At 34.1% G+C, this 72,089-nt stretch overlaps 6 protein-coding genes and 2 pseudogenes across 9 annotated transcripts in view; 4 read left to right on the top strand and 4 right to left on the bottom strand.

The window, feature by feature from the left end:
• Positions 1–17,889: 17,889 nt before the first annotated feature.
• On the top strand, positions 17,890–18,360 carry LOC131635336 (uncharacterized). Its single transcript, XM_058905952.1, has one exon. The coding sequence runs from the start codon at positions 17,890–17,892 to the stop codon at positions 18,358–18,360; it is 471 nt and encodes a 156-aa protein (XP_058761935.1).
• Positions 18,361–20,147: 1,787 nt separating this feature from the next.
• Positions 20,148–24,176, top strand: LOC131635324 (MDIS1-interacting receptor like kinase 2-like; annotated as a pseudogene).
• A 4,505-nt stretch (positions 24,177–28,681) lies between these two features.
• Positions 28,682–30,058, bottom strand: LOC131635335 (uncharacterized). The gene has a single exon (XM_058905951.1). It carries the CDS (start codon positions 30,056–30,058, stop codon positions 28,682–28,684), a length of 1,377 nt encoding a protein of 458 aa, XP_058761934.1.
• Positions 30,059–37,032: 6,974 nt separating this feature from the next.
• LOC131635308 (uncharacterized) lies at positions 37,033–40,673 on the bottom strand. Of its 2 annotated transcripts, none has more exons than XM_058905922.1 (5): positions 40,519–40,673; positions 40,295–40,425; positions 38,884–39,018; positions 37,678–37,865; positions 37,033–37,554 (listed from the first exon to the last, which is right to left on the bottom strand). In XM_058905922.1, exons 2-5 carry the CDS (start codon positions 40,351–40,353, stop codon positions 37,349–37,351), a joined length of 588 nt encoding a protein of 195 aa, XP_058761905.1. In that variant the 5' UTR covers positions 40,354–40,425; positions 40,519–40,673; the 3' UTR covers positions 37,033–37,348. The 2 variants fall into 2 exon arrangements, with proteins under 2 accessions (XP_058761905.1, XP_058761906.1); XM_058905923.1 differs by having other exon boundaries at positions 40,295–40,399; positions 40,519–40,650.
• A 3,069-nt stretch (positions 40,674–43,742) lies between these two features.
• On the top strand, positions 43,743–45,413 carry LOC131635326 (uncharacterized). Its single transcript, XM_058905946.1, has 3 exons — positions 43,743–44,767; positions 44,844–45,016; positions 45,129–45,413. Exons 1-3 carry the CDS (start codon positions 43,985–43,987, stop codon positions 45,253–45,255), a joined length of 1,083 nt encoding a protein of 360 aa, XP_058761929.1. The 5' UTR covers positions 43,743–43,984; the 3' UTR covers positions 45,256–45,413.
• A 739-nt stretch (positions 45,414–46,152) lies between these two features.
• Positions 46,153–51,680, bottom strand: LOC131635325 (nuclear transport factor 2-like). Its single transcript, XM_058905944.1, has 9 exons — positions 51,462–51,680; positions 51,228–51,362; positions 50,782–51,088; positions 50,079–50,341; positions 49,047–49,254; positions 48,457–48,578; positions 48,306–48,371; positions 47,645–47,726; positions 46,153–46,545 (listed from the first exon to the last, which is right to left on the bottom strand). Exons 1-9 carry the CDS (start codon positions 51,498–51,500, stop codon positions 46,397–46,399), a joined length of 1,371 nt encoding a protein of 456 aa, XP_058761927.1. The 5' UTR covers positions 51,501–51,680; the 3' UTR covers positions 46,153–46,396.
• Positions 51,681–59,609: 7,929 nt separating this feature from the next.
• LOC131635334 (uncharacterized) lies at positions 59,610–62,101 on the top strand (annotated as a pseudogene).
• A 3,588-nt stretch (positions 62,102–65,689) lies between these two features.
• Positions 65,690–72,089, bottom strand: part of LOC131635319 (pre-mRNA-processing factor 39-1-like) — a 9,127-nt gene continuing 2,727 nt past the window's right edge. For 2 of the 3 annotated variants that reach the window (XM_058905937.1, XM_058905938.1), the window contains exons 4-14: positions 72,083–72,089; positions 71,306–71,473; positions 70,788–71,151; positions 70,151–70,294; positions 69,277–69,429; positions 69,078–69,194; positions 68,644–68,724; positions 68,374–68,529; positions 67,370–67,660; positions 66,687–66,800; positions 65,690–65,978 (exon numbers count right to left, since the gene is read on the bottom strand). The exon at positions 72,083–72,089 is cut by the window's right edge and continues 223 nt beyond it. In XM_058905937.1, the coding sequence (XP_058761920.1) occupies positions 65,889–65,978; positions 66,687–66,800; positions 67,370–67,660; positions 68,374–68,529; positions 68,644–68,724; positions 69,078–69,194; positions 69,277–69,429; positions 70,151–70,294; positions 70,788–71,151; positions 71,306–71,473; positions 72,083–72,089 (1,685 nt within the window). In that variant the 3' untranslated portion in view covers positions 65,690–65,888. The other variant, XM_058905939.1, reaches the window with a different exon arrangement.

Genomic DNA, 72,089 nt, shown 5'->3' with positions numbered 1-72,089 from the left:
GAAGAGTCGTAAACCGCTTCAAATTTATCTATCTCTCTATATAACCGCGTGGACGAGTCTTTATGTGTCTTCAACTCTTGGATAAATTGATGACAGACAAGCGTATGGCTATCCTCTCCCTTATCAAGCCAAACCAAGACGTCCCGGTAACCGCAATTACCATCCCCCTCAACATTGACGATCCGCTCGATATATTTGTGTATAAAAATGGGCATTTCATCGATGAATGGAATTTTCGGTGGAATAGGTGTCGGAGGTGGTTTGCTTATGAGAGCTCCTTCGATGAATTTCTTTTGGGACTTTTGAGATTTAGGAGTCGGTGATTCGAGAAAAAGTTTATCGACGTGCTCACAATAGGAAGGAGACTATGTTGTTGAATTGTCATTCAGTGTAGGCTTTCTTTGGAGCACCCTTTGTCTTTACCAGTTGAGAAGGAGGTTTCTTGTCGGTTGTTTCGAGATATTCAATCTTCCGCAATTGTTATTAGATGTGGATTTTCGTGTTGTCATCGACATTTGAAAACCTCTCTTGTATCGCTTCCAATTCGATAGAAATAGAGATATTCAGTTTTTCTCCTTCGATGCAAACATCATATCAAAACTAAGTCTTTTCCAATGAGGGATAACTTCGTTCACTCTTATAGGATCACCTGGTTTCATCTTTTTAGTAACAACACAAGCACACGGGATACCCTATGTTTTAGTAAAAGTGCAACCATATTTTGCGGTATCGGAACCAACATTTTAACCTCGTTTGGCCGAGACATATTGTTAACTAATTGAGAATAAAGAATGTTATCCTTAAATTGATGTTCAAACAATGTAATGCTCCGACCAAATATGGTTTGTATCTCATTATGTTGGTTTTTAATCATGAGATTTAAAGAGTCTCAATCCCGATACAAGTCACCCTTGATATTACCCAACCAATTTTTCAAACTAGCTTGTGTCGACTCAACTTTGTTGGTGTATGTATTTTCAAGGTGTCGGATATTATCATTCCATGCACAGACAAACTTCTCCTTCACCTTATCAAGAGTTGTGCTTTCAACACATTTCAATAATTCAGGATAATTTTCTCACTTTCTGAAATTGAATGACATAATCGGCATATAATTCTTTTGTCAAAGAATTTACAATTTGATTCCATTTTCCCACCATTTTTCCACCTTCGTACTCTACTTGTTTCGTCCCTAATGCGAATTTAACCTTACTTCTCACATTACATGATATGTGATATCGACAAAGGAATGCATTAGAATAGGGAAATACCTTTGCCACCGCATTCATTAACACGGTATCGCGATCCATAACAATCACCTTTTGCATTTTGACTTGGTCCTTCAAAAGTAACTGACACGCCTCTAATACCTATATGAAATTATCCTCTTTTTCACACTCTAAAAAAGCGGAACCAACGGCGTATGTCTTCTCAATAGATGTAACACCAACCATATCAAATAAAGGAAGTCTATACTTGTTGGTATTGTAGGTAGAATCTAGAATGAGCACTGTTGATAACGTGTTGAACAACGTTATCGAATCCGAATGAGTCCAAAAAACATATTGGATCGTAACTCCATCGTCACAAGTTCATAACTAGCGCTGCCTCATGCAACCAAGATTCAGAGACGTTGACTCCAAACCAGATACTTTTATGAAAATTAAGTTTCAATCCCGATATGGCTTCAAAAAGAACCAATACCTCCTTCAAAGCTCGTACATTAGCCCAACAAATTGTAAATGAGAAACAAATCAACATTTTGCGCCCCCACCCTATAGCATGTATACATACCTTTTTTCCACTACAACATTCATCAAAATATGTATTCTTCCTACTACTATCAGAAAAAATAAAGAAGAAAAGTGGATCACCTTGACAAAGACCTCTTTCCAAACAGTTCACTACTATTAACTTTTATGTTTCTTTAAAATCAACCGTAAATATCTTAACAAATAAAAAATCAACCTTAAATAAAAAATATTGTATGTATATTTTTACGATGTGCATTAATAAAACAGGACAAGGTGACACGAGATTAGGGGTGGAAAAACGGGTCGTGGACCGTTGGTCGATCCACGCACTCGCCTAAAATTGATGGATTGGGTTGGGATTTTAGACCTGCCCACCAACCAAAGTCCGCCCCAAAAAAAATTGCCGCCCGCCAAAGCTCTTCCCGCCTATTCGTTCAGCTCGTGCCGCCTTAATTCTGCCCTTTTAAAATAATTCTAGTAATTCCGATTCTTGATGATTTTATTTTACACATTTATTTGTGAGTATATGTAATATTTTTTAGGGTTAAATAAGTTTTTAGTCCCTATAAATAAGACATTTTTCACTTTTAGTCCTTACAAAAAATTTCGTCGAATTTTGGTCCTTATAAAGTTTTCCGTCATATATTTTGGTCCCTCCCGTTAGATTTTCTCTTTACAAATGTCTTTGTCTGACGGGAAATTCATCAGTTTAGAATATCAGTATAGAAGGTCAATACAAATACAAATAATATTTAACAAGTCATTCAAATTTGCAAATAAATATATTATTATGATAATTATTTGTAATTTTGTTTTTAAGATATTCAAATTATATTAAATTTTTCTCATTAATGAAAAAAATAATTGAAGTGTGAAAAAGTATATTAATTTTACTATAATTATTTTTATTTTTACTTCGTCAATATTAAAAAGAAATAATTTTAGTTAGTTTTTTAATAATATAATGATTCTGATTTTTAATTAAAAATATAAAAATTAAAACTTACTAATTGAATTGTGGCAAACAATTAGTTTTATATAAGGGTTAAAAATTTAATATGTAAAAAATTATAGTTAATGTATTATTATTATTTTAATATTGATGTTGGCTATTATAAAAACCACTAATTATATTCTTTTACTACAAATATTAGTCATGAATATAACCTTTATGAAAAAATAATTTATATATTATAATCATTTTTTGTTTTTTTGAAAATAAAAAAATAAATTACCATATTAATTAATGAAAAATAGTTCTTCCAAATATAAATTGCATGCTCCAACATCAACCTTCGACGACTATTTTCAAAAAAATAAGATGAAAATAGTGAAGTATAAAAAATTATAATAGGTGTATTATTGTTCTTTATTTTTATGTTGCCAAATTTAAACAAAATACTAATTTACGTAAATGACATGCATATCTGTTAAATATAGTTTTTTATAATAATTATTATTTTATTTATTATCATTTATTTTATTAAATAGAAAAAATTAATTTTATTAATTGATAAAAGATAAATAATTGTCCCACCCACAAATTATATCTTTCAATGATATTTTTTATTGATTTATTTGTCAAGTTTAATTTTTATAAAAAAATTATTAGGAGTAATAATTTATATTAATTTTATAAAAATTATACAAAAAAATATTAAGTTAAATTCATTAATGAATAAAAATATATATAGCTAGAACAATACTAAATAAATAAAATAAACAAAAAAAAATAAGAAAGGTGACTAAGAATTTAATAATTTGATTAATTGATAAAAGATAGATAATTGTCTCACTCATAATTTATATCTTTCAATGATATTTTTTATTGATTTATTGGCCATGTTTATGATAATTATAAAAAATAATTATGAATACTAATTTATTTTAATTTTGATAGAAATTGTAAAAAAATTATTGTTTTTTTAGTGTTCACAGTTACTGACGTGGAGTGACACGTGGTGTGCCACGTAAGCCTCCGTTAGAGTAATCTAACGGGAGGACTAAAATTTATGACGAAAAATTTTGTGAGAATCAAAATTCGATGAAATTTTTTGTAGGAACTATAAGTGAAAAGTGACATATTTATAAGGACCACTAACATATTTAACTCTATTTTTATGTAAAATTTGTTAAAAGATACTATATAAAAATTAATTCAAAAATAAGTGAAAAATATAATTAAAAAGTAAAAAACAAAACCTATTAATCTATTAAAATATGAAGAAAAAACATACGGACAAGCCTGTCGCCTATATTTTAGCGGGACAAGTTAGATTTTTATGCTCATTTTTTTTTTATTTGGCGGATTTGTCTGCCACGCTCTTTTTTAATGAACTTAGGCAGAACGGAACAGACGATCCATTTTGCCACCTTACACGAGATACGCTGACATTAATAATTAGAATTTATAGTTAATTGTTAACTCTCAAAACGGGTCTGGCCCGCGGACAGAGTCCGTTTTGCCGGCACTTTTTTGCAGGGCGGGAAAAGTATTTAGGCCCGCTCCCTTTAATGTGACCACTCCGCTCTGCCTCATTTTTTGTGGACTTTTGCGGGCATGAGGTTTTTCATACAATTTTATCATTTTTAGGTCTAAAAGGTTCAATGCTCGCGGGCTTTCCTTGCTCCGCCCTCAATTTTTTGTGAGGCGGGGTAAATTTTTAGACCCGTACAATCAAATATGTCTGTCACATCCCTTTTTTTTTTGGTTTTTGCGGGACGGACATGCCCGTTTTCCACTCCTAATTAAAAGTGAGAATAGTATATCTTTTAAAATAGAAATTAGGAAACAATCATAATCACATCATTAACTAATGGATCACATCATAATAACGTTACTTCCTTTGCTTTGACATTTCTGCATTTTAAGAGCTTTCATAAATTTTATTTTGACTAATTCTTAGATGGATTCTAATGTATCATATATTTGATTACTCCTAAAACATGAACAACTTTATTAAAAAAAAAAGTTGAATAAATTGTGTTTAAACTTACAATATATCTTAAGTTCAACCTAATATTTATTTCATTTCAACTTCTTAGATGGATTCTAATATTTGACTACTACAAAAACATGAACGACTTTATAAAAGAAATAAAACAAAATTCCATTTAAACTTACTATATATCTTAAGTTCAACCTAATATTTATTTCTCTCAACTTAACTAATTCAATCAATCAATTCACACATATTAAAAGAAAAATGTCTAATGAAAAGAAAATTATTATTTCTCTCAACTTAATATTTCAGTTTTCCATAAATAAAAAATAAAATACAGTAAATTGAATATAATTCAATTGGTTAGAAATACAGTTAAATAAAAAAATGTGATAAATGAAAGAGAGAATAACAGTTTTATCAAAAAAAAAAATTGGTATTATGGAGGGCCTAAGCCCAAGGAAAAAAAAACTACAAAACTATAAGTCTAGTAGAAGGGACTCCACTAGAATCTCTATCCACTAGATGGACTAACCAAGGAGGAATATCTCTATAAAAGATGGTGTCTCCTATTAACTTTTTACCCTCAAGAGCAAGCAAGTTAGCACACTTATTGGCTTCCCTATAGTTGTGATATATATCTACTATATCAAATCTGGCCATCAAAATTTTGATTTGAGTCACCAAACTTCCAGCAGCCATATTCACGCTCTTACCTTTAATGATACAATCCACAGCCTTGCTAGAATCAGTCTCTACCTCTACTCTTTTGTAACCAAAGTCACCAACCATTTTGAGACCAATATATATGCTCCAGATTTCAGCCATGAGGGGGCTGCAAGAACCAATACACTTGGAGAATCCTCCAATCCAAGCTCCATAATTGTTCCTCACAATACCTCTGCAACCGGATATGACGTGATGATCATGAGCACCATCGACAGTTAACTTGACAAAAGACTCCCTTGGGGGATTCCAATGAACCAGATTGACTTCATGATTCCTATCCATAATATGTTGCTTACAAGCCATGGCCTTATTGTAATGATTCACCTTTTCCTCGATAACTTCTCTAGCCATATTAAGGCGCTTGTAGTTGGTATCATGCACTTCCTTGTTTCTCCAAAACCATAAGGTATGACAACCTATAGCCCAAACATTACACCAGTCTGGAATACCATATATCTTGCCGTAAATGTTCAGTTGAAGACAATCTTGCCAACTAGTTTAGAAGAAATCATCCTTTATGTTGCCAGGGACTATATTCTCCTAGAGCCTTTTAACTGAGTTGCAATCTCTAAGAACATGCAGGGAGGACTCACTAACTACTCCTCAAAGAGAGAAACCATATCCTGCAAAACCTGAAGCACTGATGCGGTAGTTAGTTAGCAGCCTATCATTTTTAAGAATCCAAACAAAGCTACAAACTCTTTCTGGAACCATTAATCTCCAAATCTCGGCCCAATCCTTGCTCACATTCTGCTCACCAGTGATCAAAATTTTCTTGTACATATGGCTGATGGAGCAATTCCCTTCTTAATCTGTTGCAAACACAAGTTTATCCTTATCACTATCCTCCATAGGAGGAAGAATCGCAGCAATCTTCAATTGGATATTACTTGGCAGCCAATCCAACATAGTCCAATTCTAGTCTTTATTAGTACTAACTAAATCCTTCAACCTGGCAGTAGTCATATCAACTGGAATATGAATATTAGAGTCATCCAGGATCAAACCTTTCTCAATTCAACTATGGCTCCACGACTTGATAGATTCCCCATTACCTATTCTCCAAATCCCCATGTCCGCCAAATTTAAAGATTTTTATTACAGTGGCCTTCCATAAATTAGAATCTGCAGCTTTGGCTTGTAAAGTGCCATTAGAAATATCCATTTTATATTTGCTTCTCATAATTTTGCAGCACATATCATCCTCTTCATTTAAAATCTTGCAACCTAACTTCATTATACAGGCTTGAGTCATAATGTTGAGATCCCGTAATCCAAGACCATCTTCACTTTTAGGTTTAGTCATAGTATCCCAGTTAACAACATGATATTTTCTGATCGAATCAGTATCCCCCCAAATGAAACCTCTCTGAATCTTCTGAATCTCCTGGATGCAAGCTTTTAGAAGGGGATTAGTCATCACCGGGTAAGTAAGAATAGCTTCTATAACACTTTTAGAAAGAGTCACTCTCCCGACGAAGGACAGGTTTCTAGCTTTCCAACTCGAAAGTTTATTCGCTACTTGATCAATAACATACTGAAAATCATTTCTTCTAATAGATTTCCCTTTAAGCGGGATTCCCAAATACTTCCAAAGTTGTAAGTCTCTCGAAAACCTGATGCTAGCACCAACTTAGTTCTAGTGCCACGAGGAACATTTTCTAAGAAAAGGATGTTAGAGTTCTCATTACTGATCTCCTGCCCCGACATTTGGCAGAATTAGTCTAAGATCTCCTTGACACAATTAAGCTGAGTTTCATTAGCTTCCTCGAAAATTAATAAATCATCGGCAAATATAAGGTGAGAAATGCATGTACCGTTCCTACCAACCTGAAAAGGCTTCCACTATTTCTTGTTAATCGCATGATCAATCAAGTGAGCCAATTTATCCATACAAAGAACAAAAAGATAAGGAGAGATTGGATCACCCTGCCTTATTCCTCTTTGGGGTCTAAAATATTCATTCTTACTGCCATTCCAATTAATATTAGTCGGCTTAAATAGTGTTTTCGTCCCTGTAAGTTAGCGTGTTTTTTATTTTGGTCCTTGTATCTTTTTTTTGTTTTGGTCCCTAACGTTAAAGTTCTGTTAAAAAAAACTGTGATGTGGCAAATGTTGCTGACGTGGCAACCACTTTTCTATTTTTTCTTTTTTTTAATTGCTGACGGCGGCCACTTTATTTCTTTTTTTATTTTTTGATTTTTGTTTGGATCTAATGTTAAAATGCAAAACTCTAAAATTTTGGTCCCAACAAGGGTTGAACCCATGCTTTTTACCCTCACATATTAATGTTCAACCACTAAACCACACTTTCCATTCTATCATTGGAATGCAACATTATATATATTACATAAATGCTTCAGGATTAATAAGTAGTTAAAATATTTTAAACTTCAAATATTTATTTATTTAATAAAAACAAATATATATTTAGTTAATACTTCAAATATTTATTTAATACTAGTATCAAATAAATACGAAATAGTTAAATATTAAATGTAATCAATTAAAAATTAAATAGTTAAGGTATGAATTTAATAAACTAGTTAAATAATAAATAATTATTTTAATTAAAACTTAATTATTTTAACTGAATATTAAATAACTATTAAATAATTGATTATTTTAAATATTAAATAGTTAAGGTATATTTAGAAAAATAATTATTTTAAACGTTAAATAGTTAAGGTATATTTAACTATAGAATTTAATAAATTAATTAAATTTGAAAAATTTAATAAAATCATTATTTAATTTATATATGTTTTGGTTTAGGTCCCTAATTAGTTAGCGTGTGTTTTGTTTAGTCCCTGAATATATATATTTTTTGGTTTAGGTCTCTAATTCTGAATTTCTGCTACTGTATTTTTTTTGTTTAGGTCTCTAATTCTGGGTTTCAACTATTAATATTTTAACTATTTAATTTATTAAATATTTCAACTATTTAATATATAAACTATTAATAACTATTGAATCTATCGACTATTAATATTTTAAATATTAATAGTTGAAATACCCAATTACATTTTAAAAATATGTTTCAATAGTTAAATATACTTAACTAATTAATATTTAAAATTATTAGTTTATTAAATATTTTAACTATTTAATAATTATTTAATTTATTAACTAATTCATCTATTAATATTTTCATCTCATTGTTTAATCTATCTAAAACCAATGTGAGTTCTCTCATGAGTGTTTAATCTAGTTGAAAAAATTAATAGTAAAAATATTAATAGTTTATATATTACTGCATATATTATTGTTTATTATTACTTTTTAATAAAAATAAAAATTAATACCAAAACTAAAACCAAAATATAATCTATTTAATAAATACATTTCTGTACTATATAATATATAGAAATGTATTGCAATTAATATACAAAGAATAGAAGTGGCCTAGTGGATGAGGTGTGTTTTGTTAAGGTAAAAGGCATGGGTTCAACACTTGGTGGAACCAAAATTTTTAAGCTTTTCATTTTTAACATTTAAGACTCAAAAGACACAAAAAAGAGACACAAAAAAGCGCCTACGTGGAAATTTTTGAGGTTAAATAAAATGAAAATTAAAAAAACATGTCTGCCACGTCAGCGACGTTAGCCACATCATCATTTTTTTAACGGAAGTTAGACGTCAGGGACCAAAACAAACACGAAATGAACATATGGGGACTTGGACCGAAAAAAAAAAAATATAGGGACTAAAACCAAAAACACGCTAACTTACAGGGACGAACTAACTATTTAAGCCATATTAGTCTCTACACTTGTTACTCCATGCATGATGACATTCACTATATTCTTGGGAAGATTAATCTCCTCTAAAATCCACCAAATGAACTCCCAATTCAATTTGTCATACGCTTTAGAAAGGCCGATCTTAATTGCAAAATAACCCTTCTTGCCTTTTTTTCTTTTGCATGGAATGCATAATTTCCTTGGCAATGATGATGTTTTCATGAATCGATCTACCTGGTATGAACCCGGTTTGTAAAGGAGAAATAAGTTGAGATATGAGAGGATTTAATCTTCCCACAATCACCTTGCTAATAATCTTATAAATCGTATTGCACAAGGAGATAGGACGAAACCGAGTCACTATACTAGGCTGGTCCACTTTAGGAATGAGGCAAACATCCGTTTTGTTTATATCAGCCATAATACTAGGCATTTTCCACACATCTTTCACAAACTAAATAACATTAGAACCGACAATATTCCAAAAAAATTGGTAAAATCCTGGAGGAAAGCCATCTGGCCCTGGGGCTTTCCAAGGTTTCATGGAGAAAAGCACCCTCTTGACCTCTATTCCATTAATGTCTTCATCTAGAAGCTTCCAATTGTCACTCAGGTTAGGGAAGCTCACCTGAGACTGCCTCCAATTGCACCAAGTTTGCGAATAGCTAAATAATTTCTTATATAATGTCGTCACATGCAACTTTAGGGACTCATTATCATTTATCCAATTACCTTCATCATCCTTGAGCATCATTATTTTGTTCTTTTTCCTTCTAGCTAAGGTCTTCATATGGTAGTACTTAGTACTCATATCACCATCTGACAACCATAAAGTCCTTGATCTTTGGCACCACATCATTTCCTCTTTATTCAAAATCTCAATCAGCTCCTCTTGTAACTGCTTTTCCAGTCTGCGCATACCCCCATAATTGTCTCGGACTTGCAGTTTGTGTTGCAATCCTTCCAGCCTTCTCATAATCAATTTTTTCATTCTCTTCACTTGATCAAAGGACTCGAATTTCCAAGTTTCAATGCATGCAACCACGTTACTAAGATTTTGAGAAAGCGGATAATTCTCTTGCCAAACTTCATGCAACATATTTTGGTAAGAATCATGCATGAGCCACTCTCAAATCTGAAAGGACGCTTTTGAAAAGAGTTGTTATCCTCTTGCAGATTTATAAGAATAGGATGATGATCAGAAAATTGAACTCGCATTAGCACCTTAACATAATCTTCTGGGAATTGGACCCTCTAAATATCATTATGTAAATCTCTATCCAACTTCTCATATATTCTTTGACCTCCATGAAATATTGGGCCCCTCCACGTGAACTTGGGACCACGGGCCTCCATATTATTCACTTTACAAGCTTTCATTCTATCATTCATTCGCTTGCATCTTTGTGTGGAAGCCGGTAACCCACCCTTATCACTAGCGCTAGTTATATCATTGAAGTCACATGCAATAACCCAACCATCTTTCATATCATCCGCAATGATCTTCAAGGCATTCCACAATAATTTCTTGCTAACATCATTAGGGCTTGCGTAAACAGCCGTAAGCCACCAGTCCTTCACATTATCCATGCTAACTTTAGAGTGGATAAATTGATTATTCTTAACATACACTTGGATAGTAATCTTATTTGATCTCCAAGCTATCATTATGCCTCCTGCAAACCCATTATTCTCAGCAAACTCCATTGAATTATATCCAAGGTGAATGAGAGTCTTCTTAATCTTCAATGGATCACATCTAGTTTCCATTAAGATTAACACACTAGGCTTGTGACACTCTAATGTTGTTGTTTGTAAACATCATAAGAACTATGATAAAGAAACGAACAAGTCTACAGTTTTATCAAATTATCCTCATGTGTTATTGGTGTATTTTTTATCATTAATGTAACATAAAAGAAATAACTAAGAGTATTAATTAGGAAAATTTCTCAACCAACCCCATGGATTTCTTACACACCACATGAATTTCCATTTTTTCCTCCAGCTTCCGCAGATAGATCTCCGGAAGTAGGGTGGAAAAATGGGCGGTGGCCCGTCGGACCGGCCCACGCACCCGCCTAAAAATGGCTGATTGGTTAGGATTTTGGGTCCACCGCCCATCAAAGCTCGCTCCGCTAAAACCCGCATCACCTATTTATTAAGCTCGTTTCGCCTTAAGTGCGTCATTTTTTAGTTATTTCTAGTAAAAATTCTTGATGGTTTTATTTTATACATTTATTTGTATATATATGCAATATTTTTTAGGTAAAATTTATTTAAAAGATGCTTTATAAAAAATTGTTATAAAAAATAACTGAAAATTTTAATTGAAAGGTAAAAAAAAAAAAAAGACAATTAATCTATTAAAAAAATGAAAGAAAAATAAATTAAGAAATAGGCGGGCAAGCCCGCCGTCCTCCAACTTGCCACCTTGGTGGGGCGGGCATGATTTTTATGCCCATTTTCCCTGGCAGGCTTTTCCGCCCCGCTCGCTTTTTGGAGGGGATTAGGCGAAGCGAGCGCGGGGCATAACCTACTGAAAGTAGAGAACGCAACAATGACGTCTTCTCCATTGTTCAATCATCCAAAAACACAATTTTTTTGTCGTGATCGTCCGTTTTAAACCAAAAACATTACCTACATTGTGTATAAACACTATTTCTAAACCTATACAATCTAATATACACCTAAATATCGAATTCTAATTCGATTTCACAACTACTCTAAAATAACTCGAAATATCGAAAACTTACCGATTAAATAGATATTTGAAGTTGATGGAATGCGTTGAAAGTTGATGGAATGCGTTAGAAGTTGATGTTGACAATGTCGGTCGAACTCGAGCGAAAAAAATGTATTGTAGGAGATGTTTGTTTTTTGGGGTTAAGAGAGAGTTTGTGTTTGAAGAAGAGAAAACTGAAGAATGGGGAGGGGAAGGGTCTGGCGCATAGTATAACATCAAACACTTCCGTAGATGGATCCACGGAATACTTCCGTAGGTGCATCTACGGAACAAAGTAAACGTAAACAAAAAAAAAATGCTTCCGGAGATCCATCTACTGAAGCACGAGGGAAAATTTGTCAATTTAGTGGTGCGCCTAAATGCTGTGAGGTGAGAAATTTTTTTAATTAAAGGATAAAATTGAAAAATAAAACTTAAAATTACCTTAGAAACTAAAAGTGACACTTATTTTGGGACAAATATATTTTTAGGAATGTAACATTTATTTTGAAGGAAGAGTAGTATTTTTGTACATGAAACTTAGTAATATGGTTTATCTGAATTTATACTCAAATCTTCGGATATTCTTCATAAGAGTTTTGGGCCACATATAGGCTTTTCTCTAGCCAAAGGTATTGGTATTACTGACTTATCTTGTTACTCTAATTCATTGTTATAGTTTCATTGAAAACTTCTTGAATAAGTATCATAAACAATTGATGTTGATTCAAAATATAAAGATATTAATCTTGAAGACACTATGTTTAGAGTCATGGGTACTCTAACTAATTAGTGCTACTAGTTTCATCATAAAACTTGAAACCTCAAAAGACATTGATCTTTTGATTCACGCATCTCCTCTTCAAGGACTAGTAACATCCTTGCAACAGATGCAGTTGTAATATGTATATCTAATTGCTACAAAATACTTATTTATTTTCAGTTGAAATGAGGAAACTGAAACAATAAAATCAACTTCTGATATGAATGTGAATTGCCATGTCATGGATTTGAAATCATAACCAAATAATTATTCAACAATTTAGAAACATAGTGAAATGAGATTCACACTGTCAATATTCAGAAACCTCCTTGTAAGTGCAGCAAACACCACTATTTACTTATTTATTTTTGGGTTAAATACCTTTTACCCCCTGCCAAACAAGCGAGATTTGGTTTTGCCCCCTTTAAAAAAAAAATTGTTGCGCAGACCTCACCAAATTGAATTTCCAACCATTTAAACCTTCTACCATGTTTTTACCTAGAGTACCAGGTTTCCATCCTACGTGTCTGTTACCAATGCTTTTTTTATTTTTACCAATTGCCACGTTGGCACATCATCATCTTTTTCACTCTTTCTTCCTCACGAATCAGAAAATCCCCAAATCAAAAACTGTGAGCACTAGGGTTTGGCAAACCGTGTCCATCATCAACGGCTGCGCAGTGTTGTTCTTCATCATCTTCTTCGTCGTCATCATCACTAATAGGCATGGAACAAAGCTACAGCAATGGAAGCAGCAACTCGCATGAGATTACGAGTGTTCCCCAGTGTGGTTGTCGTTTGCCAATGAAGATGTGGGTAGCAAATACAATGCAAAATAGAAACCGGAAGTTTTGGAAGTGTCGTTTGGCCGGGGTAAGATGTCGTATGATTTATATATTTGGCTGGGTTAATTTGACTGAACATATATATATGTGTTTTATGTGGCCAATTTTTGTTGATGTTTGCAGGGTCTTAATTCTTGGGACTTGTTTTTATGGGATGATGAATTTGCCACAGCTATGGGTGAAAGTTCAAAGAGTGAAAATCGTGAATGCAAGAAATGTAATGTTGTGTTGGTGAAGTTGGAAATAACAATGAAAAAGCTTGAAAAAACAAAGTTGAAAGTTACCATAATGCAGAAGAAGATGTTTCAGATGAAAATGGGCCTCATGTTTTGCTTGATCATGTTTGCAGTGATTTTGAAGATCAAGATTTAGGCATTAGAGTTCTATAATAACAAGATTGTTGTAGTATGCTTGTAGTATGCTTGTGTTAAGTTATTATAGTATGCTTTATTTAATTTGTTGTAGTCTTGTGATGGGAAAATTATGTAAACTTCAAATGAATTAATGGAAAATTTTGTTTACAATTGATGGCTTTAGATGTATTAAACTATCTCATTGTTTTGTTTATAAGGTGTAATGAATTAAATGTGCACCAGAAAATAAATTGCAAACAGGTTATGAGCACAAAATGTTCTTCATATTAATCAAGACATTAAGTCTTAAACTGTCAGTACATTGACTTACACAAAACGCCATTAACTTGTTCAAAACATGCCCAAAACTTACAACACTCAAAGATCAGTCAAGATTCACTTGTTCAAAACACCATAAACTTACACAAAACATAACATTGTCTTAAAGTTAACATAAAACATGAGACAAAACATAAAGAGACAGGATTCTATTTCTTTGCTTTCTTGTTTGATTTCTTTGATCCACTACCCTCCTCTTCATCTGTCAATGACATTGGTTGGTCACTATTGGAACCTGGCCCTGTAAATGGTTTTGGTTTTTTAAACCAATTTATCTTGATTCTTTCACTTGACCTCTTTCTCATTGGCTTGAGTTGGATCAGTTGGGTCAACTTCACTTGCCTGTGTTGCATCAGTAGGGTCAACTTCACTTGCCTGTGTTGCATCAGTAGGGAAAACTACACTTGCCTGTGTTTCATCATGGTTTACAGCATTTTGAGTAGAACCTTCACCATCTGCATGCTGAGTTGTTTCAGTTGATTCAGTTGTCTTCACTTTTTTCTATCAAAAAGCAAAGTTATCAGTTAGAATTACCAGTATCAATATTCAGACATTAACAACAAATTTGGTTTCTACATCATACCTTTCTCTTGAGAGCATTTTTATCCTGAACTGAGCTTTTACAAGTCTGTGCATTATGCCCAAACTTATCACATGTTGTACATCTGTAAGAGACTCCTGGCAACCTTCTTCTAGCCCCATCCTCACCAGTCTCTCTAATCCTGAGCTTTCTAGGCCTCCCTGGACCCTTTTTAAAGATTGGTGGCAACAATTCATCCGATTCTACTTCAGGCCACATATCCTGGCCATTAATGACTAATAGCATAATTATAACACAATTTATACCTCTCTCTAGAGTAACACTCATCCACAAAATCCTCAGGATTTTGTTGTCTAAATCCTAATGCTGCTACAGCATGCGTACAGGGAATGCCCACCAGCTCCCAAAAGTTACAACTGCATGACTTTTTTGAAATATCCACTATAAACTCTTGGGTATTGAAAGAATGTGTGACCTGAAACTGTTCATTCATTGCCCAAGTAGGCATCCAATGAGCACTCAATGCAACCTCCTTGTCTAATTTTTTCCTAGGTATGGGCATGACCTTATGTGGCCATTTTTCTAACTTCAAAGCAGATGTTGAGCACCTATTCATTAAATACTTTCTGATCCATTCACACATGGTCAGAATTGGCTTATCCCTAGCATATAATATTGTTGCATTGAAAGATTCATAAATGTTGTTCATTAGAACATCACATTTTGGGAAAAAATTAAAAGCATGCTTACACCAGCTTTTTGGTTGAACTCCCATAAGCCAACTCCATGCCTTTGGATCAAGTTCTTTTAACTCATTCATCTTGGTCAGCCATCCTTGGTAGTATGTTGCTTTTGCTGCCCCCATCATCAAGTCCCTTATCAATGCTCCTCCACCAAATTTCTTTTTGAAGTTAGCATATAGATGTCTCAAACACAGTCTGTGTTCCACCCTTTCACCCATGTCTTCAAAAACTGAAACCAGCCCCTAAAATCAACAAAATTAAAGACATATTATTTTTCACAATCAACAAAAAAACATAAAGACACATAACTATAGCACTAACCTTTTGTTGGTCAGATATAAACACATATCTGTTGTCCTGCCCAATGTCACCCATCAGCAAATCAATAAACCATTTCCAAGTTTCCTTGTTCTCTATTTCAACAACTCCAAATGCTAGAGGTAAATACTGATCATTGGGGTCCCTACCCACAGCAATTAGCAACTAACCACCATATTTTGTTTTCAAGTGACACCCATCTACCCCAATGAAGGGTCTGCAGCCATTAGTGAACCCCTTTTTGCAACCATCAAAACAAAAGTAAAAGGATCCAAATCTTGGTTGTATGGATGGACTAGGTCTGTTAACAGTGATACTCACAGTATTTCCAGGGTTAACTCTATGTAGCTCAGATGCATACCTCCTCAAATCAGCATATTGCCTATCTGCATCTCCCTCAAGTATCCTCTTGGCTATGAGCTTTGCCTTCCATGCCCTTGCAACAGTGATGCCCACAGAAAAATTCTGCCTCAAGTCTTGAATAATGTCAGTAATCCTAACACTTTGTGATGTTTGCATCTTTTTTACAACAGCTTTGGCCACCCACCTTGAGCTTGCAGATCTATTGTCTAGAACCCTAGCACATGTGTGCTTATCAACTATTGTTTTTATAGCAAAAGTATGTTTGTGAGCCACCTTTGAACAAAGTATTAAAAACCCACACTTGGCCCTACATTCCACCCTAACCCTGTAGCTCTCGTTTTTCACAAACTTTATTTCCCTACCATTTAATACTGACCACTCACGTATAGCTTCTCTAAACTCATCAAGGGAATTAAATTCCATACCCCACTCAAATTTAAAATTCTTATTAAAATGCTCCTTTTTAAACTTTTCAAACTTGTGACCTTTGTCCTCATCTGATAAATCAGGGTCTGGGCTGTCCAACTCATCAGTAACATATTCATCTCCATCTTCCATTTCTTTCTTTTCTGAACCCCTCATAACATCAGATAGGGAAGGAGCTTCCTTCCTAGGTACAGACACATCTACACCTTCAAACCCATCATCCAACCCAGTGGCACGTTCATTCCCACTATCTCCTAATCCTTCCACTCCTTCTTCATCACTATGATCCTGAACATCTATTTCATTAACACATCTAGGACTAACAACTGAAAATGAGACATCTACTACATCGTGCTCTACATACATGACACCTTCTACTTCATTGGCATAAGAAAATGCAGCTACATCATAACAGTCATCATCTTTCCTAATTTGGAAAAAGTTGGGATCAATTTCAGCAACCTTTGTCCATACCCTAAACGTGCCTTCACTGTAACCCCACTCATTCAACAACTTGTTAACGCAAATCATAGTAAAGTTGTCAATGTGAATGTCAGCTACATGTGTCGTTACCCCACCCCTGTATATCATATCCCCGTCACCCATGCTCACAAATTCCCCTCCATGATTGAAAACAACACTGATTAAATGCATATTCTGAAAAATTTTAAGGAAATGAAAAATTTGTTAAACCCTAAAATGATGACAAAACCTAAAATTTGTTAAACCCTAAAATAATGACAAACCCTAAAATTCGTACCTTGCCATCTTCAATAACTTCTTCTTCTTCTACAGGTTCATCCTTGTTCACAACATTGGTTTTCTTGGTTGAATGGCTTGACTGAGTCGTCTTCTCACTCTGGCTTGACTGCGTCGTCTTGCTTGACCGCGCCGTCTTCTTTGGCTGACTCGTCTTCGTCTTGCTCGTCTTCGTGTTCTTCGTTTTCGCCTTTGCTTTTTTCAGAATGATTTGACCTAATTTTTTTCAGGGGGGTAAAATTTAAATAGTAAAACAATAACAAATAAATACTATGGCTTACGTGGCATTGGTAACAGACACGTAGGATGGAAACCTGGTACTCTAGGTAAAAACATGGTAGAAGGTTTAAATGGTTGGAAATTCAATTTGGTAAGGTCTGCGCAACAAATTTTTTTTTAAAGGGGGCAAAACCAAATCTCGCTTGTTTGGCAGGGGGGTAAAAGGTATTTAACCCTTTATTTTTTATTCAAAATTTTCTATTTATTTATAACAATGAAACATGCAACTTTTTTTAATATATATATTAGAAATGGATACTAGGGAGAATGGGGTTTGGGAAGAAATGGTTGCAATGGATGGACTCTTGCATTTTCCCTAGCCATATGTCCATTTTTGTAAACGGTAGTGCCACCAAAGATTTTAAGGTTCAAAGAGGATTACGTCAAGGTGATCCAATTTCTCCTTTTCTTTTCGTTCTTGCTATGGAAGGTCTAACCGCTCTCACTAGAAAATCGGTGGAGGTGGGTGATTTTAAGCCGTTCAAATATGGTGTAGAAGATCATGTGGATATTCTTCAATTTGCGGATGACACCGTTGTTATTGGAGAGCACACTTGTGATAATCTTTGGAACATGAAAGTGTTGTTGCGAGGCTTTGAGCTTGTATCCGGTTTAGAAATCAACTTTCACAAAAATAACATTTTTGGAGTCCACATTGGCGAGTGGTTATTAAACCCGGCTACTTCTTATCTCTCTTGTAAGAAAGGAAACTTTCCTTTTAAACTCCTCGGCATTTGAATTGGAGAAGGCGCTAGAAAGAAGAGAGTGTGGAAGGACTTCGTGGACAATATCAAATCAAGATTATCAACTTGGAAGGGAAGAAATATTTCAATAGGTGGAAGAGTGACTCTAATTGGTTCGGTGCTTAATGCTATCCCCATTTTCACTTTCTCCTTTTTTAAAGCTCCGAGCAAAATCATCAAAGAGATTAGAGGTCTTCTTAGTAATTTTTGAAGGAGTGGAAATGTTAACAAAAGATGTATTCATTGGGTGAAGTGGATGAATGTTTGCAAGCCTAAAGAGAAAGGTGGGTTAGGCATAAGAGATGTAGGCGAAATGAATAAATCTCTTCTTCTTAAATGGAAGTGGAGGATCTTGAAGGAGGATAAAGCAATTTGGAGTAATTTTTTACTTTTGAGATATCAAAACCCAAAAATTAAGGTGCTTGCCTCTTGCAAAGAAGTTTTAAATCGGGAGGATTCTAGGTGGTGGAGGGACATTATTCTTAATGATTTTAAAGAGGAAAGCTATGTTGAAGGTTTCTCCGATTGGGTCGTTTGTGACTTTAAGAAAGGTAATAGTATTCTTTTTTGGCATAGTATTCTTTTTCGTATTTGTTCGATCTCTCAACCAATAAATTTTGCGCGATTAGTGACGTGCTCTCTTAGAACAATGGCGCCCATTTTTGAAATTTTAAAGTTCTCTTCGGAAGCGACGTAGCCATTCACGGGAGGGGTTCAGTTTTCGAATTTCATATGAGGAGGTTAAAGGAGACTTTGAGCGACATTGTTCCGGACACTTCGGCTAGTGACGACTTCCATTGGAAACTAACTACTAATGGTTGTTTTTCGGTAGCTAATGTATCCAATTTGGTGTCATATGCAAAGGATTTAACTTGGCCAACTTCTTCTATCAAATTGTTGGAAGTCATTTGGAAGCTTAACATACCGAAAAAGATTAAGATTTTCGGTTGGAGATTTTTTATCAATAGACTTCCTCTAAAAGACCTTTTGGCCAATAGAGGCTTGCCTATTGCTACTTCTCTTGATTGCTTGTTTTGTACTAAACATTCGAAAACTTTAGAACATCTCTTCTTCCAATGTTTAGTATCGAAAGGGGTTTGGGAAAGAATCTCCCTTTGGTTGGGAAACGATGTGGAGATTTCTTTTGAAGAATTCAAGAACTCCGGTTGCATTCAAGACAAGGTGAAAGAAGCCAAGACTAAGCTAAACTTAATTTAATTTGGTTGGCTTTAATTTGGAGCATATGGTTAATGAGGAATGTTATTGTCTTTGATAATGCCACTTTTAGCTTCGAAGCGGTAATATCCAACATAATGTTTTACTCTTGGAGATGGATGTGTAATAGTGTTTCCGATCCTAGGCTCATTTTTTATGATTGGTATAAATTACTTTGAACTAGTTCAACTCTTCTTAAAGTTTTTTCGATGTAAGGGTTGCACCCCTAGTGCGATTTCTAATATCATTACCTATTAAAAAATATATTAGAAAACATGTAAAGTCCTAAACAAAAATCAAATTTGTGCCAACAAAAATAACACCAAAACCACGAATTCGAGCAAACAAATGATCTTCTTGTAAAACAATCATAATCACACCATTAACTCTATGTGGACCACATCATGTGATTTTTCTTCTCTCAATTTGACATTTGTGCCTTGTAAGAACATAGATCCTAGTTGGATTCTAACGGCAGCATGTGTTTAGCAACTCTAAAACTTAAAACATGGATTTTTTCTCTCTATATAAGGAATTAAAGTATTACCATAAAGGCAATATACTCAAACATGACAAATCTTCAAAAGGCTATTGCTTTTCTCTTTTATATACTTGTTATATTTTTGCTTCCTTTGAAAATCACAGCATCACTAAGAACAGAAGCTGAAGCTCTTGTCAAATGGAGTCTATCACCTCCTCTTCCTTCATGGTCACTCTCCAACCTTATCAACCTTTGCAACTGGAAAGCTGTTGTTTGTGACAATTCAAATATAACTGTCTCAAATATAAACTTGTCTAATGCCAATATCAACGGAAAACTCTCCGACTTGGATTTTAATTCTCTCCCAAACCTTACCCTCCTCAACCTCAATGGAAATAGGTTTGGTGGATCAATACCATCAACAATTGGCAACCTCTCCAAACTCAGTTTCTTGGACTTGGGAAACAACTTACTTGAAGGCACACTCCCTTCTGAGCTAGGCCAGCTAAGGGAACTTGAACATGTTAGTTTTTTCAACAACAGTCTCAACGGTACCATTCCCTATCAGGTCACAAATCTCCCAAAGGTAAGTTACTTTGACTTTGGATCAAATTATTTTGTATCTTCCTCTGACTGGTCTCAATATTCAAGCATGCCTTCCTTAAATTACCTTGGTTTGGAATTAAATGAACTCACTGGTGAGATTCCAAGTTTCATATTTGAGTGCAAGAACTTAACATACCTTGACCTCTCTCAGAACAAATGGAATGGTACAATACCAGAATCCATGTATGGTAATTTGGGCAAACTTGAATATCTCAATCTCACAAACTGTAGGCTAGAAGGAAAACTGTCATCTAACTTGTCCATGCTTTCGAATCTCAAAAATCTTCATCTCGGTAATAACATGTTTAATAGTCCTATTCCATCAGAGATAGGATTGATGTCTAGGCTTCAAATTCTTGAACTGATCAACATTTCGGCCCGTGGGGAAATTCCTTCTTCCATAGGTCAACTACAGGAGCTAGTGCATCTTGATCTCCGTCTTAATATTTTAAACTCTGAAGTCCCTTCCGAGATTGGTCTATGCACAAATCTAACTTTCTTGAGCTTAGCAGACAATAATCTAACCGGCTCTTTGCCTTTGTCATTAGCAAATTTGACCAAACTTTCAGAACTAGGATTGTCAGGTAATTCCTTTTCTGGTCAAATTTCTGCTTCATTGATCTCTAACTGGACTGAGTTAACATCCTTACAACTTCAAAACAACAGTTTCATAGGAAAGGTTCCTCCACAGATTGGCCTGTTGAAAAAAATTAATCTCCTTTTTATGTTCAAAAATCTTTTCTCTGGTCCTATTCCTGAAGAGATTGGAAACTTAAAAGAAATGTCACAGTTAGACCTTTCAGCAAACCATTTCTCTGGTCCAATTCCACGAACCATTTGGAACCTCCCAAACATAACAGTCATACATCTTTTCTTCAACAACCTCTCCGGAAACATTCCAGTGGATATAGGAAACTTAACCTCACTGCAAAATTTGATGTCGACAATAATAACTTGGATGGAGAATTGCCGCACACAATTGCTCATCTAACTTCTTTAGTTAGTTTTTCTGTGTTCACAAATAACTTCTCGGGAAGCATTTCTAAAGATTTTGGAAAGAATAGTCCTTCTTTGACTAATGTCTACTTTTCAAACAATAGTTTCTCGGGAGAACTTCCTTCTGACATGTGCAGCGGTCACAATCTAATAGCTTTGTCAGTAAATAACAACAGCTTTTCGGGGCCATTGCCAAACTCTTTGAAAAATTGTTCATCTCTTGTAAGAGTTAGGCTTGATGACAACAAGTTCAGTGGGAACATCACAGAAGCTTTTGGGATTCATCCAAATCTTACTTTCATCTCACTTAGCAGAAATCATCTCGATGGTTATCTATCTCCAAATTGGGGTAAATGTATCAGCTTAACTGAGATGGAAATGAGTGGAAACCAATTTTCTGGAAAAATTCCATCTGAGCTAAGTAAGTTGAGTGAATTACAATTTCTTAGCCTGCATTCCAATGAATTCATTGGAAATATCCCTCCTGAAATAGGAGATTTAAGTCGGCTCTACATGTTCAATTTGAGCAAGAACCATTTGTCCGGAGAAATCCCAGAGAGTATTGGAAAATTAGCTCAGCTTAAAATTGTTGATTTATCAGATAATAGCTTTAGTGGAAGCATTCCTAAAGAGCTCGGCAACTCTGACGGGTTAATAAGCATGAATTTAAGCCATAACAATCTATCTGGCGTGATTCCGTATGAACTAGGCAATCTGTTCTCACTCCAATCCATGTTAGATATCAGCAGCAACAATCTTTCAGGAGAAATTCCTCAAAATCTACAAAAGTTATCAATGTTGGAGATTCTCAATGTATCCCACAACAATCTATCTGGAACAATCCCACAATCCTTTTCAGATATGCGCAGCCTTCAATCTGTGGACTTCTCTTACAACCACTTGTCAGGTATGATACCAACCGGTGGTGTTTTCCAGACAGAAAATGCTGAAGCTTTTGTTGGGAACTCAGGTCTGTGTGGTGATGTGAAGGGATTAACATGTTCCAAAGTATTGTCTCAAGACAACTCTGGAAGGTCCAATAAAAAGGTACTTCTTGGTGTTACTGTATCAGTTGGTGGAGTATTATTTATAGGGATGATTGGTTTTGGAATCCTGCTATATAGAAGGAAAGCCAAAAAACTTAGTGAAGAATCCGAAAGCATTAAAGATAATGATCAATCTAATTGCATGGTATGGGGAAGAGATGGAAAATTCACATTTTCTGATCTTGTGAAAGCAACCAATGACTTCAATGAAAAGTATTGCATTGGAAAAGGGGGATTTGGAAGTGTTTATAGAGCAGAACTACCAACAGGTCAAGTTGTTGCTGTGAAAAGACTCAATATATCAGATTCTGATGACATCCCAAAAGAGAACCGCATGAGCTTCGTGAATGAGATAAGGACACTTACAGAAGTGAGACACAGGAATATAATAAAGCTTTATGGTTTTTGTTCAATGAGGGGAGAAATTTTCTTGGTTTATGAACATGTAGAGAGAGGAAGTTTGGGGAAAATGTTGTATGGAGAAGGAAAATTGGAGCTAAATTGGGGTACAAGGGTGGAAATTGTGCAAGGATTAGCACATGCAATTGCTTACCTACATAGTGATTGTTCTCCACCAATCGTGCACAGAGATATCACACTGAACAATATACTACTGGATTCAGATTTTGTACCTCATCTTGCAGATTTCGGCACTGCAAAGCTGCTTAGCTCTAACAATTCAACCTGGACTTCAGTTGCAGGAACCTATGGCTACATGGCTCCAGGTACACAATTCATTCAATGATTGACATGTATTCAATAAATTATGAAATTATTCGAGTTTTATTCGTCACTTATTTTAGAGAAGTCAAATTCTAATATATACATAATTTAGAATTTCTGGATACATACCTGATGGATTTGTTGGCTGGCAAAATTTGAATTTGCATTTTGCAGAACTAGCACAAACCATGAGGGTGACTGAAAAGTGTGATGTGTATAGTTTTGGTGTGGTGGTGTTAGAGATATTGATGGGAGCACACCCAGGAGAATTCCTGAATATCCTATACTCAAACAAATCTCTGGCATTAATGGAAGTGCTTGTGAAGGATGTTATAGACCAGCGGCTTCCACCTCCTACAGGCCAAATAGGCAAAACAATAATGCTCACAATGAGAGTAGCTTTGGCATGCACATCTTCTGCTCCAGAGTCTAGACCCATGATGCGTTCTGTTGCGCAAGAACTATCTGCGACTCCGCATGCTCGTCTTTCTCAGCCATTTGGTATGATAACCGTAAGCAAGCTTACAGGATTACAAAATTAGATACATCAAGGACTGTATAGAGGATTTTTAATATGAGATGTTTCCAAGAGGATTGAGGATATAAAGAATAAAGAATCAAATCTCATGTATACTAGATGTTGAATTACACATTCTCATGGGTAGAAATTTTAGAATGATTAGTCTAGTTAAATTTATAAATTTTAAAAACAATGTAATTTATATAATTAGAATGTTTTATACAGAAGCATGTTTTGAAATAACTATTCTCCTTCTCCAACAATATTTCAAAGAAGGCTCATCACAGATAACTATTATACAGAAGCATGTTTTATACTTACATATGATGATGTTCACACATGCACATCAACATTAAAACCATCTGTCCTTAAATAGTATGACTTTATTCCATTAAAAAAACTTTTTTTGTTTTTCATAAACCAGTTATCTTTTATTTTATTATGTCTTATGTTTAACAAAATGATAATGCTCTCTAATAAAGAATACACAAAGTAATATATAATGACAGAGAAAGAGAGAGCGATGATATTATTATTAAGTACTCAAAGCAAATGCATTACTTTGGAGTCTGGACTAATATACGAAGGTGCAACTATCTATTAATCTAGTTAGGCAAAAGAACAAACACATAGGACTCAATTTATTTTGTTCTATGTTTGCATTTGCAACCAAAATAACTCTAATAGAAAGCACCAACAGATTAAGACACCATTGAGACACCATAACTCTAATATAATGAATTTGACATGAACTCATAATCAAGAAGTTGTTCTAGGGAAGAAGAGAAAGAATCATGGTGATTGGTAGAGACACACTAAGAATAGAAGACAAATCACTCTTTGTCTCTAGGTTTTTCCCATAGGTTTCACTCACTTGTTACTTTCATCACAGAAAAAACTATTTAAATCAAGGATGAAAAATGGGTCTTGAAGCTTTGTTTCAAATCAAGTGAAAACTGTGATTCAAATCAATTTGGACAGAGCCAAAATAAAGCTTCGAGATTTCAGTTAATTCAAATCAATTCTTGCACTTGATTTAGATCACAAGTGTTGTGATTTGAATCATGTTCAATTTGTGATTCGAATCAAATGTCCAAAGCCAAATCCCATTTTTCACAAAGCCTCTGATTCGAATAATGTATTACACTTGATTCGAATCAAATGACTGAAAAACTAGATTTAAGAGCTTTGACTTGTGATTTAAGCTACGCCTGATGAAATGCAAAGTAGAAACTATCTAGGCTAAAAAAGACATACTATCAAGGATCATAACACTCTTATTAATCGAATAAGGAGGATTCTTATTGGTACAAAAACACATTAGCCGAAACGATTGCAAATGAAGTGCGAAACGAATAAAGTACAAGCACACAACAATATAATCAAATTACAAATATGTAAGTACTAAAAGTATCTATATCAAATTGACAAAAACATCAAAATACATCAGCGATACCATAAGATACCATGACCGCACTTTCAATCTCCCTCTTTTTGATGTTTGAAAAATTTGAGATATTATTGTTGATCAATTCAAGGCGTAATTTGGAACTTGATGCTTGGGATGAATATAGTGAACTAGTGTACATTTATTCACTTGAGTTGTAAAAGTTGTAAAGCTCCCCCTACATTAAACACTTTATGTGCGTGAATATTGATAATATCTCAATACATTCTTCCTCTTAGACATATAAAAAAGAGAAGAAAAAAACGCAATCAACTGAGTCTAAGATAGAATAAAAGCCAAAAACCGAATGTCATACTTTGTGAACTAAACAAGAACCAATTAAATGGCATGCGAAATTAACTATCACAAAATACGCAATTTAAGAGAAATAATCAAGAACATATAATATAGAGAATCATAGAGATATCATACATACGTGACTAAAACTTGTCACACGATACATAATCCAAAAAAGTCAAATGCGATCAAAATACAGTCAACCAGTCAGTCAAAATGACATAAATATCCAAAATATGCTAAATGCTAATGATATGCTATGAATGAAAATAAAAATAAAATCATGAAAATGCATCAGCATCAGATGGAGGAACATCAACAGCAGCAGTGGTAGTGGTGTCATCTGGAACAGAGAAAGATGGGTAAAGATCAATATCAGAAGGACCAGTATCAAACATAACATTCGTTCTACCCATATGGTCAACAGCAGCTCTGATAGACTCCACTCGAGCAACCACTTGAGCTTCAGACGATTCAATCTCTGTCGTCAGCTCAACCCTAAAATTAGTCTTCAGTTGTACCGACTACCTTCACTTTCCCTAGCCACTGAATCAATGCGTGCCATAATACGCTCCTCTCTAATTTGGTTGTCAGCCAGTAGCTTTCCGACCAATTTATCCAAATAGATTTCAACTCAACAGACAGAGAACCAGGAAAAAAAAAAAGAAGTAGTCTCAACAAGTAGATCCCTAGAAGGCTCCATAACCTTATCATCATAAACCTTTCGGCCAGATTCCTCAAGGTAGAAGTACGAACCATCTGTATTGTCCATGTAGTATCTATTTTGGACACGCCACTAATCCAAAGTTTTTGGTGCCTTAGTCAAGTCTTGCTCTTTTGACACAATCCCATTAAGTCAAATTAATTACTCATTTTGTGAATTTGAAATATTTTATGTAACCTAAAAAATGCTTTCTTAAATTTACAACATTTTTATGCCCGAATGCGCAACACTTACTTAATTTATAGCCACAAAGATATACCAATTACCACAAATCAAATGGCAGAATTAAGCAAAAAAAAGAAAAGGAAATAATCTCAATCGATTGTTTCTTTCATTAATTGATCCAATGCAACATTTGTATCTTCTCTGCTTCAATTTAAATGTCCCATTTTAGCATAGACTCTATGTTCACAACCAACAATTTGGCTAATGAGTAATCACTACTGATAGAAACAGATTCATTCTATTAGTTCTTGTGTAAAATGAAAGAGGCAAGTCAGTTGTACAAGTCGGAACTTACAATCTTAAGGTCATTTAAATTGTCTGCAACTGAGGAAGGTTTTCCCATACATGCAAGACCACCTTTGGTAGAAAGGAACAACACTATTTAAGAAGTTGTCGTCGAATTGGCTCGCGTCTAATTTAGTTTGTGCTTAGAGGCGTTTGATCTCAGCCAGGTGAGTTTCCAAATATTCTCTTCATGAAAAGATAGTAATGAGAATATAAGCAATACATGTTAGCTCATACACAAGCATTCTGTTCTAAATAAAAAATAGAAGCCAAATTCCAAATCAATTATCAGCAGTACCTTATGAGTTCATCAGCCCCAATTAATGAGAATCGATCAAATAGAAGATTAAGGCATTCATTATGAATCAGTTTAATGAAAACCCACTCATAAAGGAACTTGTGCTCCAAATACATTGTTCAGCACTCTAAAACACTCATCAATAGAATGCTAAAATAGATAATTTCATCTAAATGTTTGTTGCTTGATATATAATTACTTTCAAAGCAACAAAACTGATATAGATATGAATAGGAGTTAAAGTTGTCAGTTTGGCATGCAAAGTCATGTTTCATGTTCTCTTTGAAAGGTATAAGCCTGAAAAGTTCTACCTAGAAACATATAGATATGAATAAAAGGAATACATATCCACTTAAGCCATCTTTCCGTCTGCCTCAAAGTATGTGTCTTATTCCTTCTACCAGTGAGAATTTTATGTGAATTACCGCGCGAAATTCACACAAATTTGTATAATAAAGACCAATGGGAACCAGAAGCCAAAACCAGTTAAAAGGTTTCCGGGACTTAAATCGAACACGGCCAATCTGAAAACACAAAGCAGGTAAAAAAATTAACTAAAGGTGGAAAAGAAAAGTCTATCAGAATCATCCCACATAACAGGGCTTGAAAACGTCCTTAGTAGGCAACCAATTCGCACAAGACTGGAGACCCGCAGTTGCCCGCACAAAGCTGAAACAGCTCTAAGAAGAGGCCGTAGAAGACCAAAATGGCCGTGTGAATAGCCTGACCGAAATGGACTTTTCTTATTTTAGAGTCTTATAGGACATTGACTATGTATACCATCAATATTTAAGGTAAACATATAGCATTCTTCTCATTTTCTGTTTGCTTTTATGTCTTTGTAAGAAACATTTTATCGGGTCTGCATTACTATTTAATTCCAATGAATCACATATGCAAACATGAACATTACACCGCATACAAAATTAGACAATACAATGGAACCACCTATTAAGGAAACCAAAAACAAATGTAGCAGTAATTGTGCTTAGCCCTATTCAAAATCAATTTTAGCCAGCACCTTATAACTTCATCACCCACTCTAAACTCAATACAAGTTCCAAACAAACTCAATACAAGTTCCAAACATGCATGCATTTTTAATCATAACTCCTTTATTTCTCCCAACCTCATTCCTGTTCAAATTTATTAATATTCCTGTCAATCTCCCTCAAACCTACCTATCTTCTTGAGGTAAAGATGCATATATTTATTTTCATTGCTAAACCTTCTATGTTAGACTATGTTAGAGTAGAGACTATGTTAGACCATATCACTATGTCAGAGTAAAGAAAAACATCAAAATTTAAAGCTTTATATAAAAATTTAACTATATTTAGATGATCAAATTGAGGTTTACATAATTGTAAGTTGATATATTAAAAAAATTAAGTCATTTCTCATAGAAACAAATCTAAAAACAAAAACCATCTTATATTTAAGAATCAAAACTTCATCTGAACTTCAGCCGAACTTCAGAGGAGCAATTATCTTTTCCTAATGATGACCTTGATGAAAGCATTGAGACAACAACATCAGCATTCACATTATCACAGAATGCCAAATCGATCTTTTTTAGTTGTGTGCAGTTTTCAATCACGCTCATCACTCCCTTTTCTGTGACATATTCACACCCATCCAATGATAAATGCAAAAGCCCACAACAACTCTTTGAGATCTCATAGAGTGTTTCATCATCAACACTTGTAAAGGATAAGTTCAACACCTCTAGCTGCTGAACTACAAAGTTTATTTTTAGTCCTCTCATATTATCACCAAAGGACAAGTTCAAATGTTTAAGCTTCCAACATTTACTTAAAACTTGACAAATACCTTCTTTAGATATGTAGTCCTCATCCCAAGAACTTAAATCGAGAAGCTGCAAATTGGGAAAAACGGAAGCAAACAATATGAGGGTCTCGTCCTTTATCCATATATTGGAACACAGATGTAGAAACTTTAATTGAGGGTTGACATCAAAATCTTTCAAAATATCGTAAATTTTTACACTCTCTCTCCTAACATATATGTCTTCCATTGTAATTTTAGCAAGTGAATTACAGTTCTTAATGAAGGCAAACAAAGTTGATTCTGTGAGCTCGTAACATTTATTAAGGTATATAGATACTAAATCAGGAAGAAGTAAAGACAATCGGGAAACATCATGATCATTTAGAAAATCAACATCTTGAAGACCTAAATGTCGTATCCCACGACACTTGGATAACAAATCATAAATTCCATGGTAACTATAGCCAATACAATTTTCAAGAACAAAACTCTTCAAAGGAAGACCTTCTCTTGCAATAGAGTAAAGCAAATCATCAGATATTTGCGAACGCCGAAACTTAAGAGAATTCAAACCCTTCAAACTCATGAAAGAATCAATGTAATGTGAAGAAACGCAGTTTGCATCCTTGAGTTCAATTCCGAAAATAGATAACGATTTCAATGTTGGTCTGTCACGGAGAGCCAAAGCAATGGCTGCATTGTCGTCGAGGTCATGCGAGGAGGCGAACCAGAGGTCAAGAGAATGAAGGTTGGAGAATCTATGAAAAAAACGAGGGAGAACGCAAAGTTGTGGATAATAAATTCTGAGAGAGAATATGAGACGGTTAGTGATGGAGAGAAATTGTTTAGAGACGAGAGATAGGGAGGATTTGAAGCAGAGTTTGTTTTTGTCTTCGGTTTCATCGACTGGATTGATGAGGAATGAGAAGACATGCTCCCAGCAGTCATCTGGTAAGTAAAACTCACGTTCTGCAATTATAATTGAATTTGTAGAAGAAAGCGACTGTTGTGAAAATTTGACAAAAGTTCTCTTCTTCATGTTGATGAACAAGTGTGATTTGTGAAAAAAATAGGGGTGGCAACTCACTAATTTAATGAGTAAAATTTTAGGTTAAAACGGATTACCGCCGCCATTAATTTTTGTTTTTATGGAATAACCGATTTTTTTAAATCTCTAACCCACGTGCCAAACCAGTTGGCACCCCTAAATTCTCATTTGTTTTATTTTTAATTAAATTTTATATATTTTTAATTCTTACCTATTTAGTTAGATATTGGTTTCATTAGGAATGTTTCAATATAATTTTTAATATTTTTAAATTTTGAAAAACTATGCATAATATATTAATAAAATATTATATTGTATATATAAATAAAACCCGTGTGATGCATAATATATTAATAAAATATTATATTGTATATATAAATAAATATAATGTATGAAACAAATATATATCACGATATAATTTAATATAAAATTTAATTTACATAAAGCAAAATATTTAAAGCCACATAGTTGTTGATAAATAAGTAAACAAATAAATATTGAATATTACGAAAGACTTCTTTGTAAACAACATTTACGTTTCGGGTGTATCTTGACCTTCGTCATTGATTAGCGATATCTTTAATCCTTTCTTTGAAGTAACTCTGTATAGTGCCACTGCCACATATAGTTTCCCATGGAAAAAAATTGACTGGGGTAGGTACACTCCAACAGATTTAAGTGATTGACCTTGACTCTTGTTGATTGTCATTGCAAATGAAACCATTAATGGAAATTACCGACGTTAAAATTTAAAAGGAATTATTTTATCAGTAGGAGTCAACGATAACCTTGGAATAAAAATCTTCTGACCAATATTGTTACCGGATATAACCATACATTCAAGTATGTATCTTCCCATTTTTGTAATTATCAATCAAGTGTCATTGCACAATCCTAAAGAGTGATCAATATTTCTCAATAGCATTACTAGTACTCCAACCTTTAATCTTAACTTGTGATTTGGAAGTCCAGAAAAAACAATCATATTTAGAAATTCAGGATTGTGCACATCATATGGCATATTAAGGTTTGACTTGTCGTTACATAGTGAATCATAACTCATATAAGTTTTTTTTTCTCCAGGTATTAAATCCAGCGTATAATCATTAATTGCATCATCAATTGTATTCTTAGGAGCTAAAATAGTTCTATCCTAAAAAAATGATGGGTCGTGCATGTTTTGCAATAAATTACTTGAGTCAATTTAACATCAGTATCATTTATCCTACAAATATTATTATCAGTATAACTTTGAATAAGATTAAATTTGATAAAACCACTTTTAAAATGGTGAATTAGATAATAACTTACGTCAATTTGTACTCATTAATGTCTGGCAGATCATCATTCAACATCATTTTCAGATGGTGAATCAGCGACTTAGTAACTAAATCCCCAAAACCAAAATTTTAACGAGTTTAACTTTGAAATCAAACAAATAATCTATAAATAGATAAACTATTCAACCAAGGTAGAAATAAATGTTCCTTGGTGAATTTACAAAAATACCCTTCCAAAATACCACAAATGTCTCACTTGTAAAAGAACTTTTTCGAAAATATTGCGGCTAATTTTATAAGTGAGAGAAAGTGAAAAATACTATTTAGAGAGAGAGAGATGAAGAGAGAGAAGTGAGGTATGCGAGCTCATGATTCTGGATGTAAAAATATGCGGGAAGACATCTTTATTTATTGGCTAGAGGTTGGCACAAAAAAGGAAAAAATTTATGGCCAAGATTGATGAGCCAATCGATTGGCATAATCAACCAATCGATTGGTTGGCCTAAAACTAATCGGTTGATGAGTTTTAAAAGGAAAGAAAATATTTATAGTCATTGTCAATCATTAACAACTTGTCATAATGACTTAGGGAGCCATTTTGTGTTATCCCAATCGATTTCCATAAGGAGTTAATTGATTGGTAAGAATAAAAATTGACCAGAACTTTTTTAGCCAAAATAAAAAATCATCTGGAACGACTTCAAGACAGTTTTAGAAATATTTTCCTGATAAAAATAAGTTTAAAAGGGTGTTTTAGTGTGTATGTGTGTGTGTGTGTGTGAGAGAGAGAGAGAGAGAGAGAGAGAGAGAGAGAGAGAGAGAGAGAGAGAGAGAGAGAGAGAGAGAGAGAGAGAGAGAGAGAGAGAGAGAGAGAGAGAGAGAGATTAGCCATATAACTTATGAAAAAGCCCATATGCTTTTACAATGTTCACTCAGATAAATTAGGGTGAGCTTTCACAAATTAAGGCTTTGTCAGATATTTCAATCTTATCTTCAATCTTGTAGACACTCATTACTACAACAAGTACTTTTCACTATGATTGGATGAAGAATTCCACTACAAATGTTGGTACGTGCTAACGAAGTGGCACGTGCTAACGAAGTGTGTGGTAGTATGTGCACTTTTTACTAACACAGGATGAGGTTGGTAGTCGTTGTAAAATCACCACAATAGCGCGTAACATATCACTATGGTTGTAGAAACCAACTGTAGTAAAAGATGTAGGCCAGAGGATCAATACCCAGCACCTTCAATTTGAGAGATTTATCAACATTTCACCATGGTTGTATGTTTTAACCATGGTGAAAGATTTAGCATACAACTTTTCATCACGGTTATACCTTCCAATCGTGGAATGCTTATTCCTCCAACTGCTCACTAAACATATAACCTTTCAATCTGATTTAAAAATTAATAATATGACAGATAGAGTTATATTAGAAGAACAGTCGTGGAATGCTTATTCCTCCAACTGATCACTTACTTCATTCTATTTGCCAAAACTTTTGATATTACTTAAATAGTTCCTATCAAAGATATGGATAGTACTCTGCAATTTCCATTGGATTTTTCTTTTTTGAATCAACACTATAAATGAACAATTTGCACATTTAACTATTCTACTGTGTGCATGGAATTCAACCATCATCCTCAAAAGAACATGTTTAATTTCTTCTCTAAATTTACCCCGTCAAGACCTGGACTTTTAGACTCGTCGTATTCCCAAACCGCTTTACAAATTTCCTCTTCTGAAAACTCTCTAGTCAACCCTTCAATTTTTTCACCAATAATTCTTTTAAAGTTCAATTCAACTGGTATTAATCTCACTCCCTTAGCTGAATACTGATTTCGAAAATGCTCTTAAATGGCCTCTTTAGTCTCTACCATTTCATTCAGTCTTTTTTCAATTGATTCCTAACTTAGAATTTTACTATCCTTTCTTCTTTTGTTGATGCATCTGTATAAGTACTTTGAGTTGGTATCCTCATCCTTTATCCATCTTACTTTGGATCTTTTTCATTGAATGCTGCAATACTTTGGATCTTTTCCATTGAATGCTGCAATTTATTTTGATAATTCATGAATTTTTGCGACAGAGCTCTCCCTTAGTGTTTACTTCATCCTCTGAAAGACTTGCTTCTTCGCTCCTCCTCTCTAATTTTTTCAACTCTTCCACTTGCATTTCTTGCCAATGTTTGAGTTTATCAAACTGGGAAGTGGCTTCAGATAGTGTTGAATCCTTTATTCCCAACTCAGTGGAGCTTGTACTCTCTTTCTGAGCATGTGAGTACAAGTTGTTTAAGTTCAAATAAAAACTCCATCGATGGTGGTTGAAAGGAAATAGTCTAAATTGCTCAAGCCATTATAGCATCACGAAATGTTTACAATCACAGGCGACGTCACCGGTGCGTATCAATGCAGAAGTGCCCTTTCAACTTCCGACTGTTATCTCTATGTCAGTAAGGTGAAGTGGTGGCAATGAAGAACAAGCTAAATTGCAGTGTTATTAATTTGACTCTGTTATGCATAGCTTCATTATTTTGTTTGGTTTTGCATAGGGAATTTCTCTAGAGGTTTGATTAGATGCAATGCTTTTTGTTTTGCTATAATTTTGTTACTGATATGGCTGAAGCAGTTTCTCCAGATTTCTGTGATAGACACATAGTTTTGTATGACTGGTCTATTTATGTTCTCTGAAAGATGTCTCTCCACCCCCTTCAATGTAGGTGATCCACAAAACTATCCAAATATATCATGAGGTCCATACAAGACTTTATTTTGTATGTTATATTTTCCAATATAGTAACTATGGTGCTATTTCATATTGCTTGTCATATCTTACTGATACTTTATATTGAAGGTGTGTTTGGTGTCCGACACGACAATGCTTACATTCAATTTATTCATTTCCTCAAATTATTACTGGTTTATGATGTGTCGATGTTGTTTCTTTTTCAATGATTTCACTCATAACTTATTGTAAACCTGAAGTAGAATTACAACTAAATTTGAAAACTGAAAACATCAATATTATGACCTTATTCTATGATGTGTATATTTAGTGTTGCAATTGTCCAAGAATTTGCAACAATTAAATCCTCACCTGGGTGGTGGATCAGGCATACCTCCTCTCTCCCGCTCCACTCTGAATACCAAAGCATTAAAACTGACTAATATTGAAACATTTTTGTATCAAGATGTGTCTGCATTTAATATTTTTGGTTCATGATGAATTAGGTTTGCTCAACTTATAAGTTGAAATGTGGAGTAAATTGTCATATATTTAATATGTCTTGTTGAATGTAGCGTAATTAATTTGTTGGATGCTTCCTCTCTAACATAGAAATAAAATTTTTAGTCTTACTTTATATTCAGGGAGCAACAGCAGTTAGGACCTCTCGTCTTGAAGAACCCATAATGCGAGAGAATCGACATGTTGATCGGTATCAATTTTTGTGTATGATTCAATTTTTACTAGTTTATTGGTTTTTGTACTTAACAGGATTGCTGACCATTCTATCGTTTCTAGACAATAGAGGGGGAAGGGTCATGGTTTCCTAACATTATATTTTATATTAATATGGATTATTTTGAAACAAGTTTGACCGTTGTTAGCCAAAATCATTTTAGGGACACAGAAGAGTTGTGCGAAAGGGTGATCATGTGGACGATCTAGCGTTAAGGCTAGGGACCATGATCATAGAGAGAACAGGAACCACATAGACAAGGACAGAGATAGGAATAGGGACAGAGGCAAAGGTAAGGATAGGGAAAGGGAAAAGAGATCCCGGACGTGATCGTGATTGTGGTCGGGAACGTGATTGTGATCTAGAGAGGGATCATTAACGGGATGTAGAACATGATTGTTATTGCGAAAAAGATAAGGATTATAAAGTTGGAAAAACTGATCAGGGACGGTCCCTTCATAGGGGAACTGATTATGAACATGTTGAATCTAAACATGAGAAGTAACTCCATGGTTAAAGAGAGCTAGACTATAAACCTAATCAGTGTGGGCGATACAATCAACCTGGGCATGGACATAAACTTGCAGATCCTAAACATGATCAATATGACCATTATGACTTATGAGCATCAGAGAGGACGGGGCAGTATGATGAAGGAGACACCCATGACTATTGCAATCAACCTCCTGATCCTGATATGATTAAAGATTATCACCCCACCAAAGTAGCAAAATCTAAATCAGAAACTATGATATGGGTTGTGATTATCATCGCTCGGAGAGGTCTTGTAACACCCGAGGCCGAAGAAGGCGAGGGGTGGTTGCACCGCATGGAACACCTGAGGCCAATGGGGGCTAGGGTGGTCGCCACATCGGAATGAGAGGAATCCTGATGTCGTGCAGGTATGGGACTGCATGTTTGAAGCAAAGCTTATAAGGATTGATGGGTACTACCTATACCAATAAGATGCATCTTCTTTTCGGGAGCCCGTTCCGTAAGAACTCCACAGTTAAGCGTGCTTGACTTGGAGTAGTATTGGGATGGGTGACCTTCTGGGAAGTTTCCCGGAAAGCGTGCGAGTGAGGTCAAAGCATGCTGAAAAGACCCGTGTTGGTTTATGGGGTCAGTCGATCATCCTGAAAGCAGTCTGGGGCGTTACAAATGGTATCAGAGCCATACCTCTCCCAGTACGATGTGGTTCGAGGACGAACCATGCGGAAGCTGGTGGGCATGTAACACCCGAGGCCGAAGAAGGCGAGGGGTGGTTGCACCGCATGGAACACCTGAGGCCAATGGGGGCTAGGGTGGTCGCCACATCGGAATGAGAGGAATCCTGATGTCGTGCAGGTATGGGACTGCATGTTTGAAGCAAAGCTTATAAGGATTGATGGGTACTACCTATACCAATAAGATGCATCTTCTTTTCGGGAGCCCGTTCCGTAAGAACTCCACAGTTAAGCGTGCTTGACTTGGAGTAGTATTGGGATGGGTGACCTTCTGGGAAGTTTCCCGGAAAGCGTGCGAGTGAGGTCAAAGCATGCTGAAAAGACCCGTGTTGGTTTATGGGGTCAGTCGATCATCCTGAAAGCAGTCTGGGGCGTTACAGGTCTCATTCTCGAGAATATGATTACCAGAAACTTGAGCACCATACTTCTCAACTTCACTGGTAAGAATGGAAGGGCTTCTATAACACTATTTTGGTACAAATTCCAATGGAAGGGCTTCTATAACACTATTTTGGTACAAATTCCCCATTCTCGAGAATATGATAACAAGAAACTTGAGCGCCATCGCTAATAAGAATGGAAGGGCTTCCATAACTACTATTTTGGTACAAATTCCTTTTTGCAAATGTGACAAAAGTAAAAAATTGTATGGGGTAACCAATTGTATTCAAAATATAATTTAACCAATATTTTTGGAACACTAGCTAGTAAAACCCTTGTTTGTTTAAGAGTAAAATTACTCTAATTTTTTATTATTATGATTTAATCATTATTTTCTATACAACAAATTTATTTTCTTTTTTTTGTGCTTAGTGTGCAAATAATGCAAACATTCACCAACAATATACCATAGAAACAAGCTTACTAGTATGCGGATAAAAAATTCTAATTATGATATTTCAAACAAAATGAAATCAACTCAAGAGTGTGAACCAATTTCTAAATGATCTTCTCTAAATTAAAGTAGAAAACAAAAGTACAAATGTGAGTCTTAAAAAAACAGCTACCAGTAAAAAGAAACGATACTGCAGAATAAGGGGAAATTACAACCCTCAAGCCAACATTTATTTTCAATGATGAATGATATTGACATATTACACCTTAAGAAACATTAAAATTTATCCCTTCCCAAATAAACAATACCTCATGTAAAAGGTTAAAAACCAGAAGAAAAAAGATTGTTTATAGTTGAAAGAAAGATTTCCACTTATGCTTACAATTATAATTCTATTGTTTTGCCTCATGTAAAAGGTTTAAAACCAGAAACAAGTGTTTATAGTTGAAATATAGATAGCCACTTAAGCTTACTATTGTTGATTGGAACTCAACTTCGCCTCTGATCTATCGGATGGACAAGCGACACAGTCGGTGCAAGCAATAGAAGGAGACAACTTGGGTGAGAGATTAATTCGTAATGTCTGATGCTTCTCCTCGTTCCCAGGTACATGGAGGAGAGCGTCCATGACTAAAATTTCCCAATCACGAGGAAGAAAAAAAGAAGACCAAGAGTCATCTGTTTCAAAGAAGCCATAGCAAGCAACCAGATTCATTTAGCATCATGGTAGTAATAATTAGTTAATTATAGACAGAAGTAGTTGGCATTCAAATTATTAAAATGAAAATTCAAATTGCTAACCTCCATTGCGGACTGCCTTCAGCTGTAAGACACCTGAGCCTAGTGGTCCAGAAACGGGAAATGAGCAAGATACAGATTGCCTCTTATGAGCCACTGCAAGAGATGCATTGTACCATGAACCTTTAACAATTGGTTCTCCAATAGCATCTATTATTGCCTGGTTCTTGCTTACATCCTCCATGGCCTTGCTGCAGATTACACGGGTTATACTTTTAGAAGCTGCCATGGGGAACAAATTTTCAATTTTGAAATATAACGAGCAGTAGTTGAGAATCCTTTTTTATAAGTATTGGTAATAGACTAATAGGGTTTCAGAAAGTTTTCATCTTCGAGATGCTTACTATCCAATATCTACTGAGAAAAAGATGAAAGCAGATAGAAATAGTAATAATATTCAATTTGAGGGATAACGACAAAGAGTTTGAAAATTGTGATATACCAAGGTCACCTAGGGGTTATTATAATTGACGACAAATTACAAGGATGCTATAACTGTAATACTGGAAGTTTGTATAAAATGACTAGAAGAAATGTCTTAGAGCCCCTTTAGTACCAGCAAATATTTCCTATTTTCTTCTATGTTTTCACTGATTACAAAGATGCCACATTGTTTTCACTTTATTTCCTATTTTTAAAGTTCTCTAAAGGAAATTGTGAAACGAAAGGAATGTTACAATTTCTTACACAAATCATTGAAAACAGAAATAAAGTGAAAGCCAAGTGATACTCTTGTAATTTAGTGAAAGTTGAAAATGAAAACAGAATTTAGAATTATTCTTAGTTTTCCAGATCTGATTAGCATGCACTGCTTTTTTTTCTATTGGGTGAAATTAAAAAACTATAAAGTAATGTTGAATCGAAAGATAAGTACAAGCTTGGATGCTGAACTTACCTATCAAATTTATTTTGCTCTGGATATAACCATCATTACTATTAGAGATTGTCATGTAGAAGGAGATAAGTGGATGTTCAACTTTCAGTTCTAACCAAAAAGATTGGCACTCTTGAAGAACTTATGGGATTGGAAATACCGTGGACAATGTACATAAAATTGTATGGCCTATTTCGGGCTTCTTATTATTCTAAAGTCTAAATCACAGAATGTCAAAAGCTAAGACATAGTTTTTAAGAGTTTTTCATGCATGCCAAATGTATTCCTGTGAGATTAAAGTAAGAAAAGAATAACACATAAAACTTGATATTTACCTGCTACAACCATGATAGATAGAAAGGTCGTCAAGAGCACTCAGAGCAACACCGCCTGTAATAGTAATCAAAACAAACGACACTGCTTTACGGGCAAAATATTTACCCTGTTTTTCATCTGCATCCTTCACGGCACTGCAAATTAGTTAAAATTGGTAGTTACAATCATGGACCATTCATATTATGATTTCAATTTCAACAAGTAATGGTAAAGAGTACTTTTATGTTTTTCATTTCTGAACATTTTCAGCTGAACTTGAAGAATAAGTATTTTAGCTCTTTTGTGTTAGGACTCAATTTACTAAATCATCAATCAGTCAATTTACCCTGATTAATGTAAATGATAACTTTCCTAACTAGAATCACATAATCTGATCATTTTATTGAGCTGCGAAGATTGACATTTTGAAGTTAATAGTGAAATACTAGAATGAAATACTCTTCAATAGGTTATAGCTACCACAAATGTAATAATCTTCTATATGGGTATAGCAGTGAACTTGTTCGCAGTTGCCCAAGAATTCCATAGCAATGCATTTTTCTAAAATAGCAATCAAAGCTACTATCATGGAAAATTATGGTTGCCGATTTTCATATGGGGAAAAGTTTTGTGAGTTGTCAAACCTATTCTCAATTGGTATTTTCCTCGTCTTCCCTTCTAGAAGTAATATCAGGTTTATTTTCTAGGAAAATGACCACAAACTGTGACCTCTATCACTTCCACCAAAGGACCCAATGCACACCAGCATCTTGTACAGCCAACTTTGGTGATTTCTTACAAGCTCGCCACTCTCAAACTTCATGAACATGCGTTTGATGTCTAACTCTCAGCAAATTATTAAACAAATCCTTTGTTGTTTGGGGTCAGTCACTTCACTGAAATCCGGGATTCATAACTATGCTTGTCCGATTTTCGTAGAATATTTCATGAAATAGATTTTTTAAAAGTTCAAAAGGTTACATGAAATTGCAGAAAATAGGGGTTTGATTAAATTATGTTATGCAACGGTACTACGGCGTATTGTGGAACAAAAGTGTTTTTTCAAATTCTACAATGCTGTAGTGTTGTGCCGCCGCTATTTAACAAAACTACATCAAATACATTTTTCACCTATTTTAAATTGAGAACTGCGTTAAATTCTGAATCACTAATTATTCACATAATGGCTCAAAGCTTCAACACGCAAACCCTAGCAAATTGAAACAAATATGTTCCAGAACTACAAATTGAACATATTCCACTCAATTTCATCCAATAATTTTGTAATTATTTTCAACTCTACGCAATCCTAACATTTTGCAATCTTGAAGAACATACATGTAAATTCACCTCTAATATATTCACAAAACTGAAAAAAAATATCGCAAGCTTTGAATATCAAGAATTTACTAGAAGCAAAATATAACTTACCTGGAAATGTTAGGTTTAGGGGAGAGTTTAAGGAAGGAGCTTAATCTCTTGGCCAACATGATCGATGAATCAACAAATTTCGATTCCGTGAATCGCCGAAACGAACTAAGCAAAAATTGCGATGTTATGTTCTGTTGCGCAAGAATCAGAAAATTATAAAATAAATTGGAGGGAGATGAAAAAGAATTATAACTAAATAAATAAATAAATAAACCCTAAGTTACCGAGAAAGAGGTGGTGCGAAAGAGTGCAAGCAAAATCTTCACTCGGCAGCTACAACACTTCTGTTAGCGTATTTTGTTCTTCTTAACGGATTTTAAATCACGCACTAGAGAAACCTTGGTGGTTGGTCACTGATGAAGCGCTCAAGTTGATACACGCAGTGTTTTGGAATAAACCGGACCGGATGGTCCGAACCGTCAGCCGAACACATGAATAATTCGGTTCAGTTTTCAGATAGGATGTGCAGTTGAACAATGCCGGTTCGGCCGGTATGACGTCACGAAACCGGTTCGACTCTGAAGGAGATCACAAAATAAGAAGTAAGACATGATGAAGAAAAAAGATACCATGGATCAAGAAAAATCATCAACATCATACATAATAACCTTCACTAGGAATTTTTTTTTTTATAACCACTAGTTTAGTCCGGTTTTGGGTCAGTTTTGACATCAAGTGATTTTAGCTCCCTTTCGATCGTAATAGCGGGAATTTAACTATGGTCCTCTCTACCAAGTTCAGCGTCAATCACCACTGAACTAACTAATGATTGGTTGATCCATTTGTGAGTAGCTTGTAAATTGATTAAATGATCACAAAATATAAAAAAAATCAATGAATTTAAATCTAGAGTTAAGTGAAAGATAATTTATATTTAAATGTGTGTTTAACTTTTTGGTGATAAAAATTAATTTTAAATGAATTCTCTAAAATTGTTATAACTAAAAGATATTTAAAGTTAAAATAATTTATATTTAAACTTTTTTTTAATAATGATTGATAAATAAATAAAAGGAAATGGTTAAAAAGGGTAGAGGGGACAGCCACCAAGATCCTGCCACGAAGAAATAGACCTAAAAAATAGAAAATCTAACGTATTCTTTACAAAATATGTCCTTGAACAAGCAAGGATGGAATATAAATAAGATGAATAAATAAGATTAAGATTTATGTTAGCAAGTGCGCACAACTCTTACCCTTCCTAAAAATACGAGAGACTACAAAATTTCAATTAGTGACTATATTCATACAATTCACTCATTTATTTTTAATATGCCAAGGCAACCAAAAAAAGAGACTTAAACGCCTTTACCATCGCCATCGAATCAAATTCCAACCAAATATTGTGTCAATTTTTCTCATCGGCGAACTCAATTGCAAACATTGCATTGGAAGTTCAGCAATGAGAGAATTGGACATACCCAAACCAACAGCAAAAGCTCCCATAAAACCTCCATCACTATTTCTCGCAATCCCTCCAGACGTAGAAAGATCAGAAGAAGAAACAGCAGCACCATCACAATTATTTTTAATGGTCTCAAACTCCTACATATCCAAAAAAGATGCATCTGTGATACTAGCAGCAAGAGCAACAGCCTCCAAAATAGAAGAAGTGGAAGAAGTAATACTGAAACAAATATTTTGAAATCTGACCTTGTTACGGGCTGACCTGATGGCATTGAAAACAAAAAAAAAAAAACTGCAACAATGTTGGTGATCTTGCACTGGCCTGAACCACTTTTATTAAAAAGTTTTTCCGCTTCTGACCAGCCAAGAATAGGGCTCTGGAACTTCAACTTTTCCCCTAACCAATGCCAAAGTTGAGCAGCAACTTTACAATCAAAAAACAAATGACGAGATATTTATTCAACCTCTTTACAAAAATCACACCGAGACAAAAAAGCAAAGTTACGGTGTTTTCATTGCTCATCCGTGAACACCTTGTTATGGGGAAGCTTCCACACAATGCACGACTTTATATTTATGAAAAGATAAATTGAAAAATAAGTTTTAACATAATGTTATATAATATTATTTATATGCAAGTTTATAAATTTTAGTTTTAAAAAAATCAATTATAAAAATTGTAATCGATGCATCAAATACGTCAAAATTAATTTAAGACCACTAAAATTATTTATTGTATAATCACCTTAAATCAGCTCAACTAAGAGTTGTTCAAGAATATCAAGTGCAAATGTGAACGTGTAACATCTCACTTATTGATAGGCATGACAACGGGTCGGGTCGGGTGCGGGTTTCACACTACCCAAATCCGAAATCGATACCCGGACCTAAACTCAAATGTTGTTCGAGTGGCAAAATAACACTCACGCCCACATCCGTTGAGTTCGGGTTTTTTTCACCCGAACCCGCAACAAAATATATAAAATACATTTTTTCTATAATTTTCCATAATATATATATATATATATATATATATATATATATATATATATATATATATATAAGCGGGTGTGATTTCGAGTTTCGGGCGCGGGTTTCACACTACCCAAACTCACACCCGAAATATCAAGTGGCACTCGAATGCAAACCCAGTTAACTCGGGTTTTCACCCATTAATTCAAGTTCGGGTACGGGTGGATCCCACGAATGCGGGTCTATTTGTCATCCCTACTTATTGACCTTAAAAATGAAACTCTAAACCACTAATCTACTCGACAAAAAATTACTTTTGAATAAAAATGAACAAACAATAACTTTTTATAAAACTTATATTTTAACTCCAAAAATACAAATCATAATTTTAAATTAGAATTAATTTAAAAAATCTAATTTTATTCAATAACATATAAACATGTTAAAAAGTAAGTTTATCAAAGAGAATTCTTATTGTTTCAAGGGTATCCATAAAAGTTTTACTCCCTCTAACCATTATTACAAGCGAATATTGTTTTTGTAGGTTGATTAAATAATTAATATATCTGGTATTTTATATAAACTAGATACATTTATTATTTAATAAACCTAAAAAAAAATATTTTATAATTCATGGCCGGAGGAATTACATAACAATAGCATGTTTGTGTGTGCATTTTGGTCACCGCCGCCGCAAGTTTGTTGAAAACTTGACTACGAAAATGCACAAACTCTAAGCTGTAGCTTCTAAAGCAACGCGCGTACACTTTTTGTGTATAAAGACCATACCTTTAACCAAACAATTTTTGTGACGGTTAAGAAATGAATCAACTTCAATCAGTAATCAATTTTGATGAGAATTATAATAGTCCAACTTCAACTTGCATGTGAATATGCACGTGTACGTACAATAAAAGATTCTCGTGAATCAACGGAGGATATGCTCTTCTCATCACATAATCACATGTGACCCTCCTAGTTGGTTGGTGCAACAGTAGTACTACTTGACTTATATACTTTAACATCACGTTTTAATGTTTAATGCAAACAAGAAAGACACTCACATTCACAACATCTACCACTTTTCATTCCCACCGTCCCTTTAATCAAACAAAAACCATATCAAACTTCTGATCCAAACACCTTCTCCACCATTCATTCATTCCATTTCAATACTTTTCTTATTCAATCATTTACCTTATATAAGGATCTTGTTTATTTTATTATTTGATTTGTCAAATTATTGTTTTCATTTGTTGGCTTGTCTATACTACAAATATCTTTTCTCTGATCTTGCTTTAATCACAAAACATGTTGCTAAGAAGTTCTTCAACACCAGTTCTTGGTTCTCTTCTCTCATCCAGTTCCTTTGATAGTCCTAATCATCATCATGAACCTTGTCATGCACTCAAGCATCTACCACCACCAACACTTCACAATCACAATCACAACAAACTCTCTTTTCACCAATCTGGTTCCCTTAATCTCTCATGCAGTTCTTCTCCGATTTCCCCTTCCATTGCTGATCTTGAAAGACAAAACAAAGGGTTGATTAGAAGAGTTCAATCCGAAGGAAACTTGGAAGATCTAGCTTATGCTAATGAAGAGAGATTCAGTTATATGGATCATTCTTCTAGGAGGTATTCATTGAAACAAAGATGCTTGCCACTTGAGACTATTCCGTCTTTCTCTCTTTCTAAGCGAACCGGTTTGCCTGAAGAAGAGGAAGATGTGGAAGAAAGTGATGTTGAAGATGAAGAAGGATATGATGATGAGTTTAGTGTGATGATGAGTGGTATGAAGGTGAGTGGAGAAATGGATAGAGTTTGTAGAGTGAGTTTTGGGGAAAAGGGAAAGGTTGGTAGTAAAGAAATGTATCTTGCAAAAGGGCTTGGTGTTGAGGTGTGTGGTGATGGAATAGGTGGTGGCTGCAGAGGAGGCAATGGAGGAGGTAGTGATTCTAATTCCATGAGATCTAGAGGGAATGATGGAGATAATAATAATCATGAGGTGGAAGAATATTACAAGAAAATGGTGCAGCAAAATCCTGGGAATTCATTGTTTCTGAGAAACTATGCTCAGTTTTTGTATCAGGTAAGTTCTATTTCTGCATACAAACTTAGTTGTATTGGTGATGATTGGAAATTTGATGTTGTTTATGATTTGGCAGAGTAAACAAGATCGTGAAGGGGCAGAGGAATATTATTCCAGAGCGATATTAGCAGATCCAAATGATGGAGAAGTTCTATCACAGTATGGAAAACTAGTTTGGGAGCTGTATCAGGATGAAGAAAGAGCCTCTAGCTATTTTGAAAGAGCGGTACAAGCCTCTCCTGAAGACAGGTACATTCGGATCAGAACATTGTTGTACTGATGTAATGTAATGTAAAAACAACCTTAGATGTTGGAAAATCATTCTAACAATTGTTTGTGTTTTCATTTGATGACATGTCAGTCATGTACAAGCGGCGTATGCGAGCTTCCTTTGGGACGCAGAGGAAGATGAGGATGCAGGTTCTGATGAGATGCAATGCTTGCCTCAACATTTTCATGTGGGAGCTATGGCTACTACTGGTGCTTAGAAGAGAAATGCTGATAACATTTTCTGATGTATATAAGGGTCTCTGAGATGAATTGAGATTTTATTGTAGAGAACAGGAAATCACAAGCTGTGTTTCTTTTGCAGTGTTGGTTCTTTCGGTTTGTAGCCATTTAAGTAATCAACAAACTAATTAATCAAGTGTTGTGTTTGAGATTTGTTCTTGCTAGTAACATTATATTCAATGGTATAAAAAAATCTAATAAAAGACATGAATTTAAGTATCGCAACCAATAAGCTTAAAGTCAATGGTAAGTTCAAGATAACTGAAGAGATAGCAATAGCATTATTTGTTGAAAAGATCCTACAGCAGAATTCTCGTCGTCACAATAATTTAGTTAGAATGTGTTTTTGCTGGAAACTGTATTGAATATCTAAGGTCTAGTTTAGAATGGAGAACTTTGGACAAAAATAAGAAGAAAAATAGTCACTAACTTGACAAAAGATATACATTTTTCTTAATAATACAAATTTCCAAACTAGCAAACAAGGCCTAAGAATACGTTTGAAATGAGAACTTTGAAAGGTAGAGGGGAGATTTATTTTTCTTTATTAAAACTAAGTTAACATTTGTTTCTTAAAAGGATTGAAATGTTGATTGAGTGTCTATCCTGTTATTTCAATTTTTTGGAATTTCATATATACAAAACCATCTCAACATTCAACTCTCAAACACACCCAAAGAAAAGGTTTTATCCTAATTTTCAGAACCCCTAGCCAAATTAAAACATTGAACCTTAATATTTCTCCAGATACTACCAAAATTAGTCTCAAGAAAAGCAATGAAATGATCAGAAGCACAACCCTCGGAATCCTTTTTTTTCCTTTCAACACTTTTTCTCATTTGAAAAAACATCCATCATCCTGACATAACGTAATATAAATAACAAAACTTCCCACCTGAACGGCATCATAAAAACCATTCAAAGGGAACTAACTGATCTATACTCGCAAAACAAACTATTAAGTCTCAACAGCTTTTAAAGACACTCAAAATGTAAGAATCCTTTTCATGAAACCATACAAGGAAAATGTTGTGCACTAGATACCGAATCAAACTCAGATTTCACTAATTGTATAAGCCCCTCGAATTACATATTCAACCACGCTTTCACGACATCTTCCTATCGTGAACCATACTGAACATAACTGTCGCCTCTGGGTCTGGTATAGTCTGAAGTATCCTGATAATATCCCCTTCCCGAGCTCCTACCACCAAAACGCCCTCTTGGAGCATCTGTTGGATAACTGCCTCTACCTCTTCCCCTTCCTCCTGAAATAGACATAGGAAATCAATATCAATATTACAAACACAAAATCACTACTTCATAAGAAAACTAAAAGACAAAACACTCAAACTAACACAATACTAAAAGTACTGAATGAAATCCATATTCAAAGACATCATTTTCAAATAGTATTGAAGAAAGAAAACCGGTATTAAGACGAGGTCAACAACAAGATACAGTTATTCATAAAAGCACAAGAATAAAAACAAACTTCAAAACAAACAGGCTCATGAATAAACCTCCAGTCTCTTGGCATGTCTACCTTAGAAGCTCCCTAAATTATTTTAAAATATCTACTAGAATAGAGCGATAGAACAAAAGGCCTTCAATACCAAACCGTACATTCAGATCCAAACCCACAATTCTTTAAAACAACAATCATTTGACAGTTGCACAAATGTCCAATAACCTTTGTTGGCAACACTAAACCTAACCCTGAGTTAAATTAGGCAAACAAAAACAAGTATGCTACAGCTCCCATGATTTTTTGGCAATTCTCAACGCTGCCACCCATTCCTTTGGTAGATATAATAGCAGCAACAAATTGTCAGAAAAATATGCTCTCCTTTATTAATTACCTCCTACCCTGCACAACCTCATGCAACCAAATGGATTCCAGAAATATGCCCACATAAATTTCAGAGCAAAAACGATTAATGATAAAATTTCAGCTCCCCACAAGGCATCACTACCAAGCAGCACCCAAATTGCAATAATTATTCCATTTTATCACACTTGGACTCTATAATACATACCCCAGCCCAGTCATATTTCAGTTTCAAACAAGATCCCCGGGGTTGGTAAAGCCATCACAACAACCAGTACATTAGCATGTACAGCCATAACTATCAGTCCTCTGTAAAACTAATATGGCATGCACGCACAAATGAGACCCGGCAAGAACACCCACAGGTCTAAAAATAAGAGCATTAAAGCTACTGCACAGACGAGAGACACACATGGTCCCTTAAGCAACGGAAGTAACAACTAGCAATAAATACTTTCAAATCTTTCTGACTAAAAGGTAAAACTCTCATAACATTAGAAAGAGTAAGAAATTGAGGCAAAAGAAATGGACATTACTTCCTCCTCGAGTTGCACTGCTAGTGCTTGGTCTACGCTCCTCAATGTATATTGGTCTTCCATCCATATGTATTGGAGAAGCCTACAATAACATTGCATAAATTTAGACAAATGTGAATAAAAAATTGTGTCACTAAATAATATGGACAGTGCAGTTATTACAGCATAGGTATAACAAGACCATTGATGTTAATAGAGAAACAGTGTTAGATGTAGTTTATAAGCAGAAATTTTAACAGCGTTAGATATTGATATTTGACATCAAAATGTAGATTAAATTAAAAACCTATATCCACAGATTTTGGTTGCACAATAATATAGAAATCATGCTTCAAATATATATAAACCAGGAAAATAAAGCATAAAATTAAAAATATAAAATGAAACCACGACAATTTAACATGACATCCATATGAAAAAATCTGATGATGACAATAAATCAAATGAAGGAATGGAGAATGTTATCGCTTTAAGGAATAGGAAAACAAATGATTAAGTGCATGTTGCAATTTGACTGATAGCAAGATCAAGCAAATAAAAATGTAGAACCGCATCCAGTATCTTTATTATGTTTTCTGATTATTAAAGGTATGAGAAAATTAGATAATCAAATATATAATGTCTAAAAGCAAAAAAATATTTAAATAAAATAACAGCAAACCTGAAGCGCATTTTGAACGCCAGTAACATCTTCGAATTCCACAAATGCATAGCAAACTCCAATTTCCTGTAAACACCCAGTTCTATTTTAGATTTTGCTTTTTTCCTTGGTTGAATGTATAGTTATTCAGTCTTATGTAATGAGGAGCTACCTGCTTAACCCTTACGAATATTCCATCCGGCTTAATTCTGCCGAAATTCTTGAATTCCTGGTCAATCTCAGCTTCGGTAATATCAGCAGGCAGGTTTCTCACATAGACAGATGTTACTTCTTCTGGAACAGTTATAGATCAGGTGTTAACTTGATGACTCAACTGTAAATTCTAAGACAATATTGATTTCAAATCTTTAATAATGCACCTCAGGTAGAGCATAGTCACAGAAATACCATTACCAGAGTCATAGAACAAAACACCAATTTTACCATAGAGAATACTCGAGTTCGATTTTTAAAATTCCTTTGGGAATAAAAGTTTATGCCTGACAATTTCTGATGTCTCTTCCCAGACAATACTGCTTAAAAAACATTTCAACAAGTAGGAGTGTAGGACAATAGTGTAAAAAATTAAACAACCGTCATTTAAGGTAACAAATGCAGCAGTCAAGAACACGCCTAAAGTGACGGTCGGAAGGATGAGTGAATAAAAAATCCCCTCGTATCATCAACATAAGTACTAAAAATTATACAGATACCATACCACAAATACTAATAAAACAATTATATCAGGAAAAAGAATCAAACCTTGATCAAATCTGTAGCCTTCCACTGCTGCATCGGCCCCCGACTCTGAAACATAGGCAGATGCTGAGCTTGAGTGCTGATAAGCAGGCTGCTGAGCAGCAGGCTGTGTCACATGATTAAACTCTGAAGGAGGAGCACTTTGAAAAGAATGCTGTGTGGCATGTTCGGGTGCAGCAGGCAACACTGAGTGGCCTTTGGAGACACGTAACTACAAATTCATTCAAACATGACGGTATTAAGACGGCGGCAAAAACATGTAAAATACTTTCCTTTACTACAGGTTTGAGTCCAGCAAACAACAAAAGGGATATAAGTTAAACAGTGTCTCAATATTTAATGCCTAATATTTTCATTAAAGGGAGCTTCAAAAGTATTAAATTCTGACAAAAAGGAAACCTTAATTCCTTCGGGCTCGGGCCTTAGAATGTATTGGCTTGGCATTTGAAATATCCAAACTAAAGTTTGTAACTTTCTAAAACCAAAAAAAAAACATGCACTTATTTTTGAGCCTACTTCATGTTTAGATTTTCTTCCAGCATTAAGAGACAAAAAAAAAAATTCTCTCGGCAGTTAAATGACAGCTAGTAATTCCATCAAAAACAAGTTACCATCCCAAGGAAAGTTCAAAACACAAAAAAACTAGACACGGATTTTTCAATGATGTCAAACTTTGTTTATGGGCAGTGTAAAGCTATGTAGCACCGCCACATCTGAAAAAGGGGGTGTATGTGTCCGTGTCGGACACTGACACTTGTGATTATGTTTAATTTATTCATTTTTCAAATTATTACACGTGTAGTTGTGTCTGTGTCATGTTTGGGGTGTCCGTGCTTCATAGTTCATAGGTGTAAAGAGATTTTTTACTGACACTACCAAAACTAAAACAATACAAAAAGATAGACACATATCCATCAATGATGTCAAACTTTGATTATGGGCAGTGTAAAGAGATTTTTTGCTCACACTGTATCAAAACTAAAAAAATGTTGTTTAATAAACATAAAAAAAGCTATAACTGAAAGTTGTACATACAATAGATGCATAAGTCTTCTTAGCAGGCTCCTCAAAAGACTCTTCCACAAGAGCGACAGGGGTTTCACGGATAGTATGAGCAACATTATGCACTGGTTGATATGCCTCTGGTGTAGGTGTTTCCTCCACCACAACTTCAGTCTCGAGATCTTCTTGTAATTGCTGCTGCTGCTCAGGAAGACTATACTTGTCCACTGGATCATCATCTATATGAACTGAGTTCATATATTCTCTGGCTTCTTCCTCAAAACCATAGTCCGAAACTGATAAAAAGATTAATGACTAAGAAATTATTGCACGAAGTATGCTTTAGTCAATGAAAAATGTAAACATACACATACATTTTTCCTATAATCTATATGAACTGAGTTGATATATTATCTAACTTCTTCCTCAAAACCATAGTCCGAAGCTGATAAAAAGATTAATGACTACCAAATTATTGCACATGCATCTTTTAGTCAACTAAAAATTTAAAGATACACATACATTTTTCCTATAATCACCATCACCATGAAGCCAATTCTCCTAAGCCAGGTTATTTGAAAGTACCATTTACTAAATAGGAAGATACTGAATGCATGGACCATTAATTTTTTAACTAGGTTTTCAGTTTATATAAACCCTAAACAGATAGGGGCACAGACATTTCCGGTTAAACTAGAAACAAACATCCTTAAAAAATAATTCTGCAATAAAATACCTGGCGGTTCAGCGTAAGAAGCAGAAACATGTGGCTGTGATTCAATCCTCTCCGATGTCACCGGTATGAGATTCTGATGCACTACTTCATCCTCAACAAACTGAAATATATCATTGAGCACAAAGTAACCCTTCTCCTGAGGTGCAAGGAAGAACGTTTGAACAAACCTCTGCCTCCTATTGATATCCTTGATCTTAACAACCCCCGAAACCATCACAACCACTCCTCCATTCCAAGAGTCAAGAGAATTGATTGTCTTGATCTCAATTGCCGAAAAATTCAACGATGTAACGACATTATGAATTTGCTGCAAAACAACACAATCCAATCCAATCCAACCCAATCAACTATCCATAAAAATACCAAATCACTAACTTTCTGACCCAGAAACCACAAACTGAAAAAAAAAAAAAAAAACAAATTTGAGTGAGTATAATATGTATTACCAACACATCAGATGCATTCTCGGTATAATCGCCATCAACACGAATCATTGAGCTTAAATCGGAGTAGAACTGATGAACAAGATCAGGCTGTTGACGAAGAACTTGATAGTACTGTCCAACGAAGTAAGAACCCACCTGCAAAATCAAAAAAAAAAAAGACTATAACTTTACACAAATCAAAAAACCTAAAAACAAAATAGATTCAAAAAAATCAAAAAAAAAAAAAAAAAAAACCTGGGCAGCACTAACGGAACCCTGATACGAAGAAGCCATAACTAAAGTCAAATTGCAGAGTTAAAGAAGCATGCAATGTTTCTCCTAGCTCTGGTGGCGGATCTAGGAGAGTGACGAATCAAGAAAAACCCTAAATCCTTGAGAACAGTTTTCCCAAAACGAAACCCCAAAGAAAAAGGTGAAAGAAAACGAAATCGTGGCCGTTGGATTGTTGTCAGAGGAAATTATTAATAAATGTTTTTAATTTAGTGATTTAGTAGTAAAGTAATGGTAACGTAAAATTTGAGGGGTCAGATTGTTTTCTAGTCAACCAAAATGGACGGATGGAGATGGATGGACTTTGTTGGACAATGGACGGATGGAGATGGATGGACTTTGTTGGACTTTGATGCTTAAAGTGTAAACTGTGTGTGTCAGAGTTCTATTTTTATTTTTTTTTCTGTTTCTTCTCAATTTGTTTTGTTAGATCTAGTTTTGCTTCATTTGGATAAAACTATGTTTAGATGTTTATGCTCTCCAAACTAAGGATGATGTTTAAACATGGCAATAAAACCCACACCGGCGGATACCCACCTGAATCTGCCCCGAAGTTAACGGGGAAAACCCGCTTTGACTGGGTTTGGGTTCGGGTTTGGGTTTTCCCCGATTATAAAATATGGGGATGGGTCGGGTAACGGGAACACTAGTACCCACTCCGAACTCGTCCCGCTTATTTCAACATGTACATTATTATTTATATTTCATAATTTATATTAATAAGTATGTGGGTGATGTTTTGATAATTTGATTTGTATTTATTATTTTAAATATTTAAAATGTATGTATGAAATTTTTTGAGATTGTTTTATTTTTTTATTTATAATGTAATTTGATTTTTGAAAAAGTAAATATTTTTATTAAAAAAATTAATTTTACGAAATAGATGGTGGCGGGGCGGGGATACCCGAACCCATTTGGGACGGGTTTGGGTTTTAATTCCCCATCCCCGTTTGGGTTTGGGGTGGGGAACAGGGATTGATTGGGGATTTGGGTTTGGGTTTGGGGAACGTAAAAACCGTCCCGACCCGCCCCGTTGCCATGCCTAAATTGATGTTCATGTATGTGCACATTCAAGCCATGAAGAAATGCCTAACCCATAATGTCATTTCATTAAGAAAAGTGTATAAAAGATAAAATTAATATTTTTACTATAATGTCCCTATCATGTATTAAAAATGACGAAATTTTTATTAATTAAAAGATAAAATTGGAAAAAATGTATTAGAAAAGAAAATGAATTATTCATTTAGAGACACTATTTTATTCCAAATAAATCACTCATTATAGGACGAAGGAAGTAATAAACATGGAATATCGTGTATAGAACAATTTGTTGTTGGAAGTATTACAATTGACAATTTAGAAATGGAGAAATTTAGTCTTTATTAAGAGTATGAATTATGATTTAAAGTGTATAATTTATTAATATGTATACACTTAAAAATAAGTAATCAAATAGTCAAAGTGAATTTAGAGTTGCTCAAATTTTCTATAGTCGAAAGAAAGTTATTCAGATGTAAAAATAGTTGAATGTGGACTAGTTGAGACTTCCTTAAACATGTTGAAGTCCTTGTTGATAGATGAAGTGTTAGATTTCATTAAAACTTTGAGGAACTAAACAATTTGATATTTTATTTATGTTGGTGTCATTACAAAAATTTATCTTATTGTATCCCATAATTTGTGACAGTAGAAGCTCTTCAAAGAGTAGTCATGGGATACAATAAGGTAAATTCGTTTTTACCTTATTTTTGTTCTGATTGGGATACAATATGAAATACACAAGGTGCAACATAAGCTGGTTGTGGATATTTTAGTGGTTCTATGATGATTCGGAAGATGAGAAATATCGGTTTATGACGAATCAAAATAGTAGGTTGGAGAAGCTTCAACATGATCTTGAGGTTGCAAAAATGGAGGTGAGTGTTTAAAGTCAGCCCCGGCTGAAGAAAAAGATTATGGACATACAAATTCAATTAAAGAAGATGATGAATCTGGAAAAAAATTGGAAGAGACTGTTTTGTATTGTTTTAGTTGTGGTTGTTTTTAGAATGTTGTAACAAGTTTATCAGTTTGAAATAGTTTGAGTTAAATGTAGCATTTTGTTTTAGAATGTATTGGTATATAAAATGTTGCAACGGTTGTATCAGTTTCAATTAAAATATCAATTATATGTTTCCATTTCATTATGTTTGCTTTATACTCAATAATGTGTTTCCATTTCATTATGTTTGCTTTAAACTCAATAAAATGATCAATATTTATCAGTTGGTTTCAAAATACCAACAGCAAAAATAGGTTCAAAATTAAAACATAACATAGGTTCAAATTTCAAACATAATATAGGTTCAAAATACCAATAGCAATCATATGTTCAAAATTTAGAATTAACATGGGTTCAAAATACCAAAAGAAATCATAGATTCATAACACGGGTTCATAACATTACTTGTCAAAAATACCTTAACATTACATCATAGGTCCAAAATACCTTAGCATTGCATCATAGGTCCAAAATTTGATTCATTGCTTGAATTTTGGTGTCACTTGCTTGGATGCTTGACATGGTTGTTGGGATGCTTGTGATGGAACCGGTTGGGATGCCTGAGATAGAACAGGTTGAGATGCTTGTGATGGAACATGCTGGGATGCTTAAGTAGGCACTTGTTGGGATGCTCGACTAGTTCTTGCACCTTGCAAGTAAGCTTGTTGTGACCTGGTTTTTTACATCTGCTACACTTGATAATGAATCCAATCCTTCTCAATTTTATATCAGAGTCATCAATCTCACCTTGCTCTAAATTCCTTCTTCTTTTTTTGGCCTTCCAAGCATTTTCCTATATTTTAAGGGCAAAATACCAGGATACTTTATTCTTGCCCAAATATTAGAGCCATTAACATGAAAAATAACAGGTTTGTAGACTTCCATATATCTTGATTTCTTATAATAATCAGGTATGTAGTCATCAAACTTATGGTTCCTACTCTTCATGGCTGAAAGTGAATGCACACAAGGTAGGCTCGTCAGCTCCCATCTTCTGCATGAACAAACCTTATCCTTCTAGTTGACTGTGAATTTTTCTGCTGAGTTTTCAAGATGCCTCACTTCAAAGATATGTTCATCAGACATCCTACAAACAAAATCAGTAATACATACAAAATCTTCAATACTTACAAAAGCATTAAAACTTATTTACCTGACTAGCCACAAGTTTGTGTATGAACTTGTTTTCTTAATTTTCCTTCTGATATTTGGTAGCACTTCTACATCTGCTAACTTTTCAAACCTCGGCCTATTTGTAACCCATCTCTCCATCATGTATGTCTTAATTTCTTCCTTCATGGTTATCAATGGCTTGACCCTAGACTCAAGGATGACACTATTAAATGCTTCAGACATATTATTGAGAACATCATTACACTTGTTATATGTCTTGAAGTATGATCAACTCCAAAATCTAGGAGGGGTGCCCATCATGTGCTTGTATGCTTCTACATTAATATCTTTCATTACTTTAATCTCTTTTTCCTAAGCTTGGTAGTATGTTGACTTAATGTCCTTCCATGTGATTTCCTTTGGCTTTTTTCCAGGATACCTCATCCTAAATTTATTGAAAAGATACTTGACACAAAACCTTTGTTCAACTCTAGGCAACAACTCCTCCATCGCAGGCAATAACCTTTAGAACATCAAAATGTAAGTGATCACAAAATATGTTCAAAGTGTATATGAATAAGAGTAAAGAGTAGAATTGGATAAGTGTAATAACTTCTTTCTTCGGAAAAATGAATGCGTACGCGAGGCACTTTTCTCTTCCACCAGGGTCATCAATAAGTAGCTCCAAGAACCATGTCCAGTTATCCTTGTTTTCACTCTCCACTACTATAAATGCTATTGGTAGCATTTGATCATTGGCCATGAAATGTCTCCTTAATTTGAAGCTTTACTTACAAGAAACATCCATAAAGGCCAATGAAATGTCTATTTAATTTGAAACTTTCCTTACAAGCTGCAAAACATATGTATAGCCTTCTGAAATGTTTTCTCTGATCATTTATACCTTCTTGAGCAGGTTGAACATTCACTTTCACATTTGACCATGGGTTTGATCTTAATAACTCTTGGCAGTAGTCATAAATTCTTGTATAATCTCGTAGAAAAGACCCATCAACCATGTCTCTAGCTGCAAACCTAGCTCTTATGGCGTGGTCTTGTTGACCCCCACATTCCAGTTCTTTTAAACTTTTTCCTTTATGTTCTTAAACTTCATTCTAGGGTTGGTTTTGAGTGAATTTTGTATCCTTTTGCTCAACCATTTTGTCTTCAACATCATCATGTTATACTCTCTACTACAACTATGAGTGTCTACTACCTTTCTTAATTGCCAAGAATCGTCATTAGACAACTTAGCACAATAAGCTTCTAATTCACATCCATATTTACACATAACCCTAACCCTTATATTTTCATTTTTTGTGTACTTTAAGTTTCTGCCAGATTGGACTGCATAAAAGGTAATTGCTTCCTTGAAATCGTATTTTGTAGTAAAATATGTTCTCACCTCCCACTTGTAATTGGACATGTCCTTTTGTATCTTGAATATTGGATACTTCTTTCTCCTACCTCTACTGTTATCATCATAATCACACTCACTTTCAAGATCCTCACTTTCAATACCACTACCTTTAAAATCTTCTTTGTTTTCTTACCACTTTTCTTTACCTTTTTTGCCATTCACCTCTTCATTACAATCTTCAATGTCATAGTCAATTAGGTTACCCACTTCCTCGTCCAACCCAGTTTTATACTCATCAGAATCATCATCAAATACTACCTCCATTGCACTATCATAGTAGAAGCTTTCATCATCAAAACTATTAGAACTAACAATATCATCAACCTCTCCAACCCTTTGTCCATTATCATCAGTATTTATTGCATCCTTTTCCATTACATCACTAAATCCAACATCATTTTCCCTTGTCTATTAACATCAATATCCTTCAATTCAGTTTCCTTCATCATCTCCTCAAGCACAACTTCAGTCTCATATATGATCTCATTAAGTGGTATTTCATCAAGGGGTGTCTCATGAACGGTTACCTCAGCATAACCTAGTTGCGACAATATGTGTTAAATAAAGATGTCAACACTAAGATGAACCCTATAGAGATTAGCAATCTTTAAGACACATTAGTCATCAACCAACAAATTCATAACAGTCGTAGAATCCCTATAGTATATCTTCTCTATGGCCTCGTAACCTAGTTCGTTAATAGCACCTAACAACTCAAAATATCTCCACTTATCAGCATCCACTCTCAATTTGGCTACCTCACCCCTTTCGTACAAACTAAGTTCCTCATCAACGAACTCACCACTGTGATGAATTGCAATATTCAAAAATTTATCCATTTTAAACTATGCCATAAATGGAAGCGAAGAAAGTACGATGTATTTCAAATAAGTGGATTTCAAAAAACCTTAACTACCAAAATACATTAACTTCAGGAACGCATACATATAACTTATCTGAAAAAAGGATGTTGTCTTTGTTTCAACTTGAATTCGCTTCGCACCCATGAACTTCACCTTGGAGATTCTACAATGGTTGTTGCGCTAGGGTTTCCTTTAATCCCTTTTTCTTGCTTATGTGTTTCTATTTCAATCCCCGTTTGATTTTCATGTTTTAGAGTGTTATATTCCAGGTGGCCAGCAATAAATATAACATGTGTCTGCCACTAAATCCTGACTTTGACTAACGGTGTGGACGGAAATGACATACGTTGACTTTTTTGAATAATTAAAGAATTAATTTGGAACTTTTTAAACTTAAGGGGCCAAAATAGACCCCGAGGTATACTTAAGGACCAAAAAAGGTATTTAGCCATTAAATAAAAAAAAGACATTAGAGAAAAGGAAGAAACACGCCAGATTTATTTTGATTTCCCCAACATCATGAGACATGCGTCTAGTACCCAAGGATGGAACCTTGAAATTCTTTACTAACAACCAAGCTTTTATCACATAATGTGTTTGCAACCTTTACACAAATTTTTTTATCATGGGTTCATCTTAAACGCGTTACACCAAACTTTTACCACAAGTTCAACTTGCTACATTTACATCTTATAAAGTTACAATATGTTAAAATCATAACAATGCTTAAATGATTTAATATACTACAACAATCAAAACAATTTCATCTCCATCATTTACAATAATGAAAAACATAACTTCCACATATAAACCATGCTTAACTAACTATCAATAATATTGAATATCTTAATTTATGTTCACAATAGATATGTATGAAGTAAATTTGTCTATTCATCTAACTTTTCTTTTTGTTCCATTTGATACGCTCTATTCAAATATTATTTATTGCAATAGTTTAAGCATGTCTCAAACTGCTCGAAAGTTGATTAGGAAATGAAGTTTGTTCCTTGTAAAGAAAATACATTACCACTAAAAATCATGATACGAAACGTAATAACAAGAAATTTTAAGAATAATCATGGGGAAGATGTACCCAAATGGTTATCATACACGTTTTTTATATAAAATTCGTCTGATATATCATCCAATATAATAGTTGTTTCTGATGAAAATATATACATAAAATAATATTTAATAGTTAAACATCATATTAAATAAAATAAATAAGGGCTTGCAATTGGGCTAATGACACCTAATATCAAAATAAAAGGAATTGCTTGTTGCACTTTTAGTGGTGTTCACGCACCTTGGTGAAAAGCTAATAATATTAATGCCTCTAAAATTCAGAAAAAGAAATTTTTGATGTACCACACCATGATATTTCGTAAGTGAGTCACCTTTATTTTATAAAAAAAATAGTTTAGAAATACATTTTCAACACAAATCTAGAAGGATACATTCCTAGGAGCAGGCCCGGCCTTCCACCGGCGCAGCAAGCTCCATAGAACTGGGCCCCATTTTTTTGGGGGCCCCATTTTTTTTAGTGGTTAGCTATAATTAATTATATATTAAAATAAAATGTCATAAAATGTTATTTTAACCTTGTTCTAAATGTATTGAAAAACGAAACGACGACATAATAAAAGAAAGGCGAAGCCGAAACGGTAAGCATCAAGAGTTACAAACAGAAGAAAATCAAAACAAACCATACAAAAAAAATCACAAACAAAATTGCTACGGTTCAAAGGCAGGCGGTATATTGCAATTGGTAAGTTTATTCAAATAAAAATTGTTCATCTTCTGTGAGTGGTTTGATTGTTCTTTGATTCTAAAATTACAGAAAGAACATAGATAGAAAAGTGATGAATTAAAATCATTGCAATTGCAAGAATATTGAAAATGTATGTTTCTTTGAATCTTTGTTTATGTTTCCTTTTTATTCTTTCTTCCATGGCTCTATAATTTCTTCTCTTTTGTGTATGTTTGTTTTTTATTTGTGGATGTGGTTTTTTATTTTTGGACTGTAAGAAATTATATGTGAGAGTCAAAGAAAGAAAAGTGAATTGGTTGAGTTAATTTCATTGAAGAAAGAATAGAAGAGTTATGCTATAGTAATTGTTAAAGAAGAGAGAAGAAATAAAGAGTTAGAGCAAGTTGAAATGTAGAATGAGTAGCTTTCAAAGACAAGGAAGAGTAGAAAAGGTAAGGTAGCTAGCTGTCAAAAAAAGAAAGAGTTGGAAGCCAAGTGTAAGGACTAAGGATTTCACTTGATTTGATTAATATATTAAAAAACTAATTGGTGTTTCTTTTTTATTATTTTTTTAGGATATGTTATTTTTGTTTATGTTTGTGTTAGAGATTCAATAATTTCAATAGTTTAGAGAAACTTGTTAATTAAGATTTTATCTTCAAAGCTTATATTATAGAAATAATAGCTATCATTTGTGTATACTATTTTCTTAAATTACTATTTTACTAGGTAGGAATAGTAGTCTATAATTTTTCTTGGCACTAATTTAATAATATATTGTAGGAACTCAATTAAACAACGAGGATACAAAAAGATCGGTTGCTATTAAATATTGCAGATTGATCATCAACGGACACAACAGACATATTCCAGGTTCCTTTTACTATGCCTCCTAAGATGCCTCCTAAGAATAGAAAGTATGAATGTGGAAATGATAAGCGTAAGAAAAAGAAAAACAATTAAAGAGTTAATTCAATCTCAAGCAGGAGCTCTTGATAAATTTTTGATAAAAGAACCACAAGTTTCAAATGGAAGTCACGATGTTGATCATATGAATGTTGAAATTCTTGATAGTGTGCCCATTGAAAATGATAATGTTGACAGTGTGCCTATTGAAAATGATAGTGTTGATAATGTGTCCGTTGATGATGAAGTTAATAATGATGTTGGTAATCTTGAGGAAGTTAATGATGATGATGATGATGACTACGATGTTGATTATGATATATTTGATCCAAGAAATTGGGATCGTCTTCAACCTAAAATGACTGATTTACTAGTTATGAAAGGGCCTAAAAGAGATAATTCCATTGTGAAGGGTCCTAGAGATAATTGGAATAGACGCTTTACGGCTAATTTGTATTCTAGATCTTTAGCAAATGGAGAGAAGTGTGATAGAGATTGGCTTGTGTATTCGAAAGAGCTAGATAGAGTATTTTGTTTCTGTTGTAAGGTTTTAAAAAATGGGATTGGTAGGGGACAATTAGCAAATGAGGGTTATAGTGATTGGTCACATGTTGGTGCAAGAATTAAAGAGCACGAGTTAGGCATGGAACATGTTAAGAATATGACTACTTGGTATGAGTATCGTCAAAGGTTGCAAAACTTTCAAACTATTGATAAAACGACACAAAGATTAATTGAGAAAGAAAAGGATCACTGGAAAAATGTTTTAAAAAGAGTTATTTCAATAGTGAAATTTCTTGCTAAACATAATTTGGCCTTTCGTGGTTCTAAGGAAAAATTGTATGAAGATAGCAATGGTAATTTTTTGGGTTTGATTGAAATGTTAGCTGAATTTGACCCAATTATCCAAGAACATGTTAGACGTGTTACAACTCAAAAAGTTCATACTCATTATCTTGGACATAAAATACAAAATGAGTTGATTTCATTGCTTGGTTATGCAATTAAAACTGAAATCATTAGAAAAATCAAACAAGCTAAGTATTTCTCAGTAATACTTGATTGTACTCCGGATGTTAGTCACCAAGAGCAAATGTCTTTGATAATTAGATATGTGGATGTGTCTTCAACTTCTATTAGCATTGAGGAATCATTTTTAGGATTTTTGAATGTGAATGATACAGCTGGCCAAGGGCTTTTTGATGTTTTACAAAATGAATTGAAAGAACTTGGTCTCGACCTATTTGATGTGAGAGGACAAGGTTATGATAATGGGTCAAATATGAAAGGAAAGCATCAAGGTGTACAAAAGAGATTTTTAGACATAAATCCAAGAGCCTTTTATACTACTTGTGGTTGTCATAGTCTTAATTTGGCATTGTGTGATATGGCTAACTCTTGTAATAAAGCTAGGAATTTTTTTGGAGTTGTTCAACGTATTTATACAATTTTTGCCAATTCAACTAAGAGATGGAAAATTTTGAAAGATAATGTAAAAGGGTTGACTCCAAAAGCATTGTCATCCACTCGTTGGGAGAGTCGTGTAGAAAGTGTCAAAGCTATAAGAACTCAAATGTCAGATTTTAGAGAAGCTTTACTTGAAGTGTCAGAAAATGATCTCGATCCTAAAATACAAAATGAAGCTAAATCCTTAGCAACAAATGAGCTTGGTGATTTTGAGTTTTTGATGGCTATAATTATTTGGTTTGAAATATTATCTGCAATTAATTTTGTTAGCAAGCTTTTACAAGAGAAGGATATGCTTATTGATGTTGCTATGAAAAAAATAAAGGAGTTGATTTTATTTTTTGAAGGATATAGAGAAACAGGTTTTAATAAGGCACTGGTTAATGCTAAGGAAGTTGCGGTTGAATTGAATATCGCTCCAATATTTCCTCAAAGGCGTATAATTAAAAGAAAAAGACAGTTTGATGAGAATTTGAATACTCCAGCAGTCGAGTTATCTGAAGAGGAATCTTTCAGGGTTAATTATTCTTTTTACCTTGTTGATCAAGCTCTTGTCTCTCTTAATAAGAGATTTGAGCAATACCAAGAGTATGAAAGTATTTTTGGTTTCTTGTTTACCTCTCACAAGTTACAATCATTGGATGATGCAACTTTGAAGTCTTGTTGTAGTAACTTTGAACGGGTATTGAAACATAATGAGCAATCTGATATTGATGGGAATGAATTTTTTGAGGAGTTGAAGTTACTAAGAGGAATGTTGCCTGAAGAAATCATAAAACCTACTGATATATTATTATTTTCAAAAGGCTTGCATATAGAATTTTGTTGACTATTCCTGTGACTGTTGCTTCTGCAGAAAGAAGTTTTTCAAAATTAAAGTTGTTAAAGACTTATCTGCGGTCTACCATGTCACAAGAAAGACTTAATGGATTGGCATTGATAGCAGTTGAAAATGATATTTTGGAGATGATAAAATATGAAGATTTGGTTGATGAATTTGCTTCAAAAAGTGTTCGGAGGAAGGCTATTTTTAAGTAGTTAGATACTTTATATTGTATACAAAAATATTATTAGTTTGGATAATACTTTGAGTTTTTGGGTGCTTCCTTTAATTTATATATTATTTTATTTTTCTGCGTTTTTTTAATTATTTTTTTTTAAAAAATTAGGCCCATTTATTAAATTTAAACTGGGCCTCTCACTTTATTGGGCCGGCCCTGCGTAGGAGATAGACCATTACACAGACTATTGGAGTAAGGGTCATCACGAATTTCATTAAAAAAAATGAACACAAAAACAAACAACATAAATTGTTTAAATTATCATATGTACAAAGATAATATAAGCTATAACTAGGGATGTCAACGATCATGATTTGAGTAGAATATTATATTACTCATCCTTATACATGCGGTTAAAAAAATTGATGTACCGGAGCCCATATTTGCTTGGATAGCAACATTAACACCCGTGCTCATGTCTTTATGAAAATATATGTATTAATACCCGTACTTATTATCTGCATTTCTAATAAAAATAAGTATATCAAGTATAAAATATTAAATTTTTAATAACATTACAAAAAAATTAAAAATTATTGTTGAATTATAAATATATCATCTCCAAAATATCATTTTCAACTGCTATCAATGCCAATCCATTAAGTCTTTCTTGTGACATGGTAGACCGCAGATACTTTATATTGTATACAAGAATATTATTAGTTTGGATAATACTTTGAGTTTTTGGGTGCTTCCTTTAATTTATATATTATTTTATTTTTCTGCGTTTTTTTAATTTTTTTTTAAAAAAAAATTAGGCCCATTTATTAAATTTAAACTGGGCCTCTCACTTTATTAGGCTGGACCTGCGTAGGAGATAGACCATTACACAGACTATTGGAGTAAGGGTCATCACGAATTTCATTAAAAAAAATGAACACAAAAATAAACAACATAAATTGTTTAAATTATCATATGTACAAAGATAATATAAGCTATAACTAGGGACGTCAACGATCATGATTTGAGTAGAATATTATATTACTCATCCTTATACATGCAGTTAAAAAAATTGATGTACCGGAGCCCATATCTGCTTGGGTAGCAACGTTAACACCCGTGCTCATGTCTTTATGAAAATGTATGTATTAATACCCGTACTTATTATCTGCATTTCTAATAAAAATAAGTATATCAAATATAAAATATTAAATTTTTAATAACATTACAAAAAAAATTAAAAATTATTGTTGAATTATAAATATATTTTATATATATATATATATATATATATATATATATATATATATATATATATATATATATATATATATATATATATATATATATATATATATATATATATATATATATATATATATATATATATATATATATATATATATATATATATATATATATATATATATATATATATATATATATATATATATATATATATATATATATATAAACTAAACAAATAGGGTATGGGTACTATAATACTCATATTTTACAATGATATTCCTACACTGAATGTTACAATTTTTTTCAATGCAAATGATCACATTCCTTGGCTGTATTGTAGTGGTATAGCAATACTGTGTAAGAACTTTGGCGTTAAAATAGCAATACTCTTTACTAAAAACTCGGCAAAGAAATTTGAAACTTCAAACACATTCAATGTCTATAACAAAGGATGAGAGAAATGATGATCGAGAGTAATTGCATTGAAAAAGAACATATAATTAAAACCCATGTCTACCTTTATATATTAAAACCCATGCTGCAGAAAAATTATTGTTTGAAGCTGCTTTGAAGCTATTACTCCTTGAAACATGCCCATTATTTGTAAGACCACTGAGAGAGCCTCCTCCTTCTCGATTGTGGGTGAAATTCATTAACTAAGTTTAAAGATAGACCATTGGTGGAGTTCATTAACTGAGTTAAGTTCAAAGATAGATCATTAGTGGAGTTTATTAACTTGAATTAAGTTCAAAGATAAATCATTAGTGGAGTTCATTAACTTGAATTAAGTTCAAAGATAAATCATTCTTCTCTCCTATTTAATTGAGTAAAGTTCAAAGATAGATCATTGGTAAAATTTTAGGACCCGTTTTGTGCGCAGGATAAGAGACAGGATAGGATATCTGTATCATATCCTATCTCCATTGGTAAAATTTTAGGACCCGTTTTGTGCGCAGGATAAGAGATAGGATATGATATCTGTATCATATCCTATCTCAATCCAGTGTTTGCTGACACAACAGGATATGATAAGTTAATCCTGAAATTTATCCTATCATGCCTCCCTAATTCAAATTGTTATCCTGAATATGAGCTGGGTTAGAATCCAACAGGATAGAATAAGAAAATGATTTACTAATTTACCCCTATAAAATATAATTTAAAATAAAAATTAAATATGAAAAAATATAAATAGAAATTAATTTGATATTAAATTAAAAATATTAATAATTAATTTAATAAAATAAAAAACTAGAACATTTAAAAATAAAATAATTATTAAAATTTATAAAATATGAATATTAATCTTATCATGTGTAAACCAAACATGATAGGATAAATCTTATCATGTCTGTATCATATCCTATCTTTATCTTGCTTGATATCCTATCATGTCTCTATGATATCAATAGATCATTGGTTGAATTAATTTGAATTAAGTCCAATAGACCATTGGTTTCTCCTACAGAATAACCTTCCAAACTTATTTGGAAAATATAATTTCATTATAACTTCAAGGAATTTTATCAGTGACTCTTCACCACCGAGCAACCCCAAAATAAAGAAGCAACACCAATAACATTGAAACTTCCTTACAAAATATAGAAGGTGGACCAATTGGATCTGAATTTCCTATAAATAAAAATGGTAGGCCAATGGCAGTGACGTTAATGTATGAAAAAAAACTGTTTAAAAGTGGAACAGTTTAGAATTTATGAAGGAAAATATGATATATTGAATATTGGAATGAAAAAGTGGGTTAGAATGATTAAAAAATCCGCAATAGATATCCAATTACCTATAATAATTGAAGATATACCTAATAGAAAACTTGTTATACTTGAAAAATCAATTTTCTTACCTATAATACATCCTAGGTTACCCCATAGTTCCACCCAAAAAAAGAGATTCACTCCGACATTCAGCTAAAATTAATGCATGGACATTTATGAACGAAAGGACAACAATGTTGGCAATGATGGCTGATGATGTTTAGAGGTATGGCATAATTAAAAGCCTTTAAAATTAGCGGTTCCAAGGATGTTCACTGCGTTTCAACCGATACTCTACACATCTCATGTTTTTGATACTGTCTTACCGTTATTAGAGCAGATACTCTATACATTTCAAGTTTTTGATACTGTCTTCCCTTTACCAGAGCAATCTATGGGGTAACTCATAATTATGATGACTCTGGCTATTTTGAAAAGAAATACGATTAAGAGATGCAATATTGTAATCAAATCTCTCAAAATACAATTTTCGTTTATCTTCATATTATATTGAAGAAACCGTTTGTACCGACCCGTGAAAAGATCAATATCAAGAAAATGTCTTAAGCAACAACAACTAACTATAATTGAGTCAAGAAAATGTCTTAAGCAACAACAACTAACTATAATTGAGTCAAAAAGATAATCTATCCTTAGGACGCTCAATAGTATCACTTAAAGCTTACACTGATCTATGCTCCAAATTACCTAAAAACAATTACCTACAATATTCAAGGCAAAATTACATGAAGCAAAAACAGTAGCCATCTCACTCGGTCAACTCAGTAGTAACTCCCGGTCAAGTCAGTAGTAACTCCCGTAATAGGCCTGAGGAACTGCTGCGGGTTGCTGTGCAGGGGCTGCAGGTTGTGCATAATTTTGTTGAGGGAGTGCCTGTTGAAATTCAGACAAAGAGTCAACACTAGATCCAATTCCCAATACTCACAGGTTTGGCAGAATGTACAGAAATACAAGGGTCAGACAAGGTTAGAGAAGTCAGATATCAACTGAGAAATGATACCAAATGTTAGTATTATAAATCATGCCAACCTAAATAAACTATCAAGATTAATTCCCTCAATTAAAATTGAAGGTAGTCCTTTGCCCATATCTTTATATTTAAATTTTTTATATTTATATAAAATCTTTATATTTAAATTTCATTCACAACTATTGATTTTTTTCCTCATTTCTATGAAGGTGTTGGTAGTTCAGATTCGCATGTAGTGCAATTTCAATTTGAATAAAATGCAACAGATGGTGGTTTTAAAATGTAGTCTAGGTAATTGTGAGCAAGAATGAATAAAGAAAGAAATTTTGATCACATCCAGTTTTAATTGAGGGATTTAATCTTGATACTTTAAGGGATTTAATCTGGATAATTTACTTTGATCTTATTAACTAATACATCCTCTCACCTCTCGCATAAATAAATCCTCAAACTTAATATGCACCCTATCCTACTATCACAAACTTTCCTTAGTTTTGCTTCCCATTGTTCGGCGGAGCAAATTGTAATTAACGTAGAATGAAAGAACTGTAGAGCAGTAATACATCAGGGAACAAATAATCACTACAAGTAGAGCTGAAACAGCTTTTCACCTGTGCAGGATATGCAGGAGGATAGGCCCCGTAAGCAGTGCTTTGTGGAACTGGTGCAGGCAATTGTGGGTTAGCATAGTTGCCTCCATATCCGGCATAAGCCCCATAGGAAGCCTGTATCATATTAGAATGGATAATTTAAAAACAGATAAATCATCATTCAAAGCACGAATACAGTGCCAAACATACAATTTACACCAAATGTCAACTCCAGAATTAAGACAAGAAACAATCAATGCATAGCATGAATGATGAGCACCCGTGACAAGGTTTACTAGGTTTACTGTTAGACAAGATGCATAAAGATGTCTAATATGGGCTCAAGGAAAATATAATTTAAAGGGGTAATCTGAGATATGAAACATGAATTCTTCAAAGCATTATGATTGTGACACATCTTATGTTTCGTGGATTAGGATTACGACTAGACTAATATAGTGCTCAGTAACGTTAATGCTTCATGGATTAGGAATGCGACACATCTTTTGTATACAACACCATTTTTAAGAATAAAAATGTCCACACCCCTATTCCCAAGAACAAAAACAATTAATATTGCACAACATAGCCAGAAAGACTAACTAGCTTATAAAATAATGTGTCCCAAGTCATGGACCAAACCCAGTCAAACAACACTGAACACACTACCAAAATAGGTGGGTGATAAAAGAAGAGTAATTTACCGGCTGGGTGTAGCCAGCAGGCCATTGTTGTCCTTGTGTGGTCGCTGGCCAAGTTTGAGGCTGTACACCATAGTTAGTCCATTGGTTAGGCGCATTTGGATATGCACCCGTTACAGAATGGGCCGGTGATTGAGCAGAATAAGCTCTTGACACTTTAGTTTTATCTGAAGCTAAGAAATCCTCTGCATGACGTTTTTTCAACTCTGACATGCTCCTGTGTGGTAAGAACAATTTGGCATGTCTATCCTCGGCCCTTTTGATAGATTGAACATCTCCAAAGAGATTTAAAAACTGAAAAATCAACAGAAAATAGATATGAAATTAGAAATACTTGCAACATTTATTAAGAAATTAAGGTATGGCATAAACAGAGCAGGCAGAATTCCCATAAACAAATTAATTTACTTATTAGTAGCAATTAAGAAACACAGCTGTGAAACTAACAAAAAAAAATGCTATACTATACACCTCTTTACTGTAGCATTAGATGTGTATCTTAAAGTTGAATAAAAAACCATACAAAACATCAAACTCGCATATACTAACTACCACTAGGATTTGATTTGATGATACTACTGTAAATGAACCACCCTTGAAATCCTCCAAGACAAAAGTCAATATGTGAAGTGAAAATGGTCCTCGCTGCCAAATTGTCCCCGTCTACTAGATTTTCATGTGAACAAGATTGTGTCGAGTGTTAAACGACACCACAGTGCACCCAGTGACATAGTCAGTAAGATAGGGAACAAAAGTTGTCATCCGCTTGAGTATCCATGTTTGGCTATATGGTGTTTACCAAACAGTAACCACACGACTACCTACGTGTAATACACCGGTCCCAAACCCATTGATTAACTCCAGGTAAACTGTTGGTTAAACAAAGTTTATTATTGTCGCTTACTGAGATGTGATATGATGTGAAGTGGGTGCTTTAGAATAAGTATTCCTAACATTACTCAAGGAAACTAATAAAAATATAATATTGAATCCCCAAGCAAAATCACCTCCAGAAAAATAGTAGAAAGTTCTTCGCGCTCGTTTGCACTTGCTACCCCAGAGTTCTCTGGGTTGGGCATTATGAATTTTACAACCAATGACTCTAGAAAGTCAATGTCAACTCGCTTTGGCTGGGGTTGAATAGCCTCAAAATGCAATAAAGCCTGTGTACAACGTGAAGTTATATAATCTCATTAGATATGAACAACAAATGGAAAGATGAAAAGATGAATTTTCAACTGCATGAGGGCTCATGGAAAGTGAAAGTGTAGACAGACCTCAAGTAGTGCCTTTGACAGTGAAGCATTCTCAAGCCCCCCAACTAAAATCTCTTTAGCTTTTTCAACATTTCCAGAGGCCTAATGACAGAATGAGAAAGAATATTTCAAAAACAAGACAACACAATTTGCTCACATTCGAGCAAAGCAACTGGGGCAAAAAACTAGAAAATTATTAAAAATAAATGTAAGAAAGGTCTTTTTAGATTTGAGGTTGTGATTTAATACAGAATAATTTGGATGGTTTATTAATCGGCATAAATGAGAAGCTCGCAAAGATCGTTATCATTTAGCAGGATCCAGAGAGGTCAGCAAAAACAATAGCTAGTTAATTAAGAGAACTTTAACTATTTCATGTTCATAAGCCAAATGTAGAAATGTCAGAAACAAGCATGCATAACATGCAAAGAATACAAATATGCTACCAGACCTACCAAATACACAAATCGAGAATACTGAGCAAATAACATTGGCAGTGTTTGTGAATGTTCTTTTCCTTTCTCAATGGCAATGGCCTGTTCATACAAAGAGAAGGCATCCTCCAACTTCCCCTGCAGTATCATGTAGGGAGAAGCTGTAAATTTAATTAAAAACCAAACCACAATCTATGAACACTTTTGTAAGTCAGCATACCAATCGATTTTCCATATTGGCATGCCTGATTATTGCTTCCAGAAGGCCTGGAGAAATTTCAGTGTGCACAAGATGATATGCAGCTCTAGCACCCACTATATCTCCTGCCTGCTCCTTGAACCGAGCACAAAAAATATGTATCTCAGGTTGTCTCTGCATTATGACAAGCAAAAACTGATAAAGCAGCATAAAATTGAGGGGTCACACAAGAAATGTAATTAAGCTAAGCTAGTGGACCAAGGTACATGTGGACAGCACATTTTCTAAATCAAGACTAAGTTGTAGACTCTAGTAGTATCAAGAAAAAGCTCGTCAGTGATGTAAAAATACTTTGGATGTATATATGATCAGGTTGGTTAGGCTCTTAGGAAAACAAATTTACGACATAATATCAAAGTTTCCATGAAAAAAAAGTTTGTAATTTAATCACTATCAAGTGCCAACCTCAAAGGGATCATATATGTAAGAGAGGTGGGATAAAAAAAGATTATATTCATGAACTTTCACTTGCAGAAAAATGGGTCATCGGCAATACAGTGTACATAAAATTTATGTTTTCGGCCAAGGGAAGGTCACAGGAAAAACAAAAGACAACTGAACTCTCATTTAACAAAATCATATATACATAGAGCTCAAACATATAAAATATCACTTTATCAAGCTGCAACCACCATCTATTTATTTGTCACTAAGGAAGAAAAATTTGTGGATAGATACACACATGTTCAAGTTTCATGAACTATTATCCTGTGGCTAGTATTAGTATCATATGTATGGCCCATTCACTTGGCTTAAAAACTGAACAGATGAATATAACACTTAAATGCGGCAAACGATTGCCAAACCTACAGCTTTGACATGTAGAAGATGTTACCTTGACAAAGACTTGGCTTGCCCGAGCAAGAACATTATTTGCAAGATCCATACTTTCACTAGCTTCCATACACAAAACATAACGTATCCAGTACTCAGGATAATTCGCACAAGCAATGACACACCTCTCATACAACTTGACAATCTAATTCACAAACAACGCAAAAAAAAAATTGGTAAAAAATATGTCCGGCAAGAAAAAAAAACAAGCAAAAATGAAGAAAGAGAAACATAAAAGGAAAATTCAAAGCATTAAGAAATACTCCGTAGCGGGACAGAGAGGTCCCTCAAATATGAAAAGAGGGACCCTCCCTTGCCTGAGACAGATGATTATGAAGATTACAAGATACCTGCATTCATAACATTCACACTTTAAAAAATAAACTTTTGCAAACACATGACAAAACCTAGAATGTCCACTGACAAATTAGGGTTTGAAGTACTTAGCCTCAAGAAACCAATTTGAAGGCCCACCCATGCTTTATAGTCTCAGTTCAATTTCCCGATTAAAAAGTTTCTTCATCCAACAGATTAGCCAATAAAACATATGATACAGCAGATATTACTAACTGTAAGTCAATCTATAATTGAAAAAACTATCAACAGAATGTGCACTTACAAGAAAGCAGTTTGGTTACCTTGCTTAAGTCACCTTCTCTTTCTATAAAGTCCAGATAGCTATGCCAATTCTCAAGCTCCCCAACATTAAGAGGACGTACATGAAAGTAGGGCCTCCTGATTGCTGTTTCAAAACCAATGATCTTAGAATCGAACTCTTTTGCTTTCTTATACATCTCTTCTCTAACGGCGATATACTTCTCCAACTCTTCTGCTTCTGTTAATCCAGCGCTCACGTGTTTAGGAGAATGTTCTGCAGCATTGGGACGAACCTCTCCTTCAACACCTAGGTCAGTACCTTCTGGAACAACATCTGCCACTGCAGCAGCTTCCTCAGTTGTCCGTAATTCTGACAAAGGTCGATTACTAGCCAACTCCTTGAAGCTGCAAAACCATTTACAGCATATAAGTAATTTAATTTGGGGGAAAATAGAGGGGAGACAGCAGAGAACAGGCGCAAAAATAAAACCAAAAACAGTAACTGTTACCTTTTTATAACCTACTGAAATGAAATGCCAATCATAAAATAGGTAATTACCTGCTGAAATACCGATCCAACTGCTGATTTGGATTCTCTAATATTCTAGTGTAAATCACCGCAAGACGCGCCCAATCTTGCTGCATGTACTCATACTCAATGTATTTATCCCAAAGAGAAAACGAAAGATAATCTGTTCCAACATAAGCCAATCCTCGTTCAAAAAGCCTGAAATATGCAAGCATGCAGTTTTGATTAATATGTAACTTGAAGCATCCATTTACAGATGCACATCCATGTATGGGAGACAGCAGCACTAGTGTTCTAGGGTAACAAACAAATCACTCGTAACATCATATAAGACATCCAAACGCTGCATTTACCTTCCTGCAAAAAATCATACTATGTCCGAGAAATGGAGCAGTCATAGAGGCCATCTAGCCCTTAACCAGACGAGATCTTCCCAGCAGCAATTTGCAAATTGATGCACCTCAGAATGTCAAAGATAAAAACAGCTACCAATTCAACAGGAAAGGGGGGAAAAGAACCCTTCTACACGACTATGAACTTTGAAATAACGGAAAAATTTAATGGGGAAATGGACCTAAATTTTCAACTACTACACATAGTGGACTCAAAAACCAAGGATTTAAACATCAGAATGAAAAACATTTTGACATGCAATCCCATCAAAGCTTTTCCACCATAAAAGGGAGTTAGCACTGTTGCACGGTCTCTGAAATCAGGTTAGCGATCAAGCAAGAAACAGCTGAGCCTAGTAATGGAAAATCAGATCATACAAAATAATAAGCTAACAGGTAACTAAGCATCCATTACCTACGAA

Source organism: Vicia villosa, unplaced genomic scaffold (assembly GCF_029867415.1).
Source record: "Vicia villosa cultivar HV-30 ecotype Madison, WI unplaced genomic scaffold, Vvil1.0 ctg.001464F_1_1, whole genome shotgun sequence".
NCBI lineage: Eukaryota > Viridiplantae > Streptophyta > Magnoliopsida > Fabales > Fabaceae > Vicia > Vicia villosa.
This window is presented reverse-complemented; position numbering and strand designations above follow the sequence as displayed.

Excerpts from the sequence above, each read along its gene's own strand:
- LOC131635336 (XM_058905952.1), top strand. The coding sequence starts at position 17,890 with ATGGGGTTTGGGAAGAAATGGTTGCAATGGATGGACTCTTGCATTTTC.
- LOC131635335 (XM_058905951.1), bottom strand. The coding sequence starts at position 30,058 with ATGAAGAAGAGAACTTTTGTCAAATTTTCACAACAGTCGCTTTCTTCT.
- LOC131635308 (XM_058905922.1), bottom strand. The coding sequence starts at position 40,353 with ATGTTGGCCAAGAGATTAAGCTCCTTCCTTAAACTCTCCCCTAAACCT. Across the intron at positions 39,019-40,294 it reads CCTAAACCTAACATTTCCAG|TGCCGTGAAGGATGCAGATG; the intron begins GTAAGTTATATT and ends ACTAATTTGCAG. Across the intron at positions 37,866-38,883 it reads ATCTATCATGGTTGTAGCAG|CAAGGCCATGGAGGATGTAA; the intron begins GTAAATATCAAG and ends TGTAATCTGCAG.
- LOC131635326 (XM_058905946.1), top strand. The coding sequence starts at position 43,985 with ATGTTGCTAAGAAGTTCTTCAACACCAGTTCTTGGTTCTCTTCTCTCA. Across the intron at positions 44,768-44,843 it reads ATGCTCAGTTTTTGTATCAG|AGTAAACAAGATCGTGAAGG; the intron begins GTAAGTTCTATT and ends ATGATTTGGCAG. Across the intron at positions 45,017-45,128 it reads CAAGCCTCTCCTGAAGACAG|TCATGTACAAGCGGCGTATG; the intron begins GTACATTCGGAT and ends ATGACATGTCAG.
- LOC131635325 (XM_058905944.1), bottom strand. The coding sequence starts at position 51,500 with ATGGCTTCTTCGTATCAGGGTTCCGTTAGTGCTGCCCAG. Across the intron at positions 48,372-48,456 it reads TATTCGTAAGGGTTAAGCAG|GAAATTGGAGTTTGCTATGC; the intron begins GTAGCTCCTCAT and ends GGGTGTTTACAG. Across the intron at positions 47,727-48,305 it reads GCGTTCAAAATGCGCTTCAG|GCTTCTCCAATACATATGGA; the intron begins GTTTGCTGTTAT and ends ATGTTATTGTAG.